General features: G+C 39.7%; 1 protein-coding gene across 2 annotated transcripts; it reads right to left on the reverse strand.

The window, feature by feature from the left end:
• Positions 1 to 38,894: 38,894 nt before the first annotated feature.
• On the reverse strand, positions 38,895 to 58,007 carry NMBR (neuromedin B receptor). 2 transcript variants are annotated; one of them, XM_010299870.2, is made up of 3 exons: positions 57,114 to 58,007; positions 41,878 to 42,226; positions 38,895 to 39,520 (listed from the first exon to the last, which is right to left on the reverse strand). In XM_010299870.2, exons 1-3 carry the CDS (start codon positions 57,527 to 57,529, stop codon positions 39,119 to 39,121), a joined length of 1,167 nt encoding a protein of 388 aa, XP_010298172.1. In that variant the 5' UTR covers positions 57,530 to 58,007; the 3' UTR covers positions 38,895 to 39,118. The 2 variants fall into 2 exon arrangements, with proteins under 2 accessions (XP_010298172.1, XP_075606187.1); XM_075750072.1 differs by lacking the exon at positions 57,114 to 58,007 and adding an exon at positions 56,812 to 56,957.
• Positions 58,008 to 60,948: the final 2,941 nt, after the last annotated feature.

Consider the following 60,948-nt stretch of genomic DNA (forward strand, 5'->3'; position numbering starts at 1 on the left):
GTTAACACACTTTCTTTGATTATCTCTATTTAAATGCCATTTTGAATGTCTCTGGAACTACAACTGATTCTCAGTTTTCCTTGGGATGTGGATCTTTCAGAGACAGCTCCTTTGAGTCAGTATCCCTAATATGCCTCTTGCCTTGCAATACTCAGCAAAGCCAAACTTCCCACGTGTACTCAGAATTTTTTCTCTGCTGACAAAGTAAGTGAAACATTTGCCTTATCAGTCAAATTCAGTAAAGGTAATTTCTTTTTGCTTCTTGAAAAGGTGTCTCAATAAATGAAGAGTTGTAGTTCACATAATTGCAATACAGAGCAACACACAAACTACTCACAGTTACATAGGATTGTTAGCATTATCAAACGCTGTTAACATAGCTGAACTGAAAACAGATACTCTGACCTCATCCTTTATGGCTTGACACATTTTCCCGTGTGTAGGCATTTAAAATGCAAATGGAGGCCTGGTACAAGACCTTTCCACGTCTGCTTGGTGTCACCCAGCGCTCCGCACATTGGTACCTTCAGTCATGATTCCTGACTTAATTTATCCCTGATTCCCATCACTTTTCTGAAGATCAGCTCCAGGCACATCTGTAGCAGAAACTGGGAATGGGTAGGTGGAAAAACTAAACTATGCCTCCCCTTATCATTTTTTGCAATAGTATTGCTAGCGCGATGCAAGTGCAGGTCAACATTACAGCTTTCCCCAGAGGATGTTGCCCTCCGTCTAATCCTTTCCTTAGAAAATATGTTTCAAGATTAGATCCTGTTTGTTAAATCTGTTACTTCACTAGTAAATTATTACAATGCAATAAATCTGTTTTAAGAAAAAAAAAACATTACAAAGACTCTCTTAAAATTTATATCAATAAAATTCTGAGAGAAAATAGGATGAAACAGGTGAGACAGGAGTTGAACAAATGTAGCAGGGCAGAGATAATGGAAGAGAAGTATATAATAAAAAGAGGCAGCTTTTTTTCCCCTCTCCCCTGCAAATGGCAGAGCAACTAAAAGGAAGCAACAGAGCCTGAAAATCACAGACCAAGCATATGAGAAATGGAAACAGACAAAGGAAATTAATAATTTCCTGTACAACCAGAACAATGTCTTCAAGATACACAATAGCTTTACAAATGAAAACAACAAAGGGAGAAAAAGTTTCTAGAGACCATTCTTTCTTCTTGAAACACCAAACAGCACAAATTCGCTGTATGTTCTGAAAGAAACCATTTTGAGAAAAAGCTTTGTGATTGGGCTAAATTTAGCAAATATATTTTCTTGTTCTTTTTTTATACAATTAAGTGTTTCTGAAATGCATAACAACATTTAGCCCAGAAGATATATCATAATAACAGCTTTTCATGTGGATACTAAGAATAGACAGCTAGAATGCTCTTTGCATAAAATTATGTGTGCTTCTTTATGATAGTTATGTTATTTGCATTAAATAGCAAGTTAAGGATACATTATATTAATTTATCTAGGACATTATTAACACATGAATAAAACATGCTTTTGGTAATGTAGAGTATAGCAACACTTTGAGGGGGGGAGAGTCCCTAAAATTTAACGTGGAGAAAAATACACTCTGAGGAGCTGATCACAGCATGGGTCAGCATATATTGCTACAGCTCTACTCACATTGGTGACACTGATTTACATAAAGTGAGACTTTGGAATGAAACACTCCCTTTTCCCATTAACAATCACCAAGTAAAGCAGATGTGGATATGATTTAGGGGAAGTGAGTGATATGGTGCAAGACAGCTGATCTGTGGCCCTTCAATCTCCTGCAGCTTGTGAGCAGCTCCAGAGCAGCTCCCACTCCAGGGCAAAGTCACACAATTAGTAATGAGATTTTGGTGTCTAAAGATTGCCAAGCAGCACAAATTCTCAGCTTTGGGAGCAGCTGAGCCAAGCACAGGCTGATGACTCTGATACCAGTGGCTGTCTTGGTGCCCAAAGGGACCTCCAAGCACTGTCTGCAGAACCCATGAAAAATATATGTCTTACAGTTCTTGGCTTTGATTTTAGGATCACTGTACATTACACATTACACAGCAAAGTGACAGACTCAGGTCAGTGGGACAGAGACTCAAAGCAGACGATTTGTTCAGGCTTGAGATTTTGATTCTCTGGCACCACTGTAAAACTGACAAAAGATGCTTGATAATCAAGACCTGAGCACTCAGTCAGTATCAGCTAAAATCAGTATTTCTCCTAAGAAGATAGGAAGTGTAGGGTTGTGTTTTCTATTTCATTGTACTTCAGTACTTCTGAATGTTAACTTATTTTGATGAACACTAAAAATTTTCAAAGCAGTTGCAAATTAATTTCCTGGCCAGAGCAAAATGGTGGATAATTCATATAGACTATAGAAACTCTTACTAGTCATGCTTGACAAGCAAGATATGATGAGTTTCTTCTGCTTCATTTCCCCTACTATTTTGACATGAAAAAGAGGGAAGGATGTGATGTGATTGCAATGTGTATGCAAGAAAAGAAGGGGAGGGGCTGAAATTTTTCTACTTAATTACAAACCATAGACTGACATAATACTGAATTTTTGTCTACTGTAAATTTTACTTTTAAAAAGAAATTGAAAATAATTTATGTGTAAAAGGAATAAAGAACATCATAGAAATAAAAAACATACAGATGACACTTTTCTGTTTCCTTGGGATATAAGGGATATCATCTATCCATATACTGATTACACTGCACCAAGCCCTCATCTTCAAAGGATGTGTTGGCCCTAAATTCACCCTGTCTGGAGTGCTTTACTTTAGTCTTAACATGCATAATACTACAGGAAGTTCATAATACAACCAAACAATCTGTCCCAAAGAGTATTGTGGATTTTAACCTAGACCACCACTGAGTCCTAGCAGCTGCTGGAGTTTACTTCATAGAGATAACAAGATAAGGAGTTCAAGCATTAACATTTTTCTGTAGAATACCTTAGCCACTAAAGGTTTTTACTGATGCAACAGCAAAATGGTTTTTGCATTACTTATTTAGCTACCAGCTCTGAGGGTGTTTGAACATCATCAATGGTGAAAGCCAGTGGAAGTCAGTGACACACTTTGGGGGTTCATTAAACTAATAATTCTACTTAGCATAATTATGTAATGGAAAGATGACACAAATACTTTGCACAAACAGAAAAATGTGTAGGGATTACAATTATTTGGCTTACTAATTAAAACTCCCATTTGGCCCCTTTCCTACAAGTTTAGTTTTATAAACTCATCATGCATGTCATTCCATGAGTCATGGAGTAGTTAAACTGGTAGGCTACATATAAATTTTGTCTCCTAAAGGTGAACCTTACTGGGATTTTCCTGTGTGTTTGGGCACTGGGTTTTGTTTGCTGAAAATGCTCTGAAACAGTGGTAGTTAATCAAATTCAAAGCCAGTAGAACTCCAGGGGTTTGATTCAAAGGTCATTAAAATCAGTAGAAAGTTTTCATGGGTGTCATGGCTTAAGACCAAGTGACAGTGTGAAAGTTAAATGGATTCAGATACCAAACCACCAAATAAATATATGCAATTGTTTGAATTCCCTAACTTCCCTATTCAGTGGGAGAGCCAGTGCCATCCAGGAGGGAAGTCAAAGGGGAGTTAGTGTTGTGGACCCCACCATGCTACGAGCTGCTGAAAGAGAATAGAGCTAGCCTTTGATCCAAATGTGTTCAGGTTTAGGGACATAAAACACATTAATAGAAATCTGAGTGTTACAAATCTTCTGATCTCTCTGGTGGGTTCAATCAAATATTTTCCTAGGATTGAGAACTTGAATCACAATGTTCAACCCCATTTCTGCCTTTAGTTTTAAATACATAACTTTTTGTTCTTCCATTCTTAAATTTGAAAAAGTATGTTTTGGAAACAGTCAAACTAGTTTTCACTCCTGTGGAGGCACGATCTCTATTGCACAAACGATTTTTTCCTTTTCTCCTTCTTTTCATGCTAGGTATGTTTTAAAGACTGCAAAAACCAATATCTTGGAGAGTGTGTCTGAACTCAGTACTTAATATTTTGATTAAGTTTCATGTCTTTTTTAGTAGACAGAGACTCACTAAAGATTAAATTCTATCTATTCGTGCTCCATTATGATCTATTGATGATGCAACTCATTCAGCTGTGTAGTTAATCTGTGCTCATGATGCCTGAAATATTGTCAAAGAACTGTGGTCAATCCAAGAATATCTTTTTAATCATTTCTGTGCTGTAAATGAATATCAGACATGAAACTTCAGATGTGCACTTGAACATGCTATGCCTGATGAAAGTTCATAATAAAATATAACTGTTATTAAATATTGTTCTCTGTAAAGAAAACTGAACCTCTTACATCATCTAAGCAAGCAAGTTAAATTTGAAGGTGTATACAACGGCTTTACAAATTTTCATGAGTGATATTCAGTCTGGACTTGATATCTACTTCTTTATATTGACTTTATGGTTACTGTAAACAGAAAAGTGATACTATTTTTCACCTATATAAAAGATATTCATATGAGAAAGTTAAATATAATTTACAAGACTTCACTTTAAAGTTTGTGATGTAAAAAGATTCTTCTTATGACCAGTAAGGAATAGCTAAAAGTATTTTGTTCTACAAATTCTAAAAATTATTCTTATAAATCTGTTTTATGTGGTTAATGTTGTATAATATCTTACACATATAATGAAATGGAAAATAAAAAATAGATGACCAATCTATGTCTTCAGAGTACTATCTACATTCATCTTGCAGAAAATTCCTAACTACTGAATTATAACTTGTGAGCATTCATTTATACACAAGTGCTCTACATTTAAAAAGCAAAATTAAACCCCTTGTTACTTGGATCATGTAGACTGTCTGAAAGCACAGAATTTAAATCTCTAAGACACAATTTGTTCAGTAGCATTAACACTCAATAAGAGTCCTCTGGTACTTTCCTGAAAGAGAGTACTCTTTGGTCTACACAGTGATTTAAATCACAACTCTCCCTTACCTGCAATACTACAGTCAGAAAATAGAAGTGAGAGATGTCAGAACAATATTAAATACAGAAAGGTTTGATAAATTTATGAAGTCATTTTAGATGGGAAAAAAATTTTAATAAAACTGTATTTATTGTTCTGAACAACTCCCAATATTCCTTGAGTATGAAAAAACTGAAAACTGTCTTTTTTCTCTTTACATAATTTTAATAAGATCAAGATTTTTCAAGAAAAATCAGAGTTCACATTGTTTCTCCTACAGAAAGTAAATAGACACCACTGATAGAAACCTGATAAAAACATAGGATGCCACAAGAGGGGCTCATGTTGAAGGTCTATATTATCCAGTTGCTATTAACAACTGCCAAGGATGAATGATTCTTTGCACACTGAAAATGCAAAATTTTTTTCATTTTGGTTTTATTTTCAGTCATAGTATCTCTATGCTTTTTCGTTGGGCACTACTGGAATGAGTCCTATGAATCCACAAAAAAGCAATTCCCTGGAGTGAGGAAGTTGTAGCACACTTCATCTCACTCTATGAACAAAGATGTGAGTCATTATAAGGGAAAATATAAAAGTGCTTATAGAAAAATTAGCACCATTAAATATGTCATTGAATTTACCAAACAAAGTGTGAAAGCAGAAACAGGGGAAGACTAAGGTAAATAGAACACAAATATTTTTTTTTTCCAAACCTATATTTGCACCCCACAATCAACATCTTTTTTGAAATGCCCAAGTACCTGAAGAGGTCATTTAGTGGCAGTGATGAGAATAAAATAGATTTTCATTAGGTTTGGTAGGAAAAGTAGCTTCATAGGTGATTCTAAATATCATTAAGAAACAATAGAAGTAAGAAGGAAGCAGTCAACAAACTTAGGAAATCTTAAAAATATTCAGAGCCTAGTGCTACAGTCATAATATTATATATGGATATATTTATATTTATATATGTTATACTTATTATATTGTTACACATAAAGTGTACACATATGACATACACACACATACACGTTTATACACACATATGTATATAACTATTATATTACATGATATATAACAAACCACAAATAAATAATATGATATAATGTAATATACAGAGAGAAAGAGAGAGAAACACATATATGTCCTGCGTTTGTAACACTTGACATCTTGTCCTTCGTTTTGGTTTGAGCATCTAAAGGGGGGCTACAAGAAAGCTGGAGAGGGACTTTTTACAAGGGCATGGAGTGATAAGACAAGGGGTAATGGCTTTAAGCTGAAGGAGGGTAGAGTTAGGTTAGATGATAGAAGGAAGAAATTCTTCACTGTGAGGGTGGTGAGGCACTGGAACAGGTTGCCCAGAGAAGCTGTGGATGCCCTGTCCCTGGAAGGGTTCAAGGCCAGGTTGGATGGGGTTTTGGGCAACCTGGTCTAGTGGAGGGCGTCCCTGCCCATGGCAGGGGGCGTGGAACTAGATGGTCTTTAAGTCCCTTCTAACCCAAACCATTCTATGACTCTTATCAGCTGTGACATTTTGATCAAAGACTTTTCTTTGGAAAAGACTTGCCTCTGTATAGAATCCCTATTTCTTGGGATTTTATAATGTTGGGACACACCTTTATATTTTCATAACATGTATGCACATTCTTTGCCAAATAAGGAATATGTTTGGCATAGTTTTAAAGAATAATTTTAATTAACGTCATTATCACTGGTGATAGTCTTTATTTACTTGGCACACAAGCAAGGACTAAACTGGTGTGCACTTTGAAGCTGACAAGATCCAAAAGTGAGAGACACCAGGCAGACTAATTGAATCAAAAGTTTTCCAAACTGAGAGCACTTACAGTAATTTTAACTGTTTCCAAGAAGCTAAAATTATAGTAGCTGAATCCAGAATAATGAACTTCTGCTGAGCCTTAATGCTTTGGCTTCAGAGACCTTTGAATTTTTAAAATGCACATAAAGTAAGGGGGGAAAAAAAGAACTTTTAAAGATATTACAATAATTCAAAAGCTTTCTGTGCATTCAGATAGATGCATATATGCTTCACTCCCAAGTCTCTGTGCCAAATTTCTACCAGTAGTAGCTTGTTGCCATAGAGAGAACACAACACATGAGAAGATGGCGTACCAGGTGACAGAGTGAACTATGTACATCTGCTCATCTCTGGAGACTGGATTGCCTGTATCAGCTGGGGACAAATGAAGCTGAATACAGTTATCCAATGTTAGTGTCTGCCAAAACCCAACACAATTTGGCTAATTCTTTCCTCCTGATGAAATTATCTGTTTAGCTCAAGAGTTACCATATTCATTATAATTCTGGACATCTCCTCAATCTATATTAATTATATGGATAATATTATTTAAAACACAGAGCTCACGGAGTCACATCACCAGTCAGGGAAGCACATTAGCCTCAGGCTAATTGCTCAGGCAAATTGTTGTTCTTCTGTGTGTATTATTTAGACCCTAATTCTGTTCACAACATAAATAATCACTAACTTGGCCTAAGCTATCCTTTCAGTAGAAGTTCCTATGCAGGTTTAAAAGAGGGGAGTTTCTCCCATGTGGATAAACAACAAGGTTTTATTTATCTCCAGGTATCTGTAATTGCCTCAGCAGTGTCTGTGCCCTTTTATCATGAGATGGAGGCATGATAGGAATGAAAGAAGAAACCAGTATGCACACAGATTTAATGGAACTTGCTTCATAAACCATTTGTAAATCAAAGCAGCAAATGTATTCTACTGTGTAAGACAAGATAAATGGCAAGTGATAAGGCAGTTGCAATGCAAAAAGTGCAAAGCTAATTATATCAGTCATACTTGATAGGACAATAAGCACAGAAAAATGTGGATACATTTACTTGGTTTTGTTGACAATCAACCAAAGCCACTAAGTTCATGCATTTTAGCCTTGCAGGGAGAAGTAATCTAAATGTGTTTTGCAGAGCAGACCAATAGAGTGTTTTCCCTTGCACAAGAAAAAAATCAGCTGATGTATCTCTAGCAAACATAAAGCAAATAGACGTAAGTAGCCATCATTCTTAGAATGGTAATTTTTTTTAATCTTTTTTAAAAAGTAAACCTTGTTTGGCAACGATTTCTTTCTTTCCAGATGTGGCAACCAGAACCTCTCCTTAGTAAAAATTTCACATTGTTTAAGACGTCATGTTGGCTTATGAAATGGGTCAGTGGTAAAGAGAAATGGGTCATGTCTGCTTTAGAAGTCAATCAGGCTATATGGGGGGGAAGCATGGGACTCCGGAATAGGCAAATTAACACTAGCAGATTCACTAAAATCAGATCAAATCAGATGTAATTCAGGATACATTTTCAGTGCAAAGATGTGTTAGGAACAAGATGTATAGCCATTTCCACCAGCAGATTTTTAATTTTATAAATTGTTCTTGCCTTGTCACCAGTCACAAATGAAAATGGTTTCTGTCATCTTAGACTGCCCAATACTGTCCTAAACATACCTCCCCAAACATGACAGGTAATCTGCACAAATGAGCTGCTCTGCTTGGAAGAACTACCCTTTTCTATGGGGTATGACAGAGCCTCGTGCTGTCTCTGCTTGTGCTTCACATCCCCTTGGTTTAATGATCCTTCAGCACAGGAGAAAGCTTATTCTGAAATGTTCTTAAAAACACATTCAGGTTCCTTTGAAGTCTGTAGTAGTCTTTCTTCTGACTTCAAACAGCTTGTGATTGGCTCTGACATGGATAAACAGGGAGGAAAAACGAGGTGAGGAAAATTAGCTTACAAAAATATGTTGGTACTGATCTAAAAAGAAAAAACATATATATTACACAGCATGTGATAAAGACAAGGCATTATCATGTAAAAGCTGCATCATAAACCATCCATTTTACATGCATGGGCATTTAAGAGGGAAATTTCAGCATAATTATCAAGATTGTAGGTGATGTATTACTGAAGCTAATGCTTCAATATAGTACACTGCTGAGGTACAATGTTCCAGAAGACTTTCATGCCAACAAACCCCTCAGACTACACCTACCATTACTTAGTCCACCAAAGCCAATCCTTGAAGTTGTGTTCACCTAAGACTGCCCTTACTTAAGCTAACACACCCTGCCTAGAGACAGCGGCTCCTGGCCATGCCTGGATCTGACCTGCTACACCTGCCAGGCATTTCTGCCACACCACGTGAATTCGTGTCCACTATTAAACCAGGAACTCTCTGCCTTGGCCTCCATTTGTACTGCGAGCGTGCTCTCAGGCACCCCGAACATGAATATTCCATGGTATCTGCTGCTTCTGAAGATGTTAAATTAATCGGGAGGTTTCATCACAACCACACAAACATACCAGGTATCTCTGGCTGCTCCCAGTCTGCTGAGACTTGCCCATTGCAAAATGACTGCCCTTCTCCTTGTACAAAACCTTCAGTAACTAAAGGAATAAGGCAACTTTCTGAATGAAGTAATATCTTCTTGACTAGGATGGTTTCCTAATCCTAGGCTGTTGTTTTGAAAATCAACACCTCAGAATGCTGCAATTTTGATTAAAAAAAATAAAAATAAATAAAAATAAGAATTGCCAAAGCTGATCTAAAAGCCTTATCTGAGGAATAAAGGCTAACTCTGCATTGTAAGTATTTTGATTAGCAAGCCACGGTCACAGAGTTCCAGTGCTATAAGTGAGGTATTGATGTCAGCTACAGTGTTGTTCTGACTGTCCATCTGCTCAGTTTTTGGTTCTAAAAATTACATTCTACTGCATTTTGGAGCAGAAATTAGGAACAGTGAGGTTTATTACCACTCTCCAAATCATATTAGATATCGCAGCTGGTTTTGAATGGATATGTGAAACAGCCTCGCCCTGTCTCCTCCAATAAGTTTTATGAATTTATTAGTTGAACTGGTAAGTGCTATTGGTAGTTCTGACATAAAAACACTTTGCTAAGTATTATGTTCAAGGAGCTTTCTTATCTTCTAAGATAAATCCCACTCTATGCAAATTTACTGTTAAGAAACTACCCCGAGAGTTTTGGAGAAAGAGAGGAAAGGAGAGAAAAGTATTTCAGGAGATGTACAGAAGCAGATTTTCCCTTTCCACCACTACTCCTTTCCAACACACACATCCCTTATGTCCTTTCCATGCATTCCTACCATATTGTCGTGGTTTTACCCCAGCTGGCAGCTGAGTACCACGCAGCCGCTCGTTCACTCCCCCCCATCGGGATGGGAAAGAGAATTGGAAGAGTTAAAGTGAGAAAACTCGTGGGTTGAGATAAAGACAGTTTAATAGGTAAAGCAAAAGCCGCGCGCACAAGCAAAGCAAAGCAAGGAATTCATTCACCACTTCCCATGGGCAGGCAGGTGTTCAGCCATCCCCAGGAAAGCAGGGCTCCGTCACGCGTAATGGTTACTTGGGAAGACAAACGCCATTGCTCTGAACGCCGCCCCCCCCCCCCCTCCTCTTCCTCCAAGCTCCTTATAAACTGAGCATGACGTCATATAGTATGGAATACCCCTTTGGTCAGTTTGGGTCACCTGTCCTGTCTGTGTCTCCTCCCAACTTCTTGTCCACCCCCAGCCATCCCGCTGGCAGGGCGGTGCAAGAAGCAGAAAAGGCCTTGGCCTCGTGTAAGCACTGTGCAACAATAAGTCCATAGAACAAAAAACATCTCTATATTATCAATGCTGTCTCCAGCACAAATCCAAAACATATCCCCACACTAGCTACTATGAAGAAAAATCAATCCTCTCAGCTGAAACCAGGACACATATGCACAGTATAGTGGTTTAAAAGATAGACCTGGAAATGCTGGTGCAGAACCTGAAAGCTGGAAAGAACTCACAATTTCTTTGATTTCTAGTGTATCTTTAATTTATCTATCTATCATCTCAGTTATTTTCATATTAACCTCGGTAATTTGAATTTGGCCAACATGTTTTCCCAGAAATAATTCAAATTTCATTTGATCACCTTAATCAATAATAACTGTAATAATAACAATACTGTTCTTTTTAATATTTACTTCTTATCTTGGTAGTTTGTATAATTGAGTAATTATGGCTTTTGTAATAATGTACTTAATTTCTCATCTAAATTATTCATCTTTAATTCCAGATCATTGACCTTCATCACATTTTATTTTTAGTGAGCTGAAAAAAATTTTAATAAACCTAGTCTTTTCTCCTCCTGAAGTAATTTTACAACTGAATAACATAGCATGTCACTCCTTTTGATATACTAAACAAAACGAACCCTTCTACTCTTTAGAAGCAAGCCATGTGTTACAGACCTTTCATCACTTCCAGTCTTTGCAACTCCCCAGGTGTCATTTTTCATCATCCTTCTAAAAATGTGGAGAGCTGTGGGATTCAGTATGTTTCTTCTGTAGGAAAAAAGCCATTTACAGAGGTAAAAACTTGTTTCTATTTGCTAATTCCTTCCCTCTATAAATAAGGATAACAAGTGACTTTTTGCTACAATGAAACATTGTGATTTTATTCTTATTTGTTTACCTCTTTGGAAAATGCATTTTGCCATTACAGAAGTGTAGCAGCAACTTCTGTATTTGGGTCTGGTAATGTTTATGCTTCCTTTTCTTTGGAAATTATTTAACGAAACTTGTAAGTTTGACTATGTGACCTTCATTAGTTACCATTCAGAGGCATCTTTGTGTAATGTATACCTTGGTATTATTATTATTATTTTTAATCTGGTTCTTGTTTAGTGGTGAAAATATTGAGTCATGCTACACTGAAAACCACTCCTTGAAAATCCACAATGGAGACTCCAGAACTAGAAATTCCATTCACTTGTTATTCCTTATTAATGACCAGGTTTGATAGCTCCAGGTCAGTTCTCATCGCATTATCATGTGCATAAATTCCAGTTTTCAATCTGAAGGTCATAAAGTACAAATCAAACTGCTTACCAAAGCCTTTATGTTTTACATAGCCTTTATCAGCCAAACTCATTATCTCAATTTAAAACGATGATATATATTGTAAAACAGCTATACTCTGTGTTGTTGTTTTCAGTTTCTGGGAGGGTGGTTTGTTGTTGTTTTTTTCCCCCACAGGAATCTACCGTGGTTGTCATTAATAATATTCTGCCTACCTCTTTACGGCTTGAATCCAGTCTGAATTTTTAAGCTATTATTCCCAAGCAGACTGTGACTCTCCAAGCAAAATAATGCCTGGTGTACAGGAGGAGTAAAACATCATTTGCTGTTGGTGTCATGACAGGCTGCCTACAGAAAAAGATCAGGATTGTTGATCAGTGTAACTAATATGAGCAATAATAGCCAGCATGGCAGATTATTTTTGTAATTCTTTGAACTTCCAGGAACTGGGAAAGTTACCACCAAACATCCTACACGTTGCACAAAGCCCTACATTTCACAAGGCACACTTTTAGTTACTGGAATCATTATATCAGTAGAAACACTATCCAGAGTTTTCACATTTACTTCTCTGTGACCTTTATCCCTGAATTTGTATGAACTGTGACTCCAAATGAAAAATCTGAAGTATCATCACATCCTTGCTTGCAAACTTTGAACATGAGTGATTTTGCTCTTTAAGTTTGTCTCCACCCTATCAGTCAATTACAGCTTTTGAATGTATATGCTTAGTTATGTTGCTATGGTTCCCTTTGTTATTCTGAGCAAAACCCATGAAAAGAATTTGCATTTTGCTGAGAGAAATCTGTCTTTTGTTTTACTCACCAAGAAATTATCCTTTGTGATATTTCAGTCTCTTGCTTGTCTTAAAATCGCATAGAATTATGGCTTTATATGAGGTGACAATAACAAAATATACATGTGGTTATTCCTAAAACAAATACTATTCTTTATCAAAACACCCTGTTGAAATGTAATAAAGATTATGTCATCAAGTTAACAAAACCAAGAAGAATCAAACAGAACTCAGGACATTGTACGTAATAGTTTATTTTAAAGGTGTATTAAAAAGAACACCTCAGACTTAGTTGTCTCCTTTTTTTTTTCTTTACAGATAGAAACAAGAAAATACTAACTGGAATACATATTGGAATAGGTGCAGTCAAATACAGAAACTTTTAAATTGCTTTTATTTTCACATTTCACTATTACAAAAAAGATCAGACACATACCACAGAAAACCTTCATATATTTTAGGTTTTCACCCAGAAATTGGGCAAAAAGCAAAAACAGGCTATTGTTTCTATACAAATTTTGTAAGTCAACATTTTGCATTACTGTCTGACATACTTGATATAATCTGATATGACTGAAGTGCTTAATTCATGGATTAGGGAATAACACTTGCAAAATGTCTACATCTCCTGAACTGACTGCATTTATAGAAAAAAACAGAACAGACATTGCAAAAAGAGGTGGTGCTTTGTGGCACTATCGAAAATAAAGGGATACTATTTTGCTACAGAGCACTGCATCAGCCTAGAATGAAAAGGTTGCACCCCAGGAGTCTAAATTATGCTCACTGCCAGGATCCAGGTGAGGATGCAAAGACATCTTTATATGTTGGGGATCACTTGTTCCACCTCTCAGCAGGCAGAGAGATGAGCAAATTTGGAACTGGAGCCATAGGACATTCTGCGTTTTCTGTTCATACAGCCACACATATTGGAGTGCGGTTGTTAGCGTAACTTAAGAGAATTTACAGACACAAAACTATGGCAAACGTCAGCTTGATATGCTAATAATTCCAGTAATGGTGAAGATGCAAATGGGACTAAACCTGTGCCTTTGAGCTGGACCAAGGTTAAGTTTCACATTATTAAGGAGTCATTCCAGTTAATCAATGGATGTACCATTAGTCTGCTCATGGCTTGGACTAGTGTACCCTTCCTGGGTAACAAACTGGCGAGATGGCCGGGCCCAAAGAGTTGTGGTGAATGGAGTTAAATCCAGTTGGCAGCCAGTAACAAGTGATGTTCCCCAGGGGTCAGTATTGGGGCCAGTTCTCTTTAATATCTTTATCAATAATCTGGGTGAGGGGATCAGGTGCACCCTCAGCAAGTTTGCAGACGACACCAAGTTGGGTGGGATCATTGATCTGCTGGAGGGTAGGAAGGCTCTACAGAGGGATCTGGACAGGCTGGATCAATGGGCCAAGGCCAACTGCATGAGGTTGAACAAGGTTCAGTGCTGGGTCCTGCACTTGGGTCACAACTGCCCCAGGCAACACTACAGGCTTGGGGAAGAGTGGCTGGAAAGCTGCCTGGAGGAAAAGCATCTGGGGGTGTTGGTCAAAAGTCGGCTGAATATGAGTCAGCAGTGTGCCCAGGTGGCCAAGAAGGCCAACAGCATCCTGGCTTGTATCAGGAATAGTGTGGCCAGCAGGACTAAGGAAGTGATCATCCCCCTGTTCTCAGCACTGGTGAGGCCGCACCTCAAATAACGTGTTCAGTTTTGGGCCCCTCAATACAAGAAAGACATTGAGGCGCGGGAGCATGGCCAAAGAAGAGCAATGCAGCTGGTGAAGGGTCTAGAGAGCAAGTCTTTAAAAGGAGCAACTGAGGGAACTGGGGTTGTTTAGCCTGGAGAAAAGGAGACTGAGGGGAGACCTTATTGCTCCCTACAACTACCTGAAAGGAGGTTGTAGCAGGGTGGGTGTTGGTCTCTTCTCCCAAGTAACAAGCGACAGGACAGGAGGAAATGACCTCAAGTTGCGCCAGGGGAGGTTTAGATTGGATATTAGGAAAAATTTCTTCACCGAAAGGGTTGTCAAGCACTGGAACAGGTTGCTCAGGGAAGTGGTTGAGTCACCATCCCTGGAGGTATTTAAAACATGCGTAGATGTGGTGCTTAGGGACATAGTTTAGTGGTGGACTTGGCAGTGCTAGATTAATGGTTGGACTTGATCTTAAAGGTCCTTTCCAACCTAAACAATTCTATGATTCTATTTACTTGCAGTAACAATTGTGTAGTTCTTTTTTCACTTCAAGGGCTTTTATTATTTGTTCTTTTACAGCATATGGGAACTTGAGTCATAAATATGAAATGACTGTGTCTATGTGTACATGTTGAATAAAAGGATAGTTTCTCCTTTTTGTGCCATCTAAGACAGAAGGCATCTATAGATGTATAGATATTCAGACATGGAAGTAAAAGAACTGACTGATGCATGCTAAGGAGTTGCATTCACGTTTTAATGTTTAATCATATTTTGACTATGCAAATTAATACATCTGCACACTAGCGAATATTAGGTTTAGTTTGTAATAAGTTACTTTCAGAGAAGGAAACAATATTTGTCGAAAACAATACTGTAGGGAAAATTTTGTTAGTATGTTTCATACATATACAGCTCCACTACTATATTAGCCCAGAATACTGGCCCCATAAATGAGGCACATTTTTACAGCTACAGATTTAGAGCCACACCTTTTCCATTCACACTTTAGTCCCTCAAATGTGCTAGCACATATTGCAGTTTCACCTAAAAGTGGTGGGAGTAACAGTGGGAGGAAGAAAACACGAGATAACCATTCTCTTTTGTTTTTCAGAGCAGAAAGGAAGAGTTTAAACTCCCTGCCTTAATGAAACACGGACTTTGGAGTGACAGGAGCCCACTTCCACTGCACTCCCCTTCCCTTCTCCTTTCTCCCCTGAGTTAAGCGAAGCAAGGACCAGGTAGTCAAAAGGTAAAATGTTAGTGCTTTTCCTGGTGCTAACAAGTCCTAATGCTAGCATGTGGAGCTGCAACTTTTGTCAAAAGAAGAGACAAAAGTTATTTCCTACAGGCCACCATGCAGTAGAAAGTAGGCAGGACACCGCAGGGATCTCCAGAAATGAAGAGCTGTATTACTAAATGGAATTTTTTAACAATAAGGAGAAATGAACCAAATCTAAACATAATTTGGGAGGTAATAGTGCATTCCAAAATGTTCAAAATGTCTAAAATAATCCTTTATAGTATCTGCTAGTGGCTTGTGAAGCTGCTTATTATTCCAGGCCTAGCCATCAGAAGATGGTGCTATCTTCAGATGCAAAATGTGAAAAGCTGATAACTAAATCAGCCGTGTGAGGTATTGAAATTAATTTCCAATGCTAGACTTGGACTCATAACACCTGCAAGCCCTACAGTATTAGAAAGCATTGCTAGAGTGTTTGTGCCTAAAACCAGTTCTCTTCTCAGCAAATCAGAAAACACATGTTCGTGAGCTGAACTTTACACAAGCATCAGTAAGAGCAAACATTCACTTTAGCTTCATGTAAAAGGGCATTCTTCAAAAACTCAGTCAGATGCCTGATCACAGCCAGCAATTATTGGAGCAGATAAGTCAAGATTTTGTTGTTAGCGGAGACAGTAATAGAACTGCATTGATTAATGTAATTAAGTGTAATCCAGCATTCAGACTTGCAGTCTGAGTTGGCATAAGGTATTATTCACAGTTTTATTTTGTAAGAAGCTCCACACAAACATATGCTCTAAAAAAGATTAGAAGATATTTTGCTGCTGGAGGTAATGACTCCTAGTGAGATAAAAAATATGGTTGTTTTCATTATAGAGACAAACACAAATGCTGAATGTATTGGAGTAAGGAAAGGTAGAGGTAATTCTATTTCTATTTTCTTTGATGTCCCTACCACATTCTAGCATAAGTGTCTCAGAAAGTCACAGGTTTTAAGAGCAGAGCAGAAAGACCACCCAAATAATTTGTTCTTTCATATTTATCATAGTGATATGAGCAAACCTTGCTTTTTAAAAGATAACAAAACTTTAAAATAAAGCAGACAAGCTGTATCCCTTAAAAAAATGGCAAATTTCCTCTTTCCTATGCTAAGTGGGCAGAATATTTATATTTTATTTTAATATAATCTAAGTACTAGTACAGAGACCTTCATTTCCCACCTCATTTAAGTGGCATTAGATATGTGCCATCATGGAACCAACTGGAAACTGGCTGGTCTGGGTCATGAACACCATGGGATGCAGTGTTTCCCTGTGCAGTTAACATTTGGATCCTTGCAAATGTTGTTTAGGTTTAATGTGAGATGACAAATGTATGTTTAGTCCATGATGACTTCCCCTTTACTCTCCAAGAGACAGAAAAATAATGATTAATTCAGATAACTTCCTGTGCCTTTATTTTCTTTTCTCCTGAACATGTAGCTCTTCAGAATCCCATTTTCACGATCTTGTATTCGTTGTGCAAACAGCCAGCAGCACATTTGTACAAGGAGATACTAGGTTTTACAGGATATAAGTGTATCTGCAACTATAGCGAAAGAAGCCCTGGCGAATGGAAAGACATTCAACAGGACACTCCTCTGTCAGTGCCCTAAGGTGTTTCCAGTTTAAAGCTTTTTTTTTTCTTTGCAAAGATATATCTCCTCTGGGAGACCTGCATGAGGCTGTGACATGAGGTGACACACTTTCCATGTCATGTAAAAATGTTTAATGGCTTAGACTGTGCTCCTAGCAGCACTTCAGCCACTCATAAGACTGACTTCTAGGAGATTAAAATGAAAACCACTTTGGAATCTTCCAGCATGTAAAACCAAACTACATGATGATAAGATTAGTTTTTAAAATTTCCTCTGAACTGCCTTTTTTTTTTCCAGTTTAATTCAAGAAGATAGAAGAGGAGTTTAAGCCAACATTTTAATGAATATAATTCAGAAGGCCAACAATAATTTCCTAAGGAGTGACAAAGGCATCAAAGGGGGTTTTTAGTGACACTTCTCTGACTTAATGCTTTATTAGCGAAAAAAGGAATGGGAGAAAATTCTGACAAAGGTCATGTAAATCAGTGCTTTAGGATGGGAACCAGATATTCTGGTTACTTCTGAGGAGAAAATAAGTTACTGTCCTCTTAAATATGCAGAAGAAATAGTAAGATTATATGTTACAAGGAAAGCTCAATAATGCCAATGTATCAAACATCAGGTCAGTGGTACTCATTGGAAAGACAGATTATGGAATCACAGAGACTGGAATTATCCTTTTGTTTCAAGCTAGACCTCATAACTCTTTATCAAAGACAAAATATCAGTGGTTTAACTTGCTGTTATAGAGAACTGGCTGAGCAGGCCTTTAAAATACTTTTCAATTCATGTTATTTCAACCTCCTCCTGTCCATCTCTCCTTTCGCCCTGAGAGATAAACAGTATTATTTCAGCCTGGGAAAAATCTGCATCTGAGATTTTCTGACAATACAAATCATTCTGGGAGTTAGCAAAGGTCATTAAATACATTCATGCAAACCATTCTTTCTTGTGATTTAACCTTATTCCTGAACTCCCATAAAATGATGTAAGTCCATTACCTGTGAAGAAGCTACGATGAATAGATAAAATAGATAAAACAGATTTTTAAAAATTATTTTATTTTCCTTTGGTGTGACCAGCAGGTCAAGGGACGTGATTCTGCCCATCTACTCCGTTCTCATGACATCCCACCTGGAGGCCTGTGTCCGGCTCTGGGGGCCCCAGTACAAAAAAGACATTGAATTGTTGGAGAGAGTCCAGAGGAGGGCCACAAAGATGATCAGAGGGCTGGAGCACCTCTCCTATGAGGACAGGCTGAGAGAGTTGGGCTTGTTCAGCCTGAAGAAAAGAAGGCTCCAGGGAGATCTAATTGCAGCTTACCAATACCTGAAGGGGCCTACAGGAAAGCTGGTGAGGGACTGTTAATCAGGGAGTGTAGTGACAGGACAAGGGGTAATGGGTTTAAGCTGAAGGAGGGTTGACTTAGATCAGATGTTAGAAAGAAATTCTTCACTGTGAGGGTGGTGAGGCACTGGAACAGGTTGCCCAGAGAAGCGTGGAGGCCCCATCCCTGGCAGTGTTTAAGACCAGGCTGGATGAGGCTTTGGGCAACGTGGTCTAATAGAGGGTGTCCCTGCCCATGGCAGCAGGGGGGGTGGAACTAGATAGTCTTTAAGGTCCGTTCCAACACAAACCATTCTATGATTCTATGATTCATTATGGCGATTATCTGTTTCACTCTATTCTTTTTCTGGCTATTCTTTCCCTTTCTTTCTTCTTTTTCTGTTCACTCTTGGCTACAATAATAGTAACTTGTGCTCTTTCAAAAACCACATGGTATCCATGTGATGAATAAGGTGACTAAGTGATTGCAGCAACCATTTTTGAGCATTTGTAGAATAAAATAACATACCTTCTAGAAGACTGTCCTGTGTTAGCAATGCATATAAATGACTAGACATACAGAAATGTTGTGGAACTGATATGTGGGAGATAAAACAGAGAAAGGGATTAGACGAGTATTTATGGTGTCTGTGATTAGGATTGGCCTTCTTCCCAGTCAAAGAAATCAAATGCCTTTAATATTATTAAGCACCAATATTGTGCTGAAAATGCAATACATTTTGTTAAGTGATCAAAGCAGATCTACACATTCAGATCTAAATGAAAGATATTTCATTTATAATCATTCTCTTTTTTCTCTAATTACATATCCATTAATTTAGGTCTTTCTTATCACATTACTGAAAATGAGTTTGCCCATCTTTCTGTCATCATTTGCAAGCAATTTGGTAAGGAAAGAACACCTAAATTCTCTTGTTTGAGTTACTGGTTCCTTGGGCCTTGTTTTCATCAGGAGAAAAAGGCATTTTCAGAGTGTGGCAGCTGAAATACAGCAACTAATCCTAGTGAAGGAAAAGCAGTCTTGTAGTTGTCACATGAGTTGTTAGCAGACTAGTAAAAAATGATAGGAAACCAAGTACATACGCTGAGCTGATATCCTGGTAAGAACTACTCACGTTACACCTGTTACCCCATGCTTTTCAGTGGCCATCATTAACAACTGGAGGTTTTGCCTTAGGTCACAACTAAGTGTCCACTATAGTAAATAAATAAAATGCCTAGAGTGAAATAGAGCAAGAAAATGTATTTTCTCCGTTACTCGACGATGAAGTCCATCTCTCATGAAGGTGGAAAGACTTCCCTGCTAAATCATTAATACACCTCTGGGATAAGTAAATAAGTGGCCTTAGTTCAGCTACCTATCTTCCCTTCAGATTGGTTCTCTAAGGTTTGATACTGTGATGTATTTTTTTCCCATTTGAATCTTTGTATGAAATGTTAAAATTTCAAAAACTGAAATAATGAAGTCTGAGATATCAACATCAATGCATTGACAATTAAAGTAACTTGTTGGATCATTTTGCACCAATGTATTATCTTTATGAGACTGTCATGGTCACAGATGACACCACCCACCAGCTTTGGACTGAATGATTTCAACACAGTGGATACACAGAAAACAATCTCATATTGACACTTAGGAACTTGGTAGCTAGAAATTTTCATTATCACAATATTTATACTATCATTTGTATAACTTGGTATTTAATTAGTCAACTGAATTTTGCCAAACCTTAAAAATAATTCTGTCTTTATCATACTCTTAGCTTAAGCAACAGGAAAAAACTGTTGCTGGGTTGTTGCTAGTATATGCTACTTATTTTAGTAATAATCATTTCCTGGCACGTATGCTTAGCACAATTTTTTCCTCTTATACAGAAAAGTGTTTATTCAGGGAAGGATGACTAGAAACGATAAGGTATCATTTACGTCTTCCTGCTGCTTTGAGATGATCTCAGTTGGCCTTAAGGCTATACCAGGTAAGAACTGAGAGGATACAACTCCACTCCCTTCCTAGGCTGGACCTTTCCTTCACTGCAACTGGCAGTGGCAGGGATGCTACCTAGAGCAGCTTTAAACTAGTTTTTCATTTGAAGCAGCTTTCTGCTAATTGGTACTGGCTCAAAAAATGAGCGGAAATGAAGAAGAGACCCTGCAACACACTGCCCAAAGATTATTAGCTAGCAATTAGCTAGCTGCCTGGCAGGTGTTTTTAAGGCAGACACATGTACAATGCCAACAAATTTGTTCTATCTAAATAACTATTGACTTTGCAACTTGCAGTGATAGTGAGCAGCTGCCAGTGAGCCTGGATCTGGGGCTTTCAGCAAAGGCACACAAGGCTTCTGTCCAAATTGTTATTTGAACCTTCAGCGTACTTTCCTCTGTCTGTGCCATGGAAGCTGTTGCAGAAAATATCTGGATATTCCCTGGAGCATGCGTCCTGAAAGATTTGAATTGGCCATGTACTGAGAGAAGCCAATATCCTCCATGTTAGAATCAACATTCTTAATTACCTTGAGATAATTAAGGAATCATGTGATTTGGGCTCAATCTGCAAGTTTTCTCCCTTCCCACTGTTTCCTTAACAGACAAGGTCTTTTCTCCAGCAACTTCCATCATTTCCCTCTGGTCCCTTGAATTTCTTTCTCTTTGAGGCTTATGTGTCTTCCTTCTACCATAACAGCTCCCCACACTCCTTCCAGGACTTACTTTCTAACTGCAGGCTGCTTGCTTGACCCATCTGGCCATGCAGAAGATTTTATTTCCTGGCATTACCCAGTTGCTTTCAGGAGAAGAAGCCTCCAGAGGGTGCCGGAGGAGCCAGGCAGTATCACCTAGAAATAAGCAACCTTCCTCCTTGCTTACCAGCCAGACCTTTTTCACAGAAAACAATATGCAGTAAATTGAAAACAAATCAAGCTGTTACAGCAGCTGCCAGAAGAAGTCCCACAGGTGCTGCACAGTTTTATCACTGAGCCATCATCTCTTAGTGCAGCTGTCTTCCTTGAAGGTATGAGAGCTTCTGCATGGCCAAAAGGCATGTGTGACAGCAGCCTACTGACACACTGAGTAGCTTCAGCTTCCCCTAATCCAGCTCCCTGCCTCCCCGTTCCCTGCTGTTTCTTCCCGGTATGGTGACTTATTTCCAAGCTAACCGATCCTGAGTCACTGCTTGGTTTCGCCTGCCTACCCCAGCCTTTCCTGCGTGTGCCCTCACATCCCCATTACCTTATGACAGCCTCTTGGCATCTCCCTACTCTCCACAGCTAGTCTATCTTCTTACACCTACTCCACTCTAGATAACGCTGTTAAGCAAATTAATCACTTTCTCCCTCTCCTTCCTCTCCCTTTCACTCTTGTCACTTACCCAAAGGCCAAGGTGGTCATGAGCAGATTGTCACCTTCGTTTCAGCAGATAAGTCTTGTTTCAGATTTAAGATCCACCATTCAGTACAGCGTGTGGAAACTGCTGGTGGTCTACACTGTGCTAGGGTTACTGGCTTCCCTGGCAACCTTAGTGGAACAAATGCCTTAGAAAAGGTAAACCAAATGGGACTCAGATGGAAGGTAGAATGGGACCATATCCTATGCATGTTAATCAGAAATCTAACTGGAGAATTACCAGACTTAAACTCATCGTGAATCCCCAGAGAAAGAGGGAGGTTGGTAGGGTATACTAGGGAATAAGATTCAGGGGTTGAAACTCATGTCATAGGTTTCAACTCCTTGTCTGCTTACCTCATTAGTACCCATTCTGATGCTTTCCTGACCTTTAGAACCCCAAACATGGCACTTGGGGAGTACTTCCTCTCAAGTAAGACTGTTCTTTTGCACGTGGCTTGCAAAGTTGCAACCATTTTTTGAGTGGTGGACTGAGCCATTGCTACTTACAGTCAGTCACATTGCTGTAGACACACCAAAAGAACACCCCTTTGCCTGAGGAAGAGAATTTTTCTCTTTTTGTAGGGTTGACTCTTCAGCTTCATTTTTTCCTCCCAAGAAGCTTAAGTCTTCTTTATGTTTATATTGATGAAACATCATCAGCATAAAAAAAAAAAAAAAAAGAGACAGCTTTAAGCAAACAGCTAGAGGATTAATTACTTGAGAGAAATATATATATTTGTATACCTATTTGGTCAATTCTGAGTACATGAATCCTGTGGAAATCCTGCTTCAAAACAGATTATATTTTCTGCAGAACTGGAACATCTGCCAAGAACTATTACAAAGTAACAACTCTGCTTAAAAGTATTATGTTGAAAACTGAAAAAATTAGATTTGAAGTTGCGTATTATGAAATACTATTCTGGGGAAGTGAACTGGCAAAAGTTTGAGGGGCCAGTAGTTAGCGGATTAAGTAACCTCAAATTCCATTCAGCTGTGTCAACAAAGAGTCTAATCCATTGTGGTTTACTACTAAAATGTGAAATTCACACCCTTAGAGAGAAAAGCCTTAATTAGAAAAGCTACCACAGTATGTACTAGTCAACCCTTTTCTGGGCAGTCATTACGGATATGCCGACAGTTTAATGAACATAAAGTCTGGGATCCAGGCAGCTGCTGACAGTTTTTGGAAAGGCAAGGTCCACCTGAGACAAATTATTTATTATATGTTCTAGGTATTGAATGTTGTCATTAGGTGAGAGGCATAGTATTGGACTGAGGCTAATATACGCAAACTAGTGATTAGGCTTCTGATTTTTCCCCTTATTTTTCACATAATAACCACCTTTGTGCATATTCTTCTTACCCTTTCTAACAGCTGGGTGAAACAGTTTTAGAGAGAGAGAATGAGGAATCAAGCAACACATTTTTTTATCAGTTTTATCAAGCATACTTTTAAATGAGAGCACAATGCATAGTTCAGACCAACATTTTTTGTTCTAAATGAGTTTGTATTTATCATGCTGAGATAGAGAACAGAAAAAAAAAAAAAAAAAGGAAAATATTTCATACCAGAAAAGTAAACTAATGTCTATATAATTTAATGACACATCTACTCAACTGCTCAGTACAGGAGACGGTAAGTCTGAGTTTATAAAATGTTCTTTTAGAAATAAGCCATAAGACCAGTAAAATTCAGGCTCTCAAACCTGAATGGTAGACCACTGAGGGTCACAGAGTACACAAAAAGCAAGTGTTTTGTCCATCAGCATTTACAGAGAAGAATGAGTTATGAAGTAGATAATTTGAGTAGGATGTAATGAAAACATTTGTGTAACATTACACCTGGACTTCAGAAACAGATAACATGACATTATTTTTATTAGCATTGGTCTCTTTAAGCTAATGCTTAAAACATCAATAAAGACTGGGCACCTTCAAAGGTACTGCATATACACATATTTGCAGGATAAATAGATAAGCTAGTGAAAGAAGAGGAAATGAAATGGAGGACTACTTATCTCATAACACATCATGGCCAGGAAAAGGCTGCACCACTGTACTTGTCATGTCCGTGTTCATCATGCTGGACCAGCGGAACATCTTAGCAGTGACCTGCCTGAGACTGGATACATGACTAGCAGAATGCAGTTATACAAGCACAGAGACACAACACATAAATATTTTAAATTAACATATCTTAGGAAATTTACTGCTGATCATCATTTTCACCAGGACAATCCATTTGGTATTATTTCTTATCAGTACTTGTGTGTGTGCGAGTGTATGTTAAGGGCATGCTTGGACTCTTGTCATGGGCCATGATTCTGTTTTCCTGTGCTGTACACAGAGATAGGAAAGGAAGCCCATGCCTATCAGGTGCACGTATATAAGGGAGTTAGTTAAGGGAGGTGTAGCATATCCATCAGCAGTTTCCAATCTGTGCATACGACAAAGGTCTACTCAGCCTGCCCACACAGCCCCGGGAGGGCCCAGAGAACCAGCATGTTGCTGCCTATGTATCTTGTGTGCCTGAGTGCCCCGAGCACAGGCTTCTCCTCATGACAGAGTGCTCAGCTGGTGGCCACGATGGGGCACATACTGTGGCTACCAATGCTCCCAAGGCTGGTTTTGTTTTGGAGAAAAGTCAGTCTGGCTTGGTCAGCACAAAAGGTGCATTCACACACCAGGAATCTGATGCTTCTCAGTCTTTTGTGGGGCCTCAGTACCAGGCAACTTTTAATGTAAAGACTGGAAAGAAGATATTGAGATAGCATTTGCTGTCCACAATAGTTTGAGAATTATTCCAGACGTGATCTGCCCTCGAAATTTCCTTTATCTGCTCAGGGTGAGGTAGCAGTGTCCTATTTCAGTAAGGCTTTTAAAACAAATAAGATCTCTTCTGTCGATACAGGATGCTGGGATTTACTTTTAAAAGTAAATAATAGTATTTTATGATCCTTTTACCTGCCTTATCAGCTATTTTCCTCTTTCTCTGCTGTAGGTCTAATAAAGTGCTCATCCAAATCACAGTAAGGGTCCTACCACAAAGACCTACCGCTTTTTTTAAGACAATCACAAAAAAGGGAAGTTTCCTTTTCACCAAACCTCCATATGTGTCGTAATTGTTTTAGAGACCATCTTCAATGGTGCTGTATTCTTTCTTCCTGAAAGGCATACTGGTGCTGTAAGGATACGTCTGTGTTACTAGACACTTTCCAACTTTCAGGTCTGGATGAATGCCCTACCTGTATCCCAGCTTCATATCAGCATAAGACCCTCACACATGCTACATCCTCCAGCACATCACAGAAAGTAGTCTGTAGACAGCTTAAATATTTTGGCTTCCTAAGCACCATAAACTTTCTGTAGGTAAAGTTAGGACTGCAGTCTGTGAAGTCTCATATATTACCTCTTAAGACTTAAAGGCTGGTCTCAGATGTCTCCTTTCCCCACTCCATAAAGCTATAATCTTATGAGGACCATTGATTTTTCAAGTTAATGTTCCATCTTCAACTCCCACCATGGAGAAAGTGGGTTTATCTTGTTATTTGCACCATGGAGCTTTTCCAGAAGGAACAACACTAACACTGCCACAGGAATGGGGAAGGAGAAGAAAAGCAAAATGTTATTTATCACCATAACCTGGGGGCATAAAAACAGACTGAGAATATCATATTCCTCCTTTTTTTCTTTTAAGGCATTTCTATCATGATATTACTATATGAAAGATTAATTTCTAGCTTTGGGGTTTTTTTTCTTTCTCTTGTGGTGCTGAAAAACTCACTGAATTTAAATAGGAAGAGAAAAAACATTTCTCTCAAGTGCTATAGCACAAACTGCAGCATATGAAATTGTCCAGATGTTTCTCATGGTGTGAACTATCAGAATAGCTGATATAATGGAAATTCCTTGTGTGTACATGACATTGTAACACACAATTAGAAGGGCCTGCTGAAAGGGAGAAAGAGAAGCTCCATCTCTGTCCAAAATCCCTGACTGAGATGTATTGCTGGATTCATAGAATCACAGAATCATAGAATGCTTTGGATTGGAAGGGACCTTAAAGACCATCTAGTTCCAACCCCCCTGCCATAGGCAGGGACACCCTCCACTAGACCAGGTTGCCCAAAGCCCCATCCAGCCTGGCCTTGAACACTGCCAGGGAGGGGGCAGTTTCTCTGGGCAACCTGTTCCAGTGTCTCACCACCCTCACAGTGAAAAATTTCCTCCTAATAGCTAATCTAAATCTACCCTCCTTCAGCTTAAGGCCATTTCCCCTTGTCCTATCGCTCCATGCCCTTGTAAAAAGTCCCTCTCCAGCTGTCCTGTAGGCCCCCTTCAGGCACTGGAAGGGACCTCCTCTTTGTTCATGCCACACTGTACCCATGCATCTTCCTATAGAAAGGGCTCCCCCATCAGGAAGATGTATGAATACATATATGGCATTGACCTGTTCTAGTCCCCCATACCCTGAGAAAATACAATGAGGTCTTTGAAGTACATGTCCACTTTCCCCTGGACTGTAAGTCCTAGGATGAAACCAAGTCAGGTTTCCAGTGTAATGTCTGCTGTTTTGGGAAACCTTAGGAGGTTCTTCTCTGGGACCTTCCTGTTGTCTTCTTCCCTGTTATTTCCCCATCCCATGTCAGAGGAACTCCACCTTCTGGGTGAACATGCCACTGTAGCACCCAGATAAGAGCATGTGTAATGCTCAACTTGTTGTGCATGCTGAGTAGCTATTGAATTGTGCAGGAAAGTCTGCAGGACTGATCAAGCTGTCTTTTCCAGCCATGGAAGGGGGGCTATTTTTTAGGCCAGTCAGTGAAGCAGGCACTATGGTAGTGGTACAGTGTTCTGTGAGATAACCAACCACTTCTGCTTTCAACACTGGTTTTACAGAGGCTATGCCTTTCTCTGCTGGCAGAACACCATTATTTGCAGATTATGGAGTTCTTCTGTTACTGAGTCTTGAAAATCAGGAAGGATTTCCACCCTATTTTTTCCTTTTTTTTTTTTTCCCCCCAACAGTTATGATCATTATGATGAGAAAGGAGGACTGTATACAGAAACTAGAGTGTGCTCATTTGTGACTGCCCAGCAAATACTTTCTCTTCAGTTGCAGGATTGTATAAATACCCAGGCATTCAAGCTGTGCATTACTCCAGATGACAGCATAGACATCTACAGTGCAATACACTCTGTAGAAGGTGAATTACACATCTGTGCTAGGAGGAGTGGATTGCAATTAAAATGAGCATCAGTTCTGGAAGATGTATATAGCCTATATTTCGATGAATACTTACAGCCAGATGAAGCACTTTGTTGATATTTACATTAAATTTATTAGCATAAATTAATATTTAATATCTGCATTGATTTATCTAAAGACTGATACTGGTCTGATTTTGTGGGTATTTGTCAAGTCCATTTTCCTGATGAGTCCTGTGCTGTTAGCTGTGCCCACTTCTGCTCAGTGCCATAAGGCAACACACTGAAGAGTACAGAAGCCCTCAGCTGACCTACGGGAGTGTCTACTCAGCAGTATTAGCTATGGGAATTATTCTGGTTCTCTGCTATGTATTTATGGCTTGTGAGGGTTTTCTGTCTTTCTAAACCTATTTGCTTTTTAGAAAAGAAAGCGCAAAACGGATGCACTGCAAAATCAGCATTCTACCATTGTTTACACCACCCATAGTATTTTCTGCTCATTGTCACACTTTATTTACCTTTTTTTTAAAAACACAGGAGAATTAAAAAGTCTCAGACTTGACATTTTCTCTTGTTCTTTATGAGTATTGTTGCACAATCATGCATCCAATGAGATTGCAAAATTTACAAAAAAGGAAAGATTTCAATCTATTTGACATGACTTAAGTGTACCCAAGGGCTATATCTGCTGTGTACATTTTTTCTTCAGTAGGAAGAGAAACAACTTCTTCATTAAAAAATACTCTTGGTTCTGTTGTTGTGAAAGCTCTGGGATCATGCTGAAGGGTTCTGATGTGCCGTGGCTTCACTTATGCAGTGTCTGATATAAGACTTTTTCAGAAAATATCTTTATTTTCACCTGACAGACTGATGGAAGAACCATTTTTACTTTCTGCCTTTTGGTCAAATTACTATGTTGTGCTTGTTCATATCAATATCTTTCACATGAAATAAAAGTCATATATAATTTACTTAAAATGGGATTCTCTAGTAAAAATGCTCTGTACACAAGACAGATGCTTTAAAACTTGACCTTTTGCACATATTACTTCTGCATGGGGACTGTCAAACAGTTCCCTAGATTTAAAACTAATGCCAAAGAGTTTGATTTGGGCAGTTTTGGTTTTTCTTCAAAACCAGAAAATCGTTGGCATTAAGTATAAAATCTGTTTTTTCTCTACTTTTTGCTTAGATTGAAACAGGATTGCCAGTTTTCTTAATATATTTAAAATTACTTTTTTTCACTTAAAATGTTACATTTTTCAAGAAAAAATTGTTGAGATTTTTTTGTATAATTTCTTTTATTGGGAAGAATTTCCATTTTTCAGACAATCCTAGTGAAAAAGCCATCACTCAGGACACCTGAGTTTGGTTTTCAGTTGTCCTTTGTTGGCTTTGTGCTTCCCTGGGAAATATAGAGGCTGAATGAGATAAATAAAGGGATTTTTAACAGGCTTATTACAACGAATACTTGCCAACATGTTCTCAGATTGAAAAATAAAGCTCTTAAGATTTAATTTTTTAGCAGCCTTTCTCCAAAAGTAAAATTTCATTAGAACCAAATTATACTGAAATTGAAGTAACTGCTGAGGTAGTGTAATGAATACTCAGTCCATATGTTCTGATTTATAATCTACAAGCACTTTGAAGAACTACCTTATTGTCCTCTCTATATTCATATGCATTTCCTATTAATATCAATAAGAATTGCATGGTTGCTTTGCATATATTTATTTGAGAAAAATTTTAAATAAAGTCATATAAGAATCTCTGGTTTACTACATATTCATTGTGGCTTTACACTGCCAAGAATAAACACATATAAATTCATGTTAAATTTCAGGACCTTAAAGTTTCTTTGGAAAGGTAAAGAGGAAAGCAAGTAAATCTTTTAGAAACATCAATATCACCTTAATTCTTTAGTACACAAAACCCTTCCTGAGAAATATAGAGTAAGGTTTCCTATTTTGTACCTACTTACAACAATGTGAGCCCAAAATAATGTTTCTGAACTCATGATTTCTAGTTATTCCAGACTTAAAATGAAGTTTAACAAACATCTCTAAGCTATATGTCAATCCATAACACAAAAGTTAAAAAAAAAACAAAAACAAAAAAACAACAAAAACAAAAACAAAAAAGCCCCACCCCAAAAAACCACAAACCACCCAGACATATCTTGCCAGACTATTTTCTTACTCCCCACCATTTTTTTCTCAGGGAATTCCTGACACTTTTAAAGGGCTTGTATCTGAGATTACTGGTTAATTACACGACCAGAACTTAGAGCGGAAAGCATCTTCATGCTCTCTCTACGTAAGGTATATGACAATGGAGAATCAGCAGTGAAGAAACAGCTGGTCTGCAGAAATGGCCCTTCTTGACTCATGCTCTAAACAATTTTTGGTCAAATTTCAAGTCAGAAATAGCTGGAATTGCTAATCTTTTAATGTCTAACGGGAAATATTAATGATTAAATGGTAAATAGTTACTCACATGATTAGCATTTCCTACAATATAATTTTGATGTGGACTTAGTCTAGCTTGTTAAGCTCAAGCTATTTTCTCCAAAGATCATTTTGTATTTTCACAATGGTTTCTGTAAGACAGCAACCTACATTTTAAAAAAATGGTTCTCTGTATGATCAGTATGACGATCATGTTTTGCAGGTTAGCCAAATGGCAGTAAGATACCAAGTCAGTGTACTAAATAAGTGTTTTGTTAACACCTACAAAAAAAAGATTCTTTGTAATGGAAAGATCCTCTTGCTTCTTCTCATTTTCTTAAGTACAAGAGGCTTAAAAATACTTTTACTGTATCTGTTTTCTCCAGTTACACAGTCTGATTGCAGATCCAGCAATGCTGTGGAAATTGCCAAGAGTTCTGCTTGTTGGCAGCTAAATGTCACTGAATGCTGATACTGTATATCACCACGTAACTTCTCAGATCACACTTGCATCCACAGTCCAAGCATTGCCACAGAAAGCTAATGAGTGTTCCTAACGAGGAGGCAGAACTCTACAACCTCCCACAAAAACAATCAGCGATCTGCAGCTTTCAAAGCTTGATTACACACTGGTGAAAGGTAGAAAACTCTGTAGCAATGTGCTCTTTAACCCAATTCAGGCTGCTACTGTCATTAAAAAATCATCATAAAACATCTCTACATCTTTGAAAAGTAGTTGAGAAGCTGGTTAACTTCCAAGCTCATGCTTGCCCATTTGGAAATCTCGCCGGGTGTGATCACCAGCACACTGGCCCTCCTGTACCTGCAGTGTAAAAGGACCATTTCCTCTCCTCCGCACATAGCATCTGTTCCCTGTTGCATTTGTGGGCGAAAGACACAAACTGTGAATTTGCGTCTGCTTAGGTTTTAATAATATTATTTCGAAATACATCTTTAGTAGTTGCTTTTGTGGTCAGGCGCTGCTAAATTCTGCCCAGGTATAAACTGATTTGAAGCTTTGATGTTTAGCTGAAATGCGGTTTTGAGCCTGTTGTTAGTATTGGCCAGTACGCTGGAAAATGCAGCCTGAGTTCTTGTGATACAAGCTGTCAGAGTGACCACGCCACTTTGTTTCAATAAAGGCTAAACCCACAAAAACAGTCTTGCTCTGTAAACATCACACAGCACAGTCAAGAAAATCATAGTAAAAGGTCACTACATGAGTAGCAAAGCAAAGCTCTCCAAAATTAGGAAATGCTCGATTTACAGTGACCCTTGCTATCTTCAGCTCCTGCCCCGTGCAATGAATAAAGAGAAGTCCTGTGGGAGTGGAAGTTTGTGTCCTAGAAGTAACAACCACTTCAATGATGTCTCGCTCAAAAGACAAGCAAGAGGCACCGGTGATGTTAGCTTTTCCTTCTTTGTGGGTGGTCAGGTCCAGCAGCTGAGCCAGGCTATTAGAGCAACCACGATGTAATGTTAAACTGAGGCACAGGAGCCCATATGGCCCCTGGGTGTACAAAGGTGGTTTAGAACAGTGTCATTCCTTCACTGAGTGGAACACTGCTACACTCCCTGGGTTTTCTTCGCTGAATCTGTACGAAAGTGATAACAATGAAACATGGCGAATACATCTGTCTTTGCCTAGAGAGGAAATGAAAGCAAACAGTGTCTAGACACGGGACAAGCATTTAACCCAGGTTGGTGCACAGTAAAAGCTATTAATATTTGCTGTTGCTGGCATCCTCTCCTACGGATACTTCCCCTGCTGCTGACAGCTCCGTTCTCTGCAGCTACAGGATTAGATCAGGGAAGCTGCTGTAGACTCACGAGCCCACCCAAAGATGTGCTGTGCTTTTCTGAAATGGCTGCACTGCTACAGAGATTAGGTAACTCTGCTCTCAGATCGGAAATGCTGATGGGGGCTTGGCAGCGTTTCGTTTCAGACACTGGGATGCTCAAACGTAATGCTGCTTTGTCATTTTAGAACTGGCAGTGCTTTTAGATCATATTGATTTTATTTCATTGTCTTGAGATCACCTACCCTTAGCTCTAAGTATAACTCCAGACTCTCACAACTCTTAAAATATATACAATCCTTGGCTATGAACAACTTCAGGCTGGAATGCACTCCCCAGCTCATCCCGAGCAAAAGGCTGTGCACAGTTCTGCAGAGCACCACGGAAAGGCCAGGGGATTGTACGTGCTGCTGGGAACAGGGGTGCTCTGGCAACAGCAGTCATGGCACTCAGGCAAGGGCTAGTTGTCCAGGTGCTGCAAAAAGTTTCAGCAACCAGAGACAAATCTTGGGATGTGCTTATAGGTTTCATGTGAGTCTGGAGTTTGCAGTGAGAGGAGTGACATTCACAACGCATGGAGAGAAGGCATAGGCGGCTCTCAGGCACTTGCCTTTTATGACTAAAATATATATGCCATTTTTGATAGTAGTTCAGGTGGACCACAGTCAGCTACATCAAGCACAGCTAGCTTTCCAAAGGTGTTCACCTTGGTGGAGCTGATTCCCATTACGCATATAGGGAGGGTACAAGCACGTATAGAATACATCTGAAACACTGCTTTCTCATCCTTTTCCTGTTCTCCCTTTCCAGTCCCCAGCCACTGGGGGGGCATGAAATGATGCTGAGAGGACTGAAATAAGAAGGACCTTGTATGACAGGCAGGTAAGTACTACATGGTACAAAAGCTGGAGAGGCTGTCTAGTATAGAACAAGGTCTTGCAAAATTGCTCATGTCAACAAGGATATCTTGTCTCAGATGCCATGTAGATGGGACCCTCCACTTTACAGGAGCTAAGGCAGAAAGTTGCAGCCCACCTCCATACAGTGGATCTGCTGGAGGTAGACTGCTGGAGGTGCCTGGGCAATGCCGTCTGTAGGCACCGGACAGCAGTAATACACACTGATTCATGGAGCAGGTCAGAATCAGGAAGGGTTAAAACCAGCCATGCTGCGATATCATCCCTCTTGGGAGAGAGACAGCAACAATATCTTCTTGTGTTCAGTCAATAGAAGTGTCTTTCCTGAATTAAACATGCACTCCAAGGTGAATCCGTAGTGCACTGAGCTAGTACTGACTGAGCTTCTGACTCACAAAATACTCCCCTTGCTTAAAGAATGAAGTAACAAAATACCTCTCTTGATAGATTAAAAACAGTTCACCAGATTATTTACGCATGGCCATGTGTTATACCTGTCCTGTGAAAATCAATGCTATAGCAATTTACTAACTGTATCATGTTGTAATACAAAATCCAAACTTCTTTAATTTACCTTATATACTGAAAATCCTCAGCTATACCCTTTAAAAGAGAAATGAACATATTAATCTCCACCATACTGCCATTTTCCTGTTGACTTAGGTCATAAAAATAATTCATGGATGTTTGTTAAATGCAAACACAATTTCTTCACATTATGGCTAGTCACTAAGATAGCAGTAGTATTGGGAGTCAGAAATACGTCAGACACAATCAGAAATTAAGGCAACCTTTCAAAACTGAATTAGACATTTGTCTAAATTAAATGAGAAATCAAAAGCAGATCTGGCTAAGCAATATGCTTTTGGTGCCAACCTGCCAGTTTAGTGGCTGCAAAATGTGCTGTAATGTAAAGCATGGAGTCAAGTTCTTCAGTTCTTCAGCAGACATCCTGCTTCCCTCCACTGGACCAGGACCAATCCCAGAAGGGTCTGAATGTACTTTGAATTGTACTTGGTTCTACCTTTGTTGTATATTTCCATAGCTGGAAATACAAAATGTCTTTGGGAAGCTACAGCTCTTGAGCTATAGCATGCACATTTTCAGATGTCTTTCTCATCCAGATCCCAACGGATCCCTACTCAATTAAAACTTTTATGTTTTCAGACTATGTTTGCCAAAATGGAGTCATGCTGGCAATCTTTGAGCCAGCAAACACCATTTGAAGACATATATTTTTGGTCTACCCTTGTTCTCATTCTTCCTCCCCATATAACCCCTTCTGGCACAGTGGATGGGCCCTCTAGCCTTACATAGGTGTGAAAATTAGAAGACTCATCGTGGTACCAGAAAGAAGGAAGAAGCCAGTAGCAGGTAACACTGAGCATCCATGTAGAGCCCTGTGATTGTTACAAGTGCTACAAATATGCAGATGGATTTTCAAAGGCATCCAGTCATTTTGTGAGACTGAGTTGTGATTTCATTGAAAGGCTGACTATTGTGCAACAGACTCTTATTTTAGAAATGAGTGAAGAAATAAATGGTACTGGAAATCAACACTGCAAATCTTCAACTTAATATGAATCTGTTTAAATTATGGGAAAGCATTTTTCTCTCCTCCTCCCAAATTGACTCTTCCTGTGCTTATATTTCTGTGAATCTGTATTGATTGAGTTAAGAAAAGTATCTATGGGGCAGGCGTGTTGTGAAAATTAAAGGTACTGTTCTGTATTGTAACCAAAGTGGCTTTATTGAAGACAATTATAATGTCACAGTGTAATGCTAAATTCTCAAGTCTATTGAGAATTCAACCATACTGACACTTTCAGATTCAGCACTGTAATGTTTCTATTACAGGCAGGGTGGGGTCACAAGATGCTATCACTTATATTGTGCTAATTCTGGTCTAGGGGGGTGTGTTGGTTTTGCGTGGCAAGGTTTTGGTAGCGGGGGGGGGGGGCTACAGGGGTGGCTTCTGTGAGAAGCTGCTAGAAGCTTCCCCTGTGTCTGACAGAGCCAATGCCAGCCGGCTCCAAGACGGACCCGCTGCTGGCCAAGGCCAAGCCAATCAGCGCCTCTGTGATAACATGTTTAAGAAAGAGAGAAAAAACAGTTAGAGAGCGCTCTTGCAGCCAGAGAGAGGAGTGAGAAGATGTAAGAACATCTGCAGACACCAAGGTCAGTGAAGAAGGAGGGGGAGGAGGTGCTCCAGGCTCCGGAGCAAGATTCCCCTGCAGCCCGTGGTGAAGACCATGGTGAAGCAGGCTGTCCCCCTGCAGCCCATGGAGGGAGGATGAGGGGGTGTAGAGATTCCACCTGCAGCCCGTGGAGGACCCCACGCCGGAGCAGGTGGAGGCATCTGAAGGAGGCTGTGGCCCTGTGGGAAGCCCACACTGGAGCAAGCTCCTGGCAGGACCTGTGGATCCGTGGAGAGAGGAGCCCACGCCAGAGCAGGTTTGCTGGCAGGACTTGTGACCCCGTGGGGGACCCACGCTGGAGCAGTTTGCTCCTGAAGGTCTGCACCCCGTGGAGGAGACTCACGTTGGAGAAGGTCGTGAAGGACTGTCTCCCGTGAGAGGGACCCCACGCTGGAGCAGGGGAACGATGAAAGGAGTCCTCCCCCTGAGGATGAAGAAGCGGCAGAAACACCGCGTGATGAACTGACCGTAACCCCCATTCCCCGTCCCCCTGTGCCACTGCGGGGGGTGGAGGTTGAAGCCAGGAGTGAAGTTGAGCCCAGGAAGATGGGAGGGGTGGGGGGAGGTGTTTTAAGATTTGGTTTTATTTCTCATTCCTGTACTCTGTTTTGCTTAGTAATAAATAAGATGAATTCCCTCTCTAAGTTCAGTCTGTTTTGCTCGTGATGATAATTAGTGAGTGATCTCTCCCTGTCCTTATCTCGACCCATAAGTTTTTTTTTAGTTATACCTTTTCTCCCCTGTCTAGAGAAGAGGGGAGTGATAGAGCCGCTCTGGTGGGCACCTGGCCCTCAGCCAGGGTCAACCCACCACAGGGGGAAAAAGAAAAAAAAAAAAAAAGCCCTACAGAGAGAAGCAATAATTACCTCTATTCTCTCATTTTTCAGAGCCTATGAGAAGGGATGGCAGTTTTATCAATTGTTGCAAAAATATTATTGAAAGAAACCGACTCAAAATTCAGGAGACGAAGATGGAAAAGAACTGATGTTTCTGAAATAAGTAAGTTTTCACAACAGAAGAAAGAATCAAATGTTATTTTAACAACTGTTTTGTCACAGATCTCAATGTAGTACCTGAAAAGTTGACACGATCTCATTTACAGATTTCTTTTGTTTCTTTGACTACAAGAGTTAGAAGGAAGTGCTTCATATAATGCATTCTACAATCATTTTTTTAATTGTTAGCAAGCAGTGTTGTCTGGAAATAGCATCATACATACAGAGGTACTTGTATACAATGTGTACAAAAGCACAGTAACAGACACTTCCAAAATGTGCATACTGGGTTAGCAATACGCTTAGTAAAGCTCCAGACAGATTAACTAATTCCCCCACACCACGCTACAAGAATTTGAGAGGAGGCATATGCAATTTAAGTTACTTACTCAAAACAGGCTTTGAGTATTAGGCGTGGGAAATAATCAACCAAAATTGTGCTGATTTCCTGACAAGAAGGAGTTATAGTCTACCTGGGAATACCTTCCCCACACAAAGAAGAACAGGCTGTAGCCTGCAGTTCTGCCAGAAGGCAGACTCATGCTGTCCATACCACACATAGCAATTTAAGACACTGAGTGAAGAGTATAAATCAAACACCAGCATCAAATCTACTATAAATTAGATTATTATTTTTCTGGTAGGGTACCTGTTTCATCTGGTAATGTCCCCATCAGACAAATGCCTTCAGGAAATAAAATACACAATGGATTTAGAAGTCCTATGAAATGTTATGCTGTGTAGAGAGATTGCCAAACAAAATGAGAAGCAGGGAACCAGAAAAAAAAAAGCAGAACCAAAAGGAAAAATTTATTACAGTCAATGATCACCATTAAGAACTGAGAAAGGAAGGCTTTTGTGTTTTGTGGGTGTAAAATATCTGGGAGTAAAAATGAATCAAGACTGATCAGGAATCCAAAACTCTGGCTGGCATCCAGGAAGAATTAATGGCAGAAAATTAAAGAGGAAAACATAGGCTCACACAGAATTAAGACATGGAGGGAGAGAAGAAAAGGCAAAATGGAGAAAAAGGAGGATGAGGCAGGGCTAGGCAGTTATGGATGACAACTTCCTACACTATTACAGATAGATTTACAAGATCATGTCAATTTCCTCCTTTGTGTAAAGTCTTCCAAGGAGCTGGTCCACACCGAACTTCACAAATTTTGCCATTTGAATGCTGCACGCAGCTTTAACTACATTACATACTATAGGTCTCATCAGATGGACCATGCTAGTTGACCTTCAACCTGTTACTTTTCTCTGTTGAGTGCTAACAACTGGGGATTTTTTCCAGGTAATTAGCTAAAATCATGTACAAATTACATCAATGTACCTTCTCGTTGTTTTAAAAATTGAGGTAGGAGGATAACTAGCCTTGAAGGTACTGGAACTGGGAAAGAAATTTTGAACTTCAGTTACAAGTAGAACTAAATTAACAGCAAGTGCATTAATAAGGACAAAAGCAATTATAAGCTGCTATGCTATATTAGCATTTTGGCTTTTGAAATTATAAGACTAGCAACTAATTCTGAAATCCAATCTAAATTTCTAGTGTACTTTCTAGTATTCACCTTAGAGAAGTCACTGCAGAAGTACAGGCTACAGCGTTGTGACAGAGTCAGATCAGTGCTGGAGCAGTTCCACAGAATTGGAAAGAAAAAGCTATTTAAAATTACATTTGGCTCATAAAAAACTACTTCCACAATGTGCCATTGTCTGCCGCTAATGCCCCTTCTCCTAAGAAGGACATTGTGAGCATCTCTTCTCCGGTGCTCAGACCCAGAACAGCCCCTGCCCCAGCTAACCTCTCACCTGGCTTGGGGAATGGTTATTAGCCTGACAGCATGCAGCTATAGAAAGGGGAATTAGCTCCTACCCCATCAGCTCTTTCAGCAAGAGCTGGTGCAGCCCTGAGACAGATTAGAAAGTTTTATATGAGTAGCCTTACATGAGATTTTTGCAGCAACAAGCCTTAGTCATTGTGTCTATTTGACTACTTGTGTTGACATGTGAACTGATTTTTAAAAAAGAAAAGAGTTTAAAAAAGGAGAAAAAAGAGGTGTTTTAAAGCTGAAATGCTTGTGTTCTTGTGGTCCGAAGAACAGATTTGCAAGTCTTACATAAGGTAGTCCCAGCACAGGAGTGTGAATGAAAACAGAGAGCAGTAAGCCCTCCTAGCAAATGCATTCTGGACAGGATGGTAATTGGTAACTATAGCCTCACCCACCATTCCCTGCTGGTTTAATCCCAGATCTGCACTGACAACATACTTTGAAAATATCTTCCTGGGAATACTGACAAAGACCTGTGCACTGTCCATGGCACTGGGATGACTCACAAAAAACATTTGAAAATCCCTCTTTTAAGCATCCCAGCTAAGATTTTCAGAAGTCCATTGAGTATTTATGCACAAGGACCTTCAGGAAAATAAAAAGTGTCTTTTAAAGCTGAGATTTTCAACAGTACTTAGGCTTTGTTTAGACTGGTAAACTGTGTGCAAGAGGAGTGGATCTAGACAGCAAACCACTGGTACTGAGCAACCGATACCAGCTATCCATGCTTCATCGCTTGGGGGTCATTTCAGAGACTAGAGCTTGTCTGGTCCCATGGGCTGGATGATCATTAGTGATTAGAGTATGTTAGGTGTGTTCCTGTAGCCTTGCCACAGACCCTCCTTGAAAAAGCCACTCAGAACTTTACCTCTTTGAACATTCAGCCATCCCAGCACGCTTACCATCCTTGTTAGCTGTGTATTGATATCAGCAAGATCAGTTAGTAGGAGCAAATATAAAGCATGCAGAAACTCCAAACCAACGATATCGCAGTCTTAACAAATCAGAGAAATGAGCTTTCAGCCACTGAGTTCTAGAAAACCTGCATGTTGCACGCATTTTTCTTTCAAGATGTTCATCATGAAAAAGAATGTAATTTTAGCAGATAATCTTCTGACCTCAACAGCAAACAGAACCCCCCAAAAGTAAATTCTCATCTGTATGTCTGCCAAAGTGAAAAAACAAGGCAGATTTAAATCAGGTAAAGATTTGGCACTCCATACTTGAATATCTTGTTTATCTGAAACTAGAATCTATACATTTCAATGGCTCCTTACTTGGTTCAAAAAATGCCTACCAGTCTTAATGAGCAATGCTTGTACACGGCACAGCTAAAGTCTTGCAAAATCTATTAGAGTAAGACAGAAGCTTGGATCAATATTCACTTAAAAATACATATTTTTCAGATCAGAAAATGGATACTTTTTAAAGCAATGTTAGATCAGCTACACTAATATTCATTTTCTTTTCTTATATGTTAAACATATATTAGCATCTCCTTTAAAGTACAATATGAAGCCAGCCAGTTTTATTTTCTCAATAAAACATACTCTTCATTTCTGTCTAAAAGTTAGACTAGGTGTGAAATAACCTCAGATCGGCCAGACTTTAACATATCCTCTGTGCTGAGGACTCAGACGGTCTAAGGATATGAGAACCAAAAGTGAGTTACAAACTGCAAAGAAAAAGTTCAAATTTGTTCCACAGTCAAAAATCACACCTATTAAATCATAATGACATTTCTTGTTTCAAGTTGTGCCCATTCAGTTGTGTCATGCTAGTCACTGTGTTCCTGGTATTGCTTTTCAGGGAAGTCATTTGAATGGCGGAAGAGTTGCGCAAGTAGCTGGCAGATCTCTCTTGCTGAGCTTTCCTCCTGCAGCGAAGCTGGTTGTTGAAATGTCTTCTAAAACTCTCACTGAGAAAATACAGTGCAAACGGATTGACACAAGAGTTGCAGAAGCTTAGCACTCGGGCCACTAAGGTAACAACCATATGTCCTGTGGATGGATCAATCTCATTGTAATTAAAAGATCGGTACATGTAGAGCACGTGGTTAGGAAACCAGCAGATAGCAAAGAGGCCAACAAAAACTAGAACAATTTTTGCCAAGCGTTTCCGAGTTTCCATCTAAAAAGATGAAGAGAACCCAAATGAACAACAACGAATAGAACAACTCCACATAACAGACTTAATTAAAACATGTAGCATTTTGCTTTATATTAACTTTAACAACTATTGTAAGTGAGGACAGTAAAAATGCTTTCTTCAGGGGCTGAATTACTTTTTCCATCTCATTTACTTTCCTTTCCCACTTTCAGTTTACTTTCAGTGACGGACTCTAGCTGTTTGCAGTTACAGAAGGTTGCTCTTTCTATATGGTATACACAGCAAGAGTGATTCATGACCCAAGTAAACATTGGCTTTTAGCCTGAAAGCACGCATCAAAGGATGCCATTGAAATATAACCTTTTCTGATGAGATCTCAGTGCTTGGCTTGAAACCTAGCTTTAGTTAGAAAGCTATTTAGAAACCATTTGCTTTGAAATGTGAGTGAAGTGTAGAGTCATTGCTAGGGTTTTAGCTATACAATGGTACTTATATCCCATTATTTTGCCTGAAATGCCTCAGCTTGCACCTCTCTCCTAGGCAAACCACCAAAACTGCATTGCACAGTCTGAAGCACCTTAATTCCAGGGTAAGGTGAAAGGTTCAGTTAATCTTCAATAATGACATGAAAGAAATGTACCTTAATTGCAGTGCTAAAGCATAATTGAATTACAATGTAGATATTGAGAGTGGCTGAAAAGTTGACAAGAAATGAGCCTACACAGCGGTTTCAAACTGAGAGAGGGAGGGAAACTGGCAAGGTAGAAGGCACCAAAGGGAGGCCTTCTGCCCAAGAGATTTGTTACATATGTCAGGTACCAAAGTTTTGCAGAGGCAGGAAAATTTTCTGGCTTTGGTCAATTTTCTATCAATTTTAACCTGAAAAATTCAAGTGAATCTATTCTAACAGGGTTTCAAAATCTGTGAAATACATCTGTAAGTAGATTTCTTGGCTCCACCTAAATCAAAACCAGTGGGGAATTCACAAAAGATGGGAAAACTCTACCATTCCAGTTGGGTAGGATTTGCACTCAGACAGATTGCAAACACAGACTAAAAGGCACAGAGGCATAGGGTGAATATTACACTTCTGTACTATGGCCTAAAGAAACGTGAGTGGATAGCAATAGTCTGAATTTACTTTCTTTTGCTGGGAATTTTCTATTCCTCAGAGCCTCATAGATTACCAAAAAGAAAAAAACTAAGTAGAATGAAAAAATATGTTCTTACTTTGAAAATACATGTGGGTTCGGAAATGTGATATAAATTAAATATTGTTTCCATCCTGAGGGTTCAACCAAAAGGCTCTCTATATTTCACAGGAAAATAAAATACTACAGGAAGTGCTAGTATGTATGCATTTTTGACGAGAAACAGGCTAGAGTAGAAATGAATGCTGAGCAAAAAGGATATGAGGGAATGTAGTCTTTTTTTTAAAAAGAATAGGTACATGCTATATATGCAAAGAGTTTCAGTGAGTATAAAGGTATTTTCTAAAACATTGGCTGAGAAAACCCTTCCAAATTGTTTTAATGGGCATAAGTATTTTTCTCTATCAATATTAACGCTTTTGTAAAGCGAAGGCACTTCCATTGTAAAAGCTGTTTGTATATATAACTGTTCCTGCTAACAAACACCCTGTTGCTACCTTATTGCTTCCTGTGCCTTACAGGGAAGATCACTTTGTCCAGCACTTTAAAATGCTTAGTCTCAAAGGCATACAGAACCTGTACTGAAAGTTGCATAGCATCTATAGCAGAAAGGGTATTAGAAAAGTGCGAGTTCAGGATTGTATCCAAGAAAGATCTACTGAGTAAGCCAAAAAAAGAATCAGTTAATGCTCTGAGCTCATATTTTCAGCACTCCTTTGTCTGAGAAGAACCTTAGATCCCCTAAGAAAATTTCCCCTGCCTATGTCAGATTTTCTGATTTCCAAATACGAACAAAACAGGGAGAATTCTCAAAAAGTTCATGCAAGATTTCTTCCCAAAATGGCTGCTTATAGAGATAGGTGACTCCTGACTACAGGAAGTATTAACTACAAAAACATTGTTCCTCAGTAAGAACACAAGTAATGGTTACACTAGCAACACATAAAAACACATATACCCATCCTATTTCTTGTTATAAATATGCATTGATGGCATTGAATTTATATTTTTCCTTGCTCATATTCATTTACATATTGGGCTTAATACTGAGTAATTGTGAAAGCAAGGAGATTTTTCAGATAATCCTCGGCTTAGTTCATGCATGTGGAAACTGAATTAATCCTCTGTGAAATCCAATAATTTGGATGTTATAGCTCCTGTACTTTCATTTACAAGTGCATACAGCACACAAATCTTTCATCAGGATGTAAAAAGCAAATTGCTTACCTGTCTTTTTGAATGCTCACTGTATTCTCCAGGGATGTTGTGAGCACTTGTTATTAAACTCTTTGCAATATGATAGTAGTAGATAGTAATAATGGCAAGAGGGATAAGGAAATACACAAGGAAAATCAGCACAGAATGGATTTTCGGGTGCATATCATCCGTCATGGGGTATGGTATGCACGCTGTGAAAGTGGCATTATTCGTGTCATTGATGTGGGCCAGCTGGGAGAACACCACTTCAGGAACTGCTAGGAGCATGGACATTACCCAGATGGCAATGGCTTTAACACAGGTCCATAGCACTGCACTGGAGGTCTGGATGTCCATGGGATTTACAATTGCTTTGTACCTGAAATTGACCAAAACACAGATGCAAGTTAAAAGGTATCTTTTAAAATTCAACATGTGATTCATAAGGCCACTTCATGCCTTTGATTAAAATAATGTCATATTTTGTTCTTATTTGAAAAGTCAACGGATTTGTAATCTTTCTTAAGCTTGCATTCTCTAAACCTCTATCTACATCTGCATATACACCCGCCAGAAGTGGCAGAAGCAGCCCTGGATTCAACCTGTGGCTGTAGGTGCCCATTCTGGTGAAAGCACAGAAGCACCCACGACTCCACTCTTTCTTTCCCTAAATCCTCCCAGCAAATCCCACCTCCAAACTTCCACCTCACATTCAAACCAGCACGTGCACGCTAGAGCTTGTTTCCTTCCTCGGCTCCCGCAGCCCAGGAGTCCCTCCTGCCCGCCACCACGGCTTTCCCACTCTCAGACTCCTCCAGCCCCCTGGGAGCGCAGGACGATAATCAGCGTTATCCACCTCTTGCCAGACCAGCGACAGCCGCTGCTGTGGTGGCTCTTGCCTTCTGACCCCAGCACCTTTCTGCACACAGATATACTGTCCTGACTGTAATGCCTGGAATATAAGCATCTTCATAAAGTCAGGCAGGAATGACTCCCAATGGCCTCTGCAGAAGTATTAAAGTCTTAAAGAAAGTAAATGTTTCCACATAAAAAATTGGACCTGCTGCTCTATACCGCGTTTTGGGAAACTGTCTCCTAATATATGATTACATATAAACCTTTGCAGAATTGATAATTTCATAACCATGACAATGAAAACAGTAAGTATTGCAGAGAATGGAAATATCACACTACAGCAAAGTAAAATAAATGAATAGAAGTAGACTCTGGTCAGGAACTCTTTTATTAAAGAAAAGAATTGTTGCAGAAGGTGATACAAATGGAAACTTACCACAAGAAAAGGTCAGGTTTAGCAGGCCAAATATATTTTGAGAAAATTATTTCAAGATACCTTAATGTTTTACTTAGACTTTAAATTTATTTTGAAAACATTTGTTTTCAAAATGTAAGTAAACTATGTTTTAATGTTTTCATTAAAAACTGAACATTGAACAAAACATTTCATTTTGTCTAAGCTGTGGTAATTTGGAAGGTTGCTTTTTTTTCTTCTTCAATATTTTGTTTCTAGTTATGATTTGATTTGGGACGTGTAAGGGTTTTTATTGAAATTGCAGAAGTTTTCAGCAATTGAAAAGTTATTTTTCTTTAACATCTAAAGAAAATTTTAACAGACAGAAGGGAGTCAAGGAGAGAGTCATACTCCAAGTACATAACTTTATTTATGTTAAGGTCTTTCTAGTCAGTAAAGATGTACATTCAAAGGGTGAATCAGGTTTTACGTGCATCAAATCACCCTCTGAGGTGCTTATTTTTCTCTATTAGCTACACAATGAGCTTAGAGTGAGAAGAACCGTAACTTAGATGTCTCTACTTGGTGATAAAACTCCTTATCCATGCATGTAGATATATATACATGCATACACAAAATAAATATGTATGGATATGAACAGATGTCTAAATACATACCCAGGGTTAGGTTATGGCTAAATACAACATGGTTGCTGAAGGGAATGGTGTGAAATGGAGTTGTGATCCCAAACACCATTTATGGCTGATTTGCAGGTCCTGACAGGTACACCATAACCCCTCAAAACCTTCAGCAGATGTTTGAGGAACTGCAGTTAAAAGCTATATCCCCATGCAGCAGATTCTGAGTTTGTTGGAAACCAACACTGGAAATGGCTATGGCATGAACATGTCTGGAGCAGAGCACTGTCTTTGTACCTTAGCAATTTTTTTCTTCAGAGAATATTTGAGCCAAAATGTGCCTTGGAGTCCTCTTTCTCAGGACTGTGATAAATTGTCTTAACACTAAATAATTAAAAATAATTGCTATTTATTTTCATATCCTCTCTGAATTCAGAGAGAGGATGTTTACTGTGTCTTCACTGTTATAACGGAGTAGAAAATTAAACTCAGTAAACTGTCTCTGTTAATTTACGTTTACCATTTCTTCTAACACACAGTGAGAAACTCCCTGGACACCAAGGTGTAAAGAAATCCTTTATACTGCTGTGGGAAGGATAGAAGCTTCTGCACAAAGCATGAATGCTCCATGGCACAAACTGTGACCTTATTATTCAATAATTTGCTTCCTATTGCTGTCTCCCTTGATTTCATTACATAAAGACAGAGCATTTCATTCAACTGAGGTGACGTCAAGTCGTTACATCTGCTCATTTCTTTACAACTTTACATCGCTGGAGAAGAGCTGATTTGGGGACTTTGTGGCAGGGAAGGATGTTGGATGAAAATCATGTTTCGTGCTACAAGGGGTTTTTCCCTCTTTTTCTACTGCAACTATTTTGAACCACAGTCCTGTCCCCCAAGACAGTGACGGTGTACAATTAATTGTTTTAGCAGCATTTGGTCTGGTTAATATCTAAACAGGAGACCTTTTTGAAAGCCTTTACAGTAGCAGAAAATGTGGCATATATTTGTACCTTGGCATATATTGCTGTTTCAGCAAATAGCATGCCTTCCCCTGAGCTACAACTGACTGCAAGTTGGAAGGCATTGGAGCAGAGTGCCCCTTTTTTATAAAAACAGCCAGGTTCAGCCCCCCAAAAATTCTACTTTAACCCTATCAAAATTCTACTTGCTACTTCAGCTGACTATAAGATGGCACTCTTCTTCCTAGGACTCAGCCCTGCACAGTACTCGGCATCAAAGGGAAGGAAAAGGCACTAAGTGCTTTACAAAATCTGTCATCTTGTTTATATCTCTGAAAAGATACAGAGTAAAAAGAGATAGGTTACAGATAGAATCAAATGTAAACTGAGTGAAATTAGAAGTGTTCCCAAAATGAATACCCAGGTTCTTCCTTTGCATAAAACCAGTATGAGGCTAAAACATACTACCAGCCATTTAAATTACAAAGTGCATCTTTTCTATCAATAAAAACACACTGGTAAATCAGGGTAAGGGTGCAAATTATTTAGTCAAATTAGTAAGCAAAATCCATCTTTTCTTTTACTTCACTGATGAAAAAAAGAAAATTATAGGTTGCCATGAAGACCAGGAAATAATTATAAATATGCATTTGGTTTTAATTAAAAGCCTTCATGTAAATTCTGTCTTCCTACATCCTCTATCATTATCACCACTGACAAAGGCATCCCAACTCAGGAAATACTTTTATAATAAGTTTCCTTTCTTTGAAACTGTGGTTTCTGCCAACAGACACAAGCACAAAACCATTCTGCAGATACTGGCTTTGTTTGTATAGTGCTTTTTCATTATAAAGCAATCTCCTCCCTTCCACACAATCAAAAAAAAAAAATTGATGAAAGAATAACCTCTTCTTCCAGAGTTATAACATGTTGCTACCTTCTAAACTCCGGTATAGCTTATCTACTCTTCCACATCTTTGTTGTCAAAGGCCTATTTCTCAGCTCCCAATTAGTATGGGAAGCTCTACTCCTGTCTCTGTCTGCCAGAGTCCACAATGCCATTCGCCTCCCACGCACCTGACTCCAAAAGAAGCTGCTTCATGATTAGTCCTAAGCTGCTCCTCTGTTGCAGCACTGCCTCTTTTTCTAGAGCACTTTGTCATGATGCCCTTCAAAAACAAGTTAAGAAGAAAAAACAAAACAGACACTAGACGATACTTAGGCAGCCACTGGACTATGATTACAGCCTACCATTCTAACCAGAATTGTCTCAATATTTCCTTGTCCTTCCATTTCTGTATCTTGCATTGTCTCTACTTAAAAACCCTTCAGGTCAGGGACTTTCTTCTTGTTCCTGTTGATATAGCACCTACCACAAATAGGACCCTGACTGATCATCCAGCTTCCTACATGCCATCCCAATGCTAATAAATAACTACAATAATGAACTGTCATAAACCAAGCAGGCAAGGCAGATCCATACCACTATGACCCATACTTTGATCTAATTTGCATTTTAATCCTGGAGCTGGTGGGGTTGGTATCATTGGCTTTATTATAAAGCTTCTGTTTTAAGTGATGTTGCTGTGTCATAGTACTGCATTTCCCGCAAACTCAAGTCCTCGAGTCATTTATCAAAACCATTTCTATGTTAGCATTTTACTCTGTCTTCGCATGAAGACTTCAAACACAGAAAGACAGCATTTAGCCTAACAATACAAAAGGATGTAAATATATCTGAATAGGAAACATGACTGTATGGTCAATATTTGTTAAAAATACTAATATTGTGTCCAGTTACGGTCCAGTTTTAGTCCACTCCATTAAAGTAGAATGAAATTTTGGATGGGGCCAAATCCCTTTTCCTTGTATGGGCAGTTCTGTTGTCTCAACAGCAGTTGCATCATTAAGAGGAGAACAATTTATCTAGCTGAAAACAATGTGGAATCATTTGATGTCCACTGTTGTGAGAACTTCTTTCACAACACAAACAGTCTGAGATTTGCATTTATTCAGTTTTATTCTTTTAAATTCTTGAAATTTAAAGTAGATTTCCTAAAGTTTTTTTATATTTAATCCTAATATCTTTGTTCTGTGCTTATCTCTTAAGTGCAGAGAATTGCATTCACCAGGAGTGAGCATCTCAGAGGTCTGGTAGCTGAATATAATGAATAGTGTTTGAAATGAAGACTAGCAGACCATGTGTAAACACAATTAAAATTAATTACAATTAATGTCAATGGCAGGTGTTCTGTGTTTCTCAGGGGGAAAATCCTAAGATTTCCCTAAGTGGAAAAAGTTTTCCCCTCTATAGAAATATTCTCTGTTAAGCCAAAAAGTATCAAGAATGCTTCAACAAAAAAGTCTGATTTAGTCTTTTAGATGATGATTTCTCCACCCTGAAACGAATCAAAACATAAGTTTCCCAGGGTGGGGTTTTTTCCTGCATGAAGCATATCACCTGTCCTGCCCTCCCAGTGTTTTAGAGGATAAATTTCCTCTTTCCTTTTAATTTTTTCTTCTCTTGCAACTTCTTTATCTTGCTATTCACTCCACACTAGCTAACTATATTTCTTACAAGCTAGTACAAATGTTGCAATGCCAGCTCACAGCCTGCAGACTTGCTTTTTACTCCTATTGGTCTAAGCCCGTTTACGTAAAACTGCACTAGTTAAAAGTACCATTAGTAATTTGTTCAATTTGCCTCCCAAGAACAGTAATAGTAAATTGTTTCACTGACTATTATTTAGAAGAGTTCATAAATGTCAGTATTCCCAGTAGATTTATACTTATGTTTAATAATGCCAAGTTGCTAATCAACATATTTTACCTATCTTAAGATAGACAAATACATCTTCAGCAGAGTTGCAGTTTCTATAAGTTTCTACTGTGAAAATGAAGAGAAAGAGGGGAGAGGAGAGGAGAGGAGAGGAGAGGAGAGGAGAGGAGAGGAGAGGAGAGGAGAGGAGAGGAGAGGAGAGGAGAGGAGAGGAGAGGAGAGGAGAGGAGAGGAGAGGAGAGGAGAGGAGAGGAGAGGAGAGAGGAAGGTAACCAGGAGACAAATCTAAGAAAAACTTATGCTACATCTATATCAGCAAATGAAACAATGCCAGAACCTATTCATTGGCTGGACACCCGCGACCATCCCTTTAACTCTTTAATCTCACAGTATGAGACCACCACATCCAAACAAGATAGGCAGTTTACACTTCTGTTGGTAATTGCCCCTGGGCTTGTGTTTAATCCTGAATGATGCCTAGAAAATGTTTAGGACAGTATTGATGGACCCAGGTCAAAAGCACACTATTGGCTCCTCTAGCAGTTTGACAAGTGGTTGACTTCCAGTGCTCAGGGCTATGTTTTGGCACTGCAGAATATGTTTTTTGTGAGTGTATATATATAAATATATACACACATACATATGTGCAAATGAACATATGTGCATAGCAAAACCACATCCAGAAGCCTCATGCAATGGCTGGCCTACCCCAGCCTGCTCTGCCCCTTCTTTCTTGACTTTTAAATTATGCAAGCAGCTGCATCTCCCCTGCTGTGCATGCCAGGAGCTCCCATGACCAGGCCTACCCAGTTTGCATCTAAGCTTCATTGGGATCCTGAAACTAAGCACGGCAAAGCTGAGGAGCCTGATCTCAAAGTTGTGTTTAAATAATTGCTGGAGTACACTGAAGTCATTAACCTTCACAAAACAGCTGTGGCAAAGGCAGCTCTGGTACCTGTCTCTCCAAGAACAAAATGGAGCATTCATTCAGCCAGAGTATCCAGGAGTCATTGCCCAGGCCTGCTAAACAGTGGCTCAAAATTAACATTTCATCAATGAGGACAGAACCTTATTCTTACCAGGCTGTGTCATACAAACTCCTGGATTTAGCATTTCCCCCTGGGAAGTATGAGGCAGCTTAGCATGTGTATTCTCTTGGCTTTTACTGCCTTTCTGGAGCATTGACCTCATTCCAACACTAATTTGGAATTATGGATTTTGGATTCTGCTCATGAGGGGTGGACAGGAGGAGGGGAAGGTCACCACCTAGGTTAGAGAGTAGGCGTTGCAATACGTAGCCCAAACTTATGTACTCTTTGGCTCTGTTCCCTAGTGCTCTGTTCTCCATCTAGTCATATTACTTCTTCCTCACTATAATCCTATTGTAAGAAAAAAAAATCTTAGAAAACCACACTTAATCCTGTTTTATTCCTTCAGGGTTTATATTCTGAATCTTGAAGGGTCAAAGGAGTATGAGGAAAGAGAAACATTTCCCCAAATGGGCTTGATCCAAATCCTGTTGATACCCCTTCTTTACATTGATGAGATGAGATGTACGCCTATCTGCATATCCATCATATGTTTAATGCATGACTCCCAGCAATGATATCCACACATACTTGAACGAAGATCTCATAAAATCATCAGTGCTGGAGCAGAAGGTCAATAAAAATATCAGTTGCAGAAACTGAAATGCCTGGAAGCAGAAATCCCTAGTTGTAAAGTATGCGTAGTGCCAATTTATTTTTATAAAATTGTTGCTCTTACAAAATCATTCCTCCCATTTCCTTGATAAACTCAGTAATAGTCCATGCCACGGCAGGTAACATAACTATTGAGGAGACTATTACATGGGTCAGATGATTTTCAGAAATGTTACAAGCCAGGAAGAATTAAGTAACCAAACTTCTATTAATGTATCTGGAATAGACTTAGATTTTACCATTTTGAGTATCTAGACCCCAAATCTCTAATTTCTAAATTCAGAAAGCTGCAACTTCATTTATTTGCTCCAGTACCATAATTTGGAAGGCCTCATTCTGTCACTTTTAAACTTGTTTCCAGTTCAATTTAATTTGGAACTTCTGTTGTAATTTTGCATTTAAATCAATGTAGATGGAAAAAAATAAGTATATTTTACCATAGTGAAAAAAAAAAACCTTTAAAAAATCACAGAGAAAAAAGTTAATATAACAATTCTTAAAATACAAACAATCAAATAAACTTGGATCCAAAGCACAAACATTACACCGTTAAAAAAAGCCCAACCCAAAACTTGTGAAAATTAGTTGGAAAAAGTGAAACAATATTTGGGATAGTCATGTGAAAGACAAAAGAGAATCGTATGAGATGATAGAATGATAACATATCAGAATAATCCATTTCTCTCATATTCATACACATATCACAATTTTATATGTATATGTGTGCATGCAAAGCTGGAAATACACAATTAAATCTACATGCAACAGAACTAATTACACCAAGGTTTGTATGGATTGTTTGTCTCTTGGTTATTTTCTCTGACATCTGACAAGTTGTGCAAGTTAATTCCAAAACACACTTCTCTTCAAGGGACACCGAAGTGGGTTTCCTCTTATCTTCCACAAATTTCATGAACTTGTAAGAACTTACTTGCTATTTCTAATCACACTGTCAAATTGGGCTGAATCTCAGCATGGATTCAGAAGTTAGTAGTGCAGGTACACAGGGACTGTGACTGCATATGCCTTGTTTCATTAGTACACATAAAAAAAGACAAGAAGAATTTAGCACTAGGAATATATGGTCTGGAAGAATGGTCCTGCAGCAAAACCTATATGAGAAATACACCAGCTCTTCTATAATTAAAATATTTTAAATCAGGATTCAATTAAACTGTCCCTTTTGGGAAGGATATTTGAGAGATCCATCACTCTACACATATATAAAAGATATTTATTATTTAATCTCTAACAAATTTATCATCACAGAAAACATGTGAAATCTTTTCCTCAGAGAGAGCATGGGTAGAGCATATTTGATCTTTGACAGTATTTCTGAGGACCTGCTGAATGCAGACTTGAGGATTCCAACAGTCCAATTTGGATAATCCCATTGCAGTGTAATATATAAGGGAATTCTATACCATGGTATGGGGAGAGACCAACAAAATAAATGCATGAAGATCTACATTCAGGCCTGCTTGGTAAGAAATCAGCTGGATCTGCTGCTTAGCAGCTATTTTGTCTGCCACAGACACGGGCTTTTACTGAACTGATCAAAGAAACAGGAAGCAGAAGTGGGTTTGCAACAGTTTCTCAGGATTTAGGTTGCAACCTAGGAAAGGCTACGGGACACTGGCATTTGCATTGATCAAAGCAAAATTGGCTGCTGCCAGGACAGCACAGACATTGCATTGGTCAGTGACTAGGATAAACACCACAGACATTTCTCACTTTGCCATGCTCAGGACTAAGCTGCTTCCGTATTAGTTGAGGAGCACACGCAGGACACACGCACAAAGGCAGGAGTTTAACAGATGTGTGTGTCTGTATGAAGGTTCAGAAAAAATTGCCTAACTTGGGAGGAAAATGGTTTTGCTGAGAAATCATTTTCAGCTGTGTAAAGATGGTCACAAGAGGAACTTCTCCAACAGCTGACTTGAATTGCCTGACTTAGAATCATAGAATCACAGAATGGTTTGGGTTGGAAGGGACCTCAAAGCCCATCTAGTTCCAACCCCCCTGCCATGGGCTGGGACACCCTCTGCTAGACCAGGTTGCCCAAAGCCTCATCCAGCCTGGCCTTGAGCACTGCCAGGGAGGGGGGTGTCCACTTGAACAAACTTATGCTAAAATAGGTAATTCCTTAATCTACTCCAGATATATGATTTCTCCCGCATTGTTGCATGGGGGGGGGGGGGGGGGGGGTGGTGGTGGTGGTGGTGTCCCCATCCCTTTTTTCTTTCAGGAGTATTTTCCTTCATATTCCTTTTAGCTGTATGGAATGGATACATAGGATCATAGGATACAAATGAACAAGAACATCTTGGGATGGGGACAGACGAGGAAAGGCTTCACTTCACAATATTATTCACTTATATTATTAACTTGACAAAAAGGATTGCTCCTGACAAAATACGCCAGAGTTTCATTAAAGGTGTTCTGGCAAGCTTTATTTTGTCAGTTAAGTTTGCACATACAAAACAAAGGGTGAGATGAAAAAAAAAAAAAAGGGAGAAACAAAGCTTGCCCAATTTCTTTTAAATTTCTTTTGCTTTGTCTGTTATCACATAATTATAACCACACTGCTACAACCTACAGTGAGAGAAACATCTGGACCATCATTTCTTTTAATGTACTTCAGTAAGTATTCATTCAATACATTTATCTCAAGTGCTAGAATTTCTAAAATTTCATAGTTCTACTTATAGATTTCATAGTTCTACTGGTTTCATATAATTTTGTTTCCCCATCTCCTATAGGCATTGTTTTTATACAGATAGTCTTGCATTTTACCTTTGATTATTTTTTCTTTATTCCTTGGTTAATTATAGGTAATTTTCAGGATGTCACTTAATACTACTTTCCTTGTCAGGTCCCTGAATGTCCACTATTACAGCTCAAAAAGAAATCATGTCCGTTTTCCTGCTTCACCTGCTCCATTGCACATAATAAGAAATGAGGATTTTAGAGGTCTCCAATCACTGTATTTCAGCCTGAATCAGCACCTGACATAACAAATGAAGAAAGTTTAAATAAATTCTGAAGAAGAGTAAAAAGAATTTTTTTTGTTAAGAGTGATTTTACTAATGAAAAATCCTATAGTAGTTACTAGGGCACTTTTTCACACTTTTGAATGTCTTCAAAACATTTCCTGAGTCACTTCAAAAGTAGGAGATAATAGGCATGCAAACTGAGCCAGAATGGCTTTTGTCATCAGTTGTAGTCAGAAGTCAGCACATAGATACTAAAATTGCACAAAACATTTTTGAGTCTTTTTACACTTTTAAAAATACAGACTGCAATTTTCCAAAATTAAAGCAAATAAATAAAGAAATAAAACAAACAAGCAAACAAAAGGATCAAGTAGTTCAGCTACTAAAATCTATAGGATACATTTTAAGCATCTCAGTCAGGCACCGTGTTTAGTTATTTAAGTAAGAGTTTAAATTTTCAAACTCCTTTGTTATTAAGATATAGGAAAGGACTCATGGCACTAATGAAATATAACTTTGTTACCTGGTTTATCAAATATGTGTCTCATCAAAGATGTCTTTCTGTCACACTTTTTAGGAAGAATACAAAGAAGATGCTATTTCAATTGCAGTAAGGGCCAGTTGCTCTACTGTTTAGCTTCACTGTCTTCATTAGAGTGCAACAGGACTGTATTTGAGCTAACACATTTAAACCCTTCATTAGAGAGAAAATTCAATCTAGAAAAAGTAGCAGAATTGAATTTAATCCTATTTTTACAGATCACATAAAAATGAGGCATAAATGACAGCCAAAGAGAAAAAGAAAGTGTATGTGGGACAAACCTAAAGCTGTTGTAGGGAGCTGCCATTTATTCCTTCATAGTCTATTCACCCCAGGTGTCTTGGCATTTTCTGGATACAACTGCTTTTCATCAGCATACACAATAATGCAGTGACGGCCAGAGGTGCACACTGCAGCACTCGGTCTACTGCCCCTGAGCTTCTCCAGTCACCTCTCCACACTATGGTTTACATATCATCCAGCCCTCTAGCTCTGAAAGGCATCTTGGACACATCTTTCCATACTCATGCTCCTCCGCTTCCTCACCCTAGAGTCCCTGCCTGGCACCAAACGGCCCTGAGAAGAGTGTGAGGAGCCTCATGGGCCTAGTTTGCACACTGGGCTAACTGCATGGCCCATCGTGGACGTAAATTGGAAAAACACTTCCTGAAGCACTGAAGAAGTTCATGGGATGGTTCAAGTCAGGCATAGTTCAAGACAGGTTCATCCCTGGCTTCTCTCCTTTTGGCAGTGGGGAGATGCTGGCACACCTTTTCTTCATGTGTGCCATGCTGCAGTCCCTCTGGCTACACTTCTCACCTCTTTATTTTTACCCTCCTTATCCAAGACCACACCAAGTCCTGGGACTTTCTCATCAACCTCCATTAGCCCTAGTCACCTGGAGAAGCAAGCCAGACAAGGGACTCATTTTTATTTCTTTGTCCATCCACACCTCTGGGAAGTGCACCCCTGGCCATCATGCACCAGCACCATGGGCACTTTTAGGGTGTGCTGAGTGCTGTTGGAGGTCTTCTTCCCTATGGTCACTTTGGTTCCCTGTTTCTTTTGTACATTTTTGTCCCTCAATCCCCTTACATTTTTCCATTTGTCATCCACTGCAATTATTAGGCTTTCTCTTTCTGTAATCCACTCTCTGCTTTTTTTCTGTTTTAAACCAACAAAATATTAAGGTTTCTAGAGGCAGCACGGTTTCTCCGCAATAGAGGAAAATCAATAGGAGCAGTGGCCATGAGGGCCGGGGGTGCTGTCTCTGCACATCGCCTGCGTGGCAGTAAGAGGGGGTGGCTGGCTCACCAGCACCGCTCCTGTGCTGCCTTCTGCACCCCAGAGGAGAGTGACACTCCGCAACACACTGCACCTCCAGTGCCACCACTGCATCATCTCTGCTGCCACCATCCCCACCACTGCCACCACCATCCACCTCTGGCAGCCAGACGCACATGAGCTCAAGGGTGGGAAGGGCTGTTTGATGGGACCAGCTGCTATTCCTGGGATGGGCTACCTTGGGCAGATCTGCTGTGTGCTGCCAATTTCAATCTTAAAGGGTGCTCCAGGGAAGTCTGGAAAGCACTGTTACAAATGAAATATTGTGTTTGTATACAAAAAAACCCCCACCAAATCAAAACCCAAATAATCTCAGTACTCGATAATGAAGCTTTGATTAAGAAGATGCATGTTTGTCACACTGAAAGCACTAGTGATGCTGAGAGACACTTCTGTGACAAAAAGCCATACGAAATAAAGCAACTTTAGAAAAGTTATATATGTAATGAATGCTACTTTTTCTTCCTTATAACTTCAGTTTGTAAGTAATGATCATTCAGAGTTTATTGCTTCTGTAGACATTGTTGTTAAATGTATCACATACATGTAATTTGCCATGCAGAATTTCCACATAAACAATAAGTGTTAATTACACTGTGGAAACCAAGACAACCTCCCTTATCCTAATTCACACAGGCACGTTGTAAAGAACTCTAAATATTTATAAATCTGTTCCTTACTGTAATCAATGTCTGGAGTTCTATACAGTCCTGTGGTAATAGGGAGCAAAAAGCAGGAAAGATTTTAATGACCATATACTAAAACATACTTTGAGCATTACCTGTGAGACAAGGAATCACTGAGAAGACCTACACCAGACCAAATATGTACTGGAATATAATGGAGCCTTTTAGCCTTTTCCAAACCGCTAACATCCTATGGCAGATTTGCTTATCTGGAGCTAACGCTGCCCCCAGCCAGGCCTCACCTCCTCATCACCTCTTAGGTGCAGGATGCTGCCACCACTCCTGATCTGCCAACATAACTACCCATAACCAATCTACTCAAGATGACAGATGTTAGCATCTGGCTACAAATCAGCATGACAAAACCCCCTCCATACCAGTGCTTCCCCTGTAATTCAACACAAGTGTCTGCCATACAAAAAAGTAGACCTGAGTCCAACCCAAACTCCATTGCGAGCCCAGCCAGCTTCGCTCAGAGATGATTTGGGCCCCTAGGATATAAGACACTGGTCTCTGAAGTCAGTGGCTGCTCTCCTGACTGAAAAAGAAATGGATTTTGTTCTCAGTAATTGAAAATGTAACTGCAGAGGTTAAAGAAACAGAGTTCTTAAATTCTCAGTATCACCATTTCTGGTATTCGTATATACTGTGGACTCCAAAGCGTTGCAGGAACATATTCATTATAAGCTTATATGGTCACAACACACCATCTGTAGTTGTTTTCTAGGATGTGTAATTCTAAATGCATTCAGTGTAAACAGATTTAGCATTATTACTTCTTGAATCTCTGCTGATATTAAAAGAAGGATATAAAATTATATGGGGAAAGCAAACAATGAATGCTCCAAAGCTATATAAAAAGTAAATGAGTGAATCCTTAAATATTAAACCACCAGCATTCCTTCACATTATATTTCACTAGAGATATGATCTCCTCTGCAAATAACTTCTTCCCTTTTCAAATAAGATACCACAGCCATGCTTCTAAACAGTGGAAATAGAGCAGAAAGAAAACTGCAAGGTTTGCTTGGCTCTCGAAGGACAGCTTTTGACATACTCTTTAACTGAGGTAATCAGAGAGTTACAGGTGTTCACTTTAAGGTATATTTTGCAAGCTCCTCTTCAAAAATATAATCTATTCTCATAAGTTACAAAGTCTTTATATGCAAGTATTTTATTTAGGTTCTGATTCAAACACCACTGAAATTGATGGCAGCTGAAGACTACTCTCAGGTGCAAATTATTTATTGAACTGGCTGCAAAAAAAGAAATAAATTACAGTTATACTCTGTAAAAAAAAAAGAATTAAAATTTTTAAAGAAATATTACTGTAAGTGTGAAGATGATACACTACTGAACTCAAGCCTTTACATCATGCACCAATGTAATACATTTGTTCGGTTTAAAATCCAACAAAAGAAAATGGGGTAATTCCCACGATGAAGGAATTAAACATTTTCATTTCTGGCTAAAAAAAAAATGCTTAGAGAAGGGAAGAAAGATAATTTCATTTAATTTCATGTTGTCAATTACACTGCAAGATTTTGTCTTTCAGAGCCTGAAGCACAGTCCAACAGCCACCCAATTGCTATAAATCCCTTAAGCACCCATTTATATTAATTGGGAGGAAAAACTTAGGTTCCAGCTCTCTGCTTCTTCCTAATTTGATTAGTACTGGAGATGGAAGTGTTACTTTCCAGTTTGTTAGGGGGGATTTTCTTTTTTTTTTTTTTTAATTCTTTTCTATAAGTTCAGAAGAAGCTAAAATGAATAGTTTGAACCAAAAGTTTAAGACTGACAATGACAATAGAACAGTTTGGTGCCTCCAAATTCTTAGAGGCTGAACTAGTTCTGGCAGTCACCTCTGGTAACTTGCTCTTCTGTTAGGGCACAAATACAAAAACACACACATACGTTCTCAGGAGAAAGAAACAAATCTATTAAAAGCACCTCTGTGCTTGACTTGGTTTGAGCTGCTTGCTGCCTGTCGACGTATCACTGTGGCTTGTCATGGATTACACTTAGGGTCTAAAACCTTCCTCTAATGAGTAAGATTTCAATACCTGGGCTGTTACAGGACCATCCCAGAGGTGCAGAAGACAGGACTAAACCCAGTTCTTGCAGCTGGTACCCTGGAAGTTGGAGGCCCAGGCGCACCATTTCCAGAAACCTTTTAATTTCAGTTAGTACCAGACTTGCCATCAGTCAGTGAGGGAAGGAGAAGTACGGGCACCTCACAAGTTGGAATGAGGGGATTGCAAACCAAGGATACCTTGTCAGAGGGGTGCTTTACCTTTCATGCCCGCTCCAGCTAGCCTTAGCCCAAGCTGCAGGGGACTGAGAAGGGGCAGACGAGCTTTCCTACCTGTCAGCACTGAGGGCAGTGAGGGTGAAGACAGAGACACCAACGGAGGTGAGCTGGATGGCAGGGATAAGTTTGCAGCCCACCTCCCCAAAAAGCCACTCCTCAGAGAAATACCGGGAGGCGTCCACAGGCACACAGGTCACTAGAAGCAGCAGATCGCCGGCGGCGAGGCTGGAGATGAAGATGTTGGGCACACTCCTCATGGCACTGTTGGAGATGAAGATCTTCATGAGGGTGATGTTTCCCAGCAAGCCCACAGTGATGATGAGCAGGTAAAGCGAAGGGATCACACAGTGGACGGTGAACATGGCCGTGCCCTGCGCCGGGGGCAGCAGGGCTGTATCTGGCACCAGCTGGGTGCTCCCATTCCCCCCGAGGGGCAATGCTATGAGCTCAGGTGGCAGCTCTGCCTCCATCCTCCAGCTTCAGAGGCAGACTGGAGGTCTCCAGTGCAAAGTGCAGTGGGAATCACTGCAAAGCTTCACCTCTCTGCAAGTCAACAAACTTTCTCCCCTTTCCCTCCTGCCTTTCTTCCTCCCCCTTTTTTTCTGCCGAGTTTTCTCTCCTCAGAAATGCAGAGGAAGCACCGTCCGCCGGCGCAGTGGCGGGGGGAGGAATGAAAAATCCCGGGCCGCTCCCTTTCAGCTCTGTGGGCAAGCCCTCTCCCAGGGGGCAGGAGGGCGAGACCCTGAGCCTCGGGGGCAGCGACTGCCACCAGGAGAGCAGCCTGCCCTCGCCATCGGGAGCGACCTCGGCGCGCCGCCGCCGCGGAGGCGCGGTCCGGCCGCCTCCCCCCGCCCGCCGGGGCCGCCGCGGAGCGCCCCGCGGGTACCGGGGCCGCGCTGCCTGGGAGCCGCCGGCGCTGTCCAGCGGCGCCGGTGCTGCTCGCCCCGCGGCCTCGGGCGCCGGAGCCGGGGACGAGGCGCAGACCGAGCCCGCTCCTTAGTCCGCAGCCCCGATTTATACCTGGTGCTGGGAGGAGCCGCCCCGCCTCTCCTCCTGCAAGCGCCTGTGCCTTCGCCCCAGCCCCGAAACGCCGAGGCGGATCTTGCGCGGAGGGGAGACGCGCAGCGTGGAGCCGCCGCCGTCCCGCGGGGTCCCAGCCCCTGAGCCCGATGGGGACGGCTGGGCGGGAGAGGGGCGAGGGCGGCCGCTCCCCCCGCCGCTGCCCCCCGCAAGCAGCCCCCCGAGAGGCGCTGCCGGGCAAACCGGAGAACTGTCCGCCACGTCGGGCGGAAGGCGGATCGCCTTCGGAAAACCCGTCTTCCAGCATCTTACCCAGGTGAAACCACGACGCTTTGAAATGCAGGGTAACGGGGAGCGAGGGACTTGGAGATGAAGAGATTTTATTCCTGTCATCCAGCTGTAGGTTCTGGATAGACCCTAACCAAAGCCATCAGCTGCCTTTAAAGTTTTAAGGTTTGATTTGCAAAGTTGCATTTCATGTTAGTCTCAACTATGGAAATGTGGACAGGTGATGTGTTCTGTCTATGACTTACTATGCAAATGATGCAACACGGTGGAGAATAAACATTGTTTGCCCCTTCGAAGGGTAGCATTTGTCCCTAGTGTTTCTTGCTTTTCAGTGAGGTAATATCTTTTACTTCCAAGTATCTGCACATGTGCTTTCCAAACAGCTCCATCTGTTCCCAGCAGAAGCCATGAATGTAGGTAGCAGGACAAATATGCTGGAAAAGAGGCAGACCTACTGGACTGAAGTTTTTAAGATAAAGAGCTAAGGCAGAGGAATAACAGCATTTGCCAGTAACATTCTGTGCAAACACACTCTTTCCCTTCCTCTTCTCAAAAAGGAGGATATATGAGCTTGCAGTGAACTTGCTTGTTCATATTATTAAACATATTATTAAAATGTTCATATTATCAAAACAGTTGTCTTGAAGCCCTATAGGTTTATGACAGGTGTATGGAGAAAGCAAATGAATGCATGGTGGACTTGCTGAAGTTGGAGAAAGTGTTTGACCATTGAAATACCAGAAACAAAGTGTGTCATGTGTGCAGTAATACGTAGCCTGTCCATGGCATGCTGTTCAGTGTAGGAATTAAATTTAAAAGACATCAGTGATTTATCTTAACCTTTCACTAAGATTATCAAACAAAAAGTATTACTACTTCTTAAAAGTTACACCTGTCTGTATCTATTCATTGATCTTTGCAACTCTTCTCACTTCCTTGAATTTATAAATGTGTTACAGTTTTGTAAATTACTGATTCATATAATGCTGATTAGTTTATTAGAAAACGAAGCCAGTGCTAGTCCTCAGAAATGATCATGCTAGAGATCACCTTCACCTTTACCACTAGGCAGCTGATAGGAATTTTCACAGAGTCCTCTGGAAGTGATTCTTGTTACTGATCAAGTTTCCTCCACACAGTGTTAAATTCAACTCCACTCCCTTCGAGGCAGCCTTACTGTCAGCTTGGGTATCTATCACTATTGCTGGCACCCACTACTTTGCGGAGTGTACACAAACTTTTCTAAGACTATCAGTATTCAGGTTTCTGCAAACAGTCTGAATCAGTCTTTTTGGTTCCTGTTGGTTGCATCTGATATGTGTCTTTAACACTGCGACCTCAAGTATGGTCCTTTCACTAATTTATTTGAAAATGGGTTTATATGTGAACAATCAATACGATTCTCATTGGGAGAACACTTCAGTCACCACGTCTTAATATTGATTTACCTGAGAAAACAAGAAGCTGAGTCTTTTTACAGGAATATCAACAGAAGAACACTTTAAAATCTTCTATTGGCATAAACTTCTTGCAGTTTGTGTGGAGAAAGGTGAGACCACTTGCTGTTTGTTGCACAACATCACCACTCCTACTGCTGCCCTCCAGGAGAATTTCTTCTATCCTAATAGTTTTTACCTGTCCTTTAGTCCAAAGGATGGAATTCCTAAGGTAGGTACATATTCAGTGGGAATTAATGTTCCTGGTTTCTGTCATTACTTGATTTTATCTGCTTTACATTTTCAAAACTCTGAACAGCAAGGAAATAAACTTTGGAGACTGTGAGTGTCTCCAGCTCAAAGGAAACAAAAAGTTAGATTATGCTTCTAATGGCATTTAACGTATGTCTATGTAAAGACAAAGGAACATACTCAAACAGCATGAATACAATTTCCTACAGAGGCAAAAAGGAGAGGGAAAAGATCCACAGACCCGGACATAAACCAGCCAGAATTCAGATCCCCACATACAAACTGTTCATCATTCTCTTTTCAAACAAAAGAATCCATCCAACTCTTTGGATGTTATTTTAGATTATAGTCTAAAGACAATCTCATCATGCAGCTGTGATGCAGCATTTAGCACAAAAGCAAAGGAAGGAGCGCCACAGATAAGTCTCCTTGGTGGGAAAGAAACTGTGCATAGACTGAAATCAGGCAGCGCAGACAGAGCATATCTGGGAGTGCAACACCACAGGGCAGGGACTGCAACAACTGGGAAACATGGGAGGCAAATCTGCTTCATCAGCAATTCCCAAATGTAGGGATGCAATACCAGTCCGTGTAGGAATGAGGAACTCCACACTTCTCACAAACGCCCTCTACTGAGACCTGCTTCTGACAGGGAAAAAGGCTCCTTGCACGTGTTCGTGCAGCTCGGGGCGCTTGATAATGCCGGGGCTAATTCCAGATTTGCGCATCACAACAAACTTTGTGTAGTTCCATGAAGAGCCAAGCATATCTGCCACCAAACTACCTGCAGTAGTTTAATTTAAGTATGTATTCTTGCAGAACTGTGTTCAAATGCAACCCTGGAAGTGATCATGTTTGAAGGCCTGATCATCAGTCATGCATTAAAAAGAAAT

Source organism: Balearica regulorum, chromosome 3, assembly GCF_011004875.1.
Source record: "Balearica regulorum gibbericeps isolate bBalReg1 chromosome 3, bBalReg1.pri, whole genome shotgun sequence".
Taxonomy (NCBI): Eukaryota; Metazoa; Chordata; class Aves; order Gruiformes; family Gruidae; genus Balearica; species Balearica regulorum.

Bases quoted from the DNA above. Each gene is read 5' to 3' on its own strand.
- NMBR (XM_010299870.2), bottom strand. From the start codon at position 57,529: ATGGAGGCAGAGCTGCCACCTGAGCTCATAGCATTGCCCCTCGGGGGG. The intron at 42,227-57,113 runs GTAGGAAAGCTC...GGTCAATTTCAG, and splicing joins ACTGCCCTCAGTGCTGACAG to GTACAAAGCAATTGTAAATC. The intron at 39,521-41,877 runs GTAAGCAATTTG...TCATCTTTTTAG, and splicing joins GTGAGCATTCAAAAAGACAG to ATGGAAACTCGGAAACGCTT.